Genomic DNA, 72,089 nt, shown 5'->3' on the forward strand with positions numbered 1-72,089 from the left:
GGAGATGTAGACGATCAGCACACTCACATTCCTACAGGTCTCCACTTGGTCTGGAGACATAGTATTAGTCAAGTCCCTTGCCCTCTCCTACTCCCACTACTACTCCTCGCTCCGGAAGCGCTTGCACAACTTCCACTCCTTCTGACTCTGCTACCATCAGTCCTCCTTACTCATTAGAAGAGCTCTCCTATAAAATCATAGCTACTGGAGAGATAATAGAAGATAGAAAGGGCAAAGCAGTGATGGCCACCATGAGGCAGTTGATGAGCCATCACTTTAACAGTGGCATTGCTACCGATTGGCGGTATCAAGATGACCAAAAGAAGCAGGCGGTCATCAATGAATTTAAAAAAAAATACCCTAACTCCCCAAATATTGAGTTTAATAAGGGTTATATGCCAGAGTGCATGGGTTTAGTCTTGAAGCATCATAGATCAACCTTGCATACTTCCATCACAAAGGGGTTGGCTAGCAAACAAAGCTGATTGGAAGTTCTTCAAGAAGTAGAATAGGGACCATCCCAAAATGTTCGAGCGTCAGACGGGGGCTCCAAAGAGACGGTTGGACATTGTAGGTACTTCGGACTTTGGTGCAAGCGGATAGTTAGCATTTGAGGCAACCGTGGTAAGTCTACTTCTTCTCATTTAATGTATGGTTCTATTTGTTTTACTACATATTACATGCACTTTAGCTAACTCTGAATCTCGTAAATTGGATCCACAACAAGCTGCAATGGGTCACCTTCCTACAGATGCAGAAATGCGATGCACGTGATGAGGATCAGGGAGAAGGCATAGCTCACGAGGACCAAGGAATAGGCCAACAAGACGAGGACGAGGACGAGGACGATTCAGGGGAGTAGTAGTAGTAGTAGTAGCAGTTTGCATTTTCTTCGCCACACATGTCATTTTGTATATCCGCTCGTTTGAGCAATTTAGTATCACCCTTTTGAAAGGGTAATTTTGTAAGAAACAATGTTGTATATGTTTGAAATGTATATGCTTTTGTTGCTCGATCATTTCGTTTGAGCGATTTTGTATCACCCTTTTTGCAAGGGAAATTTTGTTATAAAAAACTTTTTTTTGTAATTACAAAAAAAGAAAGGATTAGTGGGGTTAAACAGGGCCATAGCAAGCCCTATTTAGCCCCACTAATCCTTTTTTTTAGTTCTGTTAATCGTCGCTATATAGCGACATTTACCAGTGTCGCTATAGAGTGACGTTTATCATCGTCACTATATAGTGACGCTTTATAGCGACGGTTCTTTTCCGATGCTTTTAGCAACTTTAATAAAGAAGTTTGCACCCGTGAAAAAACAAAATTATGTAAAAAGCATCCGTATTTTCGTCGAAAAAGGGCCTATGCCTTGTAGTGCATGTTCAGTTTGTATACTAATCAATGCAAATGGGTGATGTAGTGGTTTGAAGATTGAGGTAGGTAATGTATCAGTGATAATGGATATGGGATATGCCATTCTCCATAGGAAAGCCAAATTTACATGGAGAATGGCACCAGTGCCATTCTCCACAATCCCTCATGGAGAATGGCATTGGTTCCATTCTCCCCCACTACAAGGACATCTTTTTTGGTCTTATGAAATTCTTTGGTTGTAGTTTGTTCATAATTAATTTCCTGTAATCGTAATGAGAGGGGATGGCTATCAGATGCGGGAACAAGGTCATGACGATGTTGAAAATAACTCATGCTTTAGAAAAGTTTTATCAAATTACCAAATTTTTTAGGGAAATAATTCATGCTTTCATTAAAATTTTGTATAGACTCATTCATGGATTCTAGAGATTGGCACCAGTGTCATTCTTCCCCACTATAAGGTCATCTTTGTTGGTCTTATGAAATTATTTGGTTGTAGTTTGTTCATAATTAATTCTTCGTAATCGTAATGATAGGGGATGGCTATAAGAAGCGGGGACAAGGTCATGATGATGGTAGTGTGTGCAATAGATCCAGATACTATAGTGGTGTGAAGATTCAGGTAGAAAATGTATCAATGATAGTGGAGAAGCCTATCAATAGTGGCATGCTCTTGCCATTTCCCACTATGGATGTAGTGCTTATGGGTCAGGCACTTTGGAGCATTGTCAAGTAGCCTAAGGGCCCTCTAAAACATGTTGGTGATTCTTTAGATGATTCGGTAACTAAAGAAGACACACCAAGTGAGCCTGAGCAACCTCATGCTGAGGCAATGCCAATTTTTTCATTGGAAACTAACATTCCATTCATGAATCTTGGAAAGAGAAAAAGGTTGTCTTGTGGGATGAGAGCAAAACAAAGACCATGGGGGAAGGTGTGATCTTATATGTTTTCCCGGGTGACTCTATAAACTTTGACCTATTGGGTAACGATTGCTAGTTAAGTGATCCATCAAGGAGATTACCTTACTTGAAGGAAGCCCATTGCAACAATATGTCCCCATGGACCACGCTGTTGGCATAGATGAGTTAGTCAATGATCAAATGTTGAAAAGGGACGATGCAACATCAAAGAAAAGAAGGCACACTTTCATTAACAGGGTGCCTAAACAAAGAGAGCCTCCAACACCAATGTACAGAATGTCAATAGATTTCGTGCAGTAGGTTTCTTCCATCGATTGTTGTGGGAGTAGGTGTTGCCAACATGCTGGGCGAGATATCTTAATGACTCTAAGGAAGAACTTTTGTGGCAACTCTTTGGAGTCTCGTACAAACTATATATGATGTGTTGTCAACAGGCTTGGCATCATGACTACACTGGGAGGATATGCTACAACTTCAAGGTAAACGGTTAGGATGTGTCTTGCAAAGCATGGGATGAGATGCATGGAATTCCAAGGACATCATTTTATTGATACAGGGAGAAATTTGAGAGTGATGTGCAATGATATGTGCATGGGAACTCAGGGATTATCAGGAGGAGCAAGGAGCACATGGTTATGGCAAGGTCTCTCATTCAACACTTTGTGGATAATAGCAAAGAGCATATGCCTCACAAGAGTAGAACCATGCAAGATGGTTCTAGAGAGACATAGAAATTTATACTTGAAGTGTATAAGAAGATAGACATCATGCGTGAGGTCAACACTTCACTTAATCAATGTGGTTATCAGAGCCTATCCACATCCACATTTTGCAGGATTTCAAAATGAAATTTCAAAAATGTAGCCCTTGCTAAGACGAGTGAATTCTCTAAATGTAGCTTGTGTAGTCAGATCAAGGCTCAATTGGCAACCACAAAAAATCAAGATGAGCACAATTCGCTAATGGAGAGAAAGTTGCATATGATACAGCAACAAAGTTGTAGGAACTGATACTATGCATGGTGTAGGTACTCTGAGATGAATACAAAAAAGTATGTATGCATAATCCATGATAAGATGGACCACAAAATGATGGCAATTCCAAGACTTCGGGTGAGGTACAAAGTGCATATAGATGCTTACTCGAGAAAGAGTGAGATGTGGGAGAAGGCAATTTGCCATCCCACACCTAGGTCCCTAGGCAAATTACCACGTCTATAACCATCCAATTATGTCGAGAGGGGGCAAGACGATTGGATGGTTGCTCCCTCTCTAGGTCTCATGCACTTCCTAAACATTGGTGGAATAAGAATGAGTGAAATGATTTCTCCATGCAACGCACATTCGGGAAATAAACTTTTCAGATTGGAGAAATGTTTAAATACATGGCAATTGACAAATTTGCACATTATTGATCTATAAGTATGTTCATATAGAGTACGTGAGCGTCACTCTGGAGAAACGAGGATAAAATTCTGCAAAAGCTCGAGAAGATGTTATGCTTGTTATTGCCACATGTACAAAGTGGAGATGTAACACCTACCACGAAGAGCACAGTTTTAGAAACTCTTATGTGTAAACATTTCCTAGGCGACCCTCAAAGACAAATTGGAAAGTGCAAGGGTCCAGGAGTGGGAAGGGTGATTGCCATTTTGGGTGGTCAGATAGCTGCAAGTGCAAACCGGTTGTCCATGAAATAGACGTCGCATCTCACTAGTCTCAACTTGTAATTGAAGAAATAACCATGGGTCTTGAAACCCCAAGCGAGCAATCAGTGATTATGGAAGGTTTTTCATAAAGTGCAACAGCACATAGTAGTAGTGTTAGATCCCTTACACAGTCGGCAAGTTGCTCAAATGTATCTGCGGGAGTTCTCCATTTCCCATCGGTTGATCGATGGGAGGAATGCCATGACATGAGCTCTGCAATGGATTTGCACTTGAACATATGTTGGATGCGAGGGATTATGGGAAAATGTCACAGAACCTTACGAGGCACGTCCAAAGTTTTGAGATCTACTCTATATCTTGCCTCTCCACAAGTAGGACACTCTCTTGCATCCTTATGGAGTCCACGAAACAAAATGCAATCATTGATGCATGCATGGATGTGCTTGTAATCTAATCCTCCAAGAGAGGTCACATGTTGCCTTGCCATATCTCTTGAGGTCAATAATTTATTCTCCCTTGGAAGCATTTTACACAATAGCCTACACGTGAAGACCATAAATGAGGAAAAGCATTCGAGTAATTGACCCACTAGCATAATTCACCATGTTTGCAAAATAGACTTCAAAGCTTGCTTGAGTAATGCATTCAAACTTTAATTGCTCCATCCATAGATGGTTTGCAAGTTCAGTAACTCAAGGGAGGCACGTAGAACAGAGAATGTGCACCCCTCAAACAGTGGAGTCGATGCTGTGATAAAAAGATCGTCTTGCTCCATGCTATCATCCCTCCCTTCGGATTGATGGACATATAAATCCTGCACCATATCACCAAACACCTCCTCCTCCACGGCTTCATGAGGTAATGGCGGAGGGCTACTATCACCATCACTCCATGCATCCGTAACGGTCCCTCCTAAAGATCCCACCTCCTATCGCTGATGCTTCGCCTCCTCATGGCGAGCATAGGGCAACATATGCGAGTGTGGCACTGCATCCTATATCAAATTAAAACGGGATCATAACTCAAACATATGAACACCCATAGGTATCTCAATCAACCTTAACTCTTTAACACTTACCATGTTTACGGTCGCATCCCATTCTCCATACTTTGAGATGTGATTGAGTGTAGTCCTGCGTGCAGATACATGTTTCCTCGACATCGATCATACATACATTTGATTTTTTGCTCCAACCACATTTCATGATGGTGGATACGGAGGGATTCATCCTCACTGGAGCTACTTGTTGAAGATGAACACATACTACAAATAAACAACCCCAAAAAATTACTTTTATATCAAATATTTAATCTTAAAGCTCTGTGGCGTGTCTAATGCCACGTCTAAAACCATGTCTATCTGTTTTGTGGTGCACCTTTGTAGATGTGTCTACAACCGCATCTGCTCTGTGTAATAGACGCGCAATTAAACGTGCATTTATATGTATATATGGATGCGCAATTAGATGCGCTTATAGATGCGGTTTTCAAAACTACTTTTAGCATGCTTGCTTTCTTCACATACTTTTAGTATCGCATGGCTTGCTTTGCTATTAACAAACACAGTTCCAAGCATCCACACTTATCTCTAGGCACCCACACTTATCTACAGGCACCCACATGTATTTGTAGGCTTACACAATCATCTCCAAGCACACAAGAGAAGAGGGTGAACAAGGAAGAGAAGAAAGAGAAGCAAAGGGTGAACAAGGAAGAGAAGAAAGAGAAGCAGCTTTGAAGAAGGACAAGAAGCTTCCATACCTCTATCCAAGGTAAGTCTCTTTACAGTTGATCTTCTTTGAAAGTTTCTCTCTTTGGATTCGTCCTTTATCGTATCCAAGAAATGAATGTTTTTGGTACTAGTGTTATGCTTTTGTGTCGGGCGCATGTCCTTTTTGAGTTTTTAGAATAGTTCATCTATCGGAGCGCGTCTATAGATGCATCCGAGAGTGCATCTAAAAGTGCGTCTAAGAGCATGTCTAAAGACGCATTTACTCTATTTTTTGAAAGAGATAGCTGTGTCTATAGACACACTGTTATACACGAAGATAGACATGCTTTGTTATTTTTCCCTTATCTTCCCATCCCTTTCCTTTCCTTTCTCTTTCCTCTTCCCTTTCCCTTTCCACTTCCACTTCCAAGAAAAGGATTGCATATTGAATGATGGAAATAAGTGATTGCATGAATGAAGAAAGGGATTGCATGAATGATGGAAAGGGATTGCATGGTTGAAGAAGGGGATTGCATGAATGATGGAAAGGGAAAGCATGATTGAAAAAAGGGATTGCACTCTTTATTTTCCTCTCTTTTTCCTTCTCTCTTTTATCCTCTCTTTCCTTCTCTTTTGGTCTCTCTTTTTCTCTCTTATCTCCTCTCTTTTTCTCTCTTTTTTTCTCCTCTTTTTTCCTATATTTGCCTCTCTTTCCTTCTCTCTTTTATCCTCTCTTTCCCTCTCTTTTCATGGTAATTTTTCTCTCTTATCTCCTCTCTTTTTTTCTCCTCTCTTTTCCTCTCCTTTCTCCTCTCTTTTATCCCCTCTTTTTCTCTCTTTTTCTCCTCTCTTTTCCTCTCCTTTCCCCTCTCTTTTATCCCCACTTTTTCTCTCTTTTTCTCCTCTCTTTTCCTCTCCTTTCTCCTCTCTTTTCCTCACTTTTCTACTCTCTTTCCTTCTCTCTTTTTCTCTCTTTTTCTCTTCTTTTTCTCTTCTCAGCTCATCAGTAATCTTCTTTTTTTCTTTTTTCCAGTTCATCATGTGGCCAGGAAGCTCTTCAGGCTCACCTGATCTTCAGGAGACCATCTTTCGGGAGTTATTTAACCTTTTGGGGCACCCTCCCAGTCCTGGGGAGTTATACGGCTACATGACGGGTACTCTAAAAACCCCCCAAGAGGCAGCACTACAGACTCCAAACCACCCCAACCCCACACCAACTGAGATTACCCCAGCGGAGTCAACACAGCCCAATCGGCTACATAGCCGAGCCCCTTCCCCCATGCCATCCTATGCCCCTTCCCCCATGCCATCAAGAGGCCCTTCTACCTCACAGAGCTATGAGCGTACTCCTGTGCAATTGAGACTCGGTTCTCTAGCTATGAGTGGTCCACGTAGTCCCATGCAGTCTCCAGCTATGAGTGGCCAGCATACTAGCTCGACAAGACACAGTAGCAGGCATAGTAGTAGGGAGAGCGGTGGGGGATGCATGGCACAGTGCTTTGGGAGGGGTGGTGGTGGGGACGAGCATGATTCAGGTGATTTAGACATGCCTCCGGGTGATGGTAGATCTACTATGACATCACTCAAACAGGAGGCATCTTGATGGATGCACGAGGGAAGGATATGATGGCCTTCATGCACTCTATAATTGCTACCAATTACAGAGATTGTTTTATCCACTACAAAGACCACCCAAAGAGGTTGGCTGATGAGACACTCGCTACTGTTCACTCAGATAGGAGGCATCTTGATGGATGCACGGGGGAAGGACATCATGGCCTTCATGTGCTCTATAATTGCTAACAATTATAGAGATTGCTTTATCCACTACAAAGACCATCCAAAGAGGTTGGCTGATGAGACACTCGCTACTGTTCGCTCTAGGTATCCTAACCCCCCCAATGTTCAGTTCACATAAAAATGGGCCAAGTCAAAGTTGTTATAATACTTGGCAATAAAAGATCTTCGCTTAAGAGGCACGCACTAGCGGAGCTTGCCAAGCTCGAGGGAGGTCAACCACCAAGGGGCCCGCCCCACACCGCTCACAACCGTGAGTGGAAGAAAGCAATGAAGTCAGCGAGGGAGGAACCCAGTCTGTAGCATGTGGAGGCATGAAGGATCCAAATGGAGCAATATGGAAGCATGCATTTTGGAGCAGGGGGTGTTAAATCATGGGAGGCCCAATTGGTAGGTATCGATCTCAAATTATATTGTTTATGTAGCTTATTAGGAGGTTGTATCTTTGTACTAACCCCTCCGCAAATTGTGTCATCTTGCAGCTTGATATCGTGGGCAGGTACCCTACTCCTATCGAGACAGCCTACCACCGCCTACCATCACTGGTGAATGCATGCCACAACCCATGAAAACCAAGTATTTTCATCTTCCTATTGCCTAGAAGGTACATATAAACTATAATATATCATTTTCAATTTCACATCCATGTGCGAGTAGTTACCAATCGGCATATGCAAATCACCTACTGGCACGTGGTTCACCCACTGGCACATGGTTCAAAGGTATTTTGTATCCATATGCGAGTAGTTACAACTCAGCAAAAGCGGACTCCCCATTGAAACATAGATACTTACAATCAATCTCATATATTTTTTTGACTACTTTTTGTAACCTATAGGCTATATAGCTAGTAGCATATCGAAAATGTGAGATTTCACTAAATTTTAAAAGCTAATGTCTAAGACTTTTTTCCTTTTGTTTTTGTGAAAATAACTTCAAATATATTTAAATGGAAACATTCTTTAAAAAATAATCAACTTAGAGCTATGTATTTATCCATTTTGCATCCTACTGTGGGGTCGATATTAGTTGGCTGAGGCGAGCCCACCACTGACAATGAACACTTTTTCAAAGGATATAAAAACTCACAAATTAGTTTGAAAGATTTCTTTATCCCTTTTTCCTTGTCCCTTTTTTTTTTTTTTGAGACTCCAAGTAGAGCTAGATTCTCAAGAATGTGAATAGTACGAGGTCGGTGCTATATATAAGAAATTGCACTGTGTGGTATGTTCATAAACCACTTGGTATGTACCACAAACCTGCATAGTACATGACTGAGATTGTGCCATGTATACATCCCCCGCACAGTATAGGTGAACACCAGGTAGTACACCAGCATTTGTACCCCACAGTATATGGGTTTACCACACAGTAACTAGCTGCAATCGGTCCTGATTAAAAAATGTGGCAGGGCCAGTTTAAATCGCTCCTGCGGGGGTCAAAAAACGTTTGAAAATGTTTTCATTCGGCAAAGGTTTTGTTTCAATTGGTATGGGAGGTGAGATGATGTTTGCCATTGTGCATTTTTAAGATTTGTGCATTGATTTCTATCTTATTCTTTTATCATAAATTAGTAAAGTAATACTTATTTTTGAATCACATGGAACTATTTAGATTATTCATCAAATTTTCAAACTTGACATAAATTTTATGATTAAAAGAAAATTGAGATGTTTGGAGCATTGCATTTAAAGTTCCCCTTCAATTGTCAAACATACATTTAATCAATGTGTTGATTGCTACCATCCAAATGTAACATTTAACATTGTCTCAAAGAGTATTTTGCTTGGGAAGATTTGCTCCAAGAATGGACATCCTCCCAATGAGATTCTTAGGAAAGGGCCCCTCCCATCACCATTTAAATATAGATATAGGTAGGAAGTGCACTACCTGTGCATTGGCACTCTATGTGGTTATATTTTGTTTGGGAAACTTTGCTCAAAGAATCCTACATCATCTCAATGAGATTCTTAAGAAGGGGCCCATACCCTCGGCTTTTATATATAGGGAGGAAATGCACTACATCTTTATCAACACTCTTTGTGGCTATATTTATGCAATATAAGAGAGAGAGAGAGAGAGAGAGACTTGTGTGTGTGTGTGTGTGTGGGTGCGCACGGGTTCACGCGCACACGTGCATGTGTGTGAGTGTGCATGCATGCACGTATTATTGGCATTGTAGAGTTTAAAAAAATGCTTTGTACTATAATTGCGAATGCTAATATTATGAGAACCTAACTAGCCCTCTTTTCTTATGCATATTCTCAATGTGGGGCAACACTTGGGAATCAAAGATGACCATGATGGATGCAAGATCAAGGTAAAAAATAACAATATCTTACAAGGCATGAGACCATTGCCCCATTCATGTGTTTGCTAGACTTCAGCTCCCAAAAAGTAGCAGTCGTTGGACATCACTAAGTCTATCAATAATATAGGGGAATGAATGTATTACCGTTGACATTTTAAGGAGGATTAGATCTTCATGAACCATGTGTCACATCTCATCTCCATGGTTTTAGTTCTTTCTTAAAAAAGAGAAATAAATTAGTAGAATTTTGATTGTGTTTTAGGTCAATGATTACATGCACCATGATAAAAAGAAAACTTTAAAACATCTAGTTCAATCATAAAATGAATGCTACACTAGGAGATGAAAATCGATGTATCAATGCCACTATTAGTCACAAAATAGAGGTATATGTGCATAACCTACATAGACTCTGCATCAAGATTTGCAATGGAGTGTTTCCCTTTGAATTGTTTGATATGCTATGTGGCAAAATTTGATGATTGAGTGCATGATTGACTATGATGGGCTTGGCAAGGATTGACATTTGGAAAGATCATGAGGTGAGTAAGGAGTCACTACAAGGTCATTCGTGTAAGTGATATGGAAAGAAGATTTAGACCTTTAGTCTTGGAAATTTTCTAGGCACGTGCACTAGTCATATACAAAAGAACGGTTGCAGAGGTGTCAAAAATAATAGATATGAAAAGGAAGGGATAGGGGCCCGAGCTACTCATTGGCATCGGTTTAACTTTGAAGGCTTCATGGAAACTAAAGACAAGAGAGTCTCAAAAGTGTGCACGAACGAATCAATGAAAGTAAGGATAGGAACTAAGAGTGTTCACGTCGATATGAGCAAGTGGTCTCTCGTTTAATTGATTTGAAACATCTCTTCCCTCAAGAGTAAGATGTGCAAAGCTAAGATTTTGAATCAAGACATTCCAATTCCCTTTTGGAAGCAAAATTTTTGAATCAAGACAATGTATTTGGAGAATGGCACTGGTCCCATTCCCTCTTTGCGAACCCAAGGTTTTGAATCGGGTTATTACAATGAATGGTGCCATCCTCCAATCTCCCCATTTTACACTGCCATTGTTCCATTGCAATCATGCCAGAATATGAAACCATAGACTTTGTGTGTGTGTGTGTGCACGCATAAACGTGGTATTCATTTGAAACCATACACTATTTTATTTTCATTTATTCATAAATGTGGTATAGTTGATTAATATTACTTTAGGGAACCTAGCTCTTTGTGTGAGTTTATTCAGGTTAGTTTGGTTATGCTAGGTTGGTTGAGTTACAAATTTTTATGTTAGAGTATGCTTTTCTTGATCAAGATCCAATTAATGTAAATTTTTGAGTTGCAGATTGAATTAGTTGACAAGCATGTGACTTTTCTCCATGTTTTAAAAAAAAATGTCAGCTTTGGAATTATGCTCATCATTAGATCGCAAGCTATGGATTTTTAAAAGGAAGATGAGCATAGGTTAAATAAAAGGTGTGAAGACAATGTAAAAAAGAAAGAAAAGGAGTGTGGACAATGTAAATGCATAGGTTAAAAAAAGAAATGCATAGGAGAAATAGGTTGAATAAACGAAATGCATAGATTAGATATGTTAAATAAAAGATATGCATCGGCTAAGTATGTTAAATAAAATATATGCATAGGCAAGTATGTTAGATAAGAGATATGCATAGGCTAAATACTTGATCGATATTACTTTAGTTGTGTGAGTTTATTCATGTTAGCTTAGTTAGCTTAGTTATTCCTCCTCCCCCTCCTCCTCCCTCCTCTCTCTTCTTTCCCCCATGCTCTTACACCTTCTTCTCCCACTCCTATGCTCCCCCTAGACCCTTAGTTCCTCAACCCTTAACCTCCATGATCTACAAGGGAGACGAGTTCTCCACCATGTACTCTACTCTAAACCTTGGAACCTCTTCTAAACTCTGGAACCTCTCTCTAAACCTTGGAACTCCTTCTAAACCTTGGAACCTCCTTCTAACCCTAAGACCTCTTCTAAACTCTGGAACCTCCTTCTAAACTCTAGAACCTCCTTCTAACCCTTAAACTCCTCCTAAACCCTGCAACCTCCAATGAAGATGAAAGTCTTCATTACCTCAATCATGATGACACACATTCCTTTTACACATGCATGCACTATGTTTGCTTACCACACTTAAGCCTACGTCTCTCAATGGAACACGACTTGAGGTCCTAAGCTACACGTATACTACAAAAGACAACCCCAATATATTTGTAGGTGACAAAAAGCCTTGGAACCCTGCATACTAAGAATACACTACTCTTCCAACGAAAGCCATAGGAAAGAGCCAACAATGTTGGTGGGTAATGAAGTGGTTGCAGTATGTTCACTTTGTATACTAATCAATGCAAATGGGTGATGTATTGGTGTAAATATTGACGTGGGTAATGTATCAGTGATAATGGAGATGGGATATGCCATTCTCCATAGGAAATCCAAATTCACATGGAGAATGGCACCAATGCCATTCTCCACAATCCCTCATGGAGAATGGCACTGGTTCCATTCTCCCCCACTATAAGGACATCTTTGTTGATCTTATGAAATTCTTTGGTTGTAGTTTGTTCATAATTAATTTCCTATAATCGTAATGACAGGGGATGGCTATCAGATGCGGGAACAAGGTTATGATGATGGTAAAAATAACTCATGCTTTAGAAAAGTTTTATCAAATTACCAAATTTTTTAGGGAAATAATTCATGTTTTAATTAAAATTTTGTATAAACTCATTCATGGATCCTAAAGATTGGCACCAGTTCCATTCTTCCCCACTATAAGGACATCTTTGTTGGTCTTATGAAATTATTTGGTTGTAGTTTGTTCATAATTAATTCTTCGTAATCGTAATAATAGGGGATGGCTATAAGAAGCGGGGACAAGGTCATGATGATGGTGGGGAAGTAAGTGGTTGGAATTGGTGTAGTGTGTGCAATAGATCCAGAGGCCTACTATAGTGGTGTGAAGATTGAGGCAGAAAATGTATCAGTGATAGTGGAGAAGCCTATCAATAGTGGCATGCTCTTGCCATTTCCCACTATGGATGCAGTGCTTATGGGTGAGGCACTTTGGAGCATTGTCAAGTGGCCTAAGGGCTCTATGAAACATGTTGGTGATTCTTTAGATGATCCGGTAACTAAAGAAGACACACCAAGTGAGCCTGAGCAACCTCATGCTGAGGCAATGCCAGTTTTTTCATTGGAAACTGAGAATTCCATTCATGAATCTTGGAAAGAGAAAAAGGTTGTCTTGTGGGATGAGAGCAAAACAAAGATCATGGGGGAAGGTGTGATCTTATATGTTTTCCTGGGTGACTCTATAAACTTTGACCTATTGAGTAACGATTGCATTGGTGTGGGTATTGAAAAGAAAGAACAAATTGTAAGAATTGACTTAGGGTCTTCAGCGCAAGATGTTGGCTCTCTCAACCTAGTTAAGTGACCCATCAAGGAGATTACCTTACTTGAAGGAAGCTCATTACAACAATATCTGCCCATGGACCACGCTGTTGGCATAGATGAGTTAGTCAATGATGAAATGTTGAAAAGGGACGATGCAACATCAAAGAAAAGAAGGTACACTTTCATTAATAGGGTGCCTAAACAAAGAGAGCCTCCAACACCAATGTACAAAATGTCAATAGAGTTGGTGCAGTAGGTCCCTTCCATTGATTGTTGTGGGAGTAGGTGTTGCCAACATGCTGGGCACGATATCTTAATGACTCTAAGGAAGAACTTTTGGGGAAGCTCCTTGGAGTCTCATACAAACTATATACGATGTGTTGTCAACAGGCTTGGCATCATGACTACACTAGGAGGATACGCTAAAACTTCAAGGTAAACAGTTAGGATGTGTGTTGCAAAGCATGGTATGAGATGCATGGAATTCCAAGGACATCATTTTATCAACACAGGGAGAAATTTGAGAGTGATGTGCAATGATACGTGCATGGGAATGCAGGGATTGTGAGGAGGAGCAAGGAGCACACAGGTATGGGAAGGTCTCTCATTCAACATTCTGTTGATAATAGTAGAGAGCATATGACTCACAAGAGTAGAACCATGCAAGATGGTTCTAGAGAGACATAGCAAGTGATATTTGAAGTGTATAAGAAGATAGACATCATGCATGAGGTCAACACTTCACTTAATCAACGTGGTTCTCAGAGCCTATCCACGTCCACATTTTGCAGGATTTTGAAATGAAATTTCAAAAATGTAGCCCTTGCTAAGACGAGTGAATTCTCTAAATGTAGCTTGTGTATTTGGATCAAGGCTCAATTGGCAACCACAAAAAATCAACATGAGCACAATAAACTAATGGAGGAGAGAAAGATGCATATGATACAGCAACAAAGTTGCAGGAACTGATACTATGCATGGTATAGGTACTCTGAGATGGATACAAAAAAGTATGTATGCATAATCCATGATAAGATGGACCAAAAAAAGACAGCAATTCCAAGACTTCGGGTGAGGTCCAAAGTGCAGATAGATGCTTACTTGAGACAGAGTGAGATGTGGGAGAAGGAAATTTGTGTTAGATATCAATGCTCCACTCTCCTGTAACTACGCAGGAACCAGCTAACTCTACTTGTAAGCCCCCCATATGAGGAGAAGGCATTTGAGTAGCTTAGTTATCTGGTAGGTCCTGGTCTGGACACCAGATGGGGGCCATGTGTGGCTTGATGGCTAGACAGCTTCAGATAGAGTTGGCACACTACCAACTAGGCTACATGCAAGTGTGGGAAGGCATCCCTTGACTGGCCGCACTGAGGGTAGACAGAGCATTTCTCAGGGCAGCCCACTCTTGGGTTGTGGGGCCCGTTTGGAGCCTCAAATGATCTCGGATGGTTGTGGGCCGAACGGATACCATAGGTTAGTTGCTCTGTTTTGTGCACTGGTTCTATCGTATGGTCGGTGGCCTATTTCGGGACCGACCCCCCATCCACCATTTTGGGCAGCTGGGTCGGCCACCCAATTTAGCCTAACTGACTACAACTGGTGGCTATATAAAAGCAAGCCCGTGAAGCCCATTTTATCACTGGCTCTAGCAACCCTGATTCCTTAGCATCCAGTCTCCCTCTTCTGCTATTTCTGGCATGCCATCGATTTATAGGAGCACATGGTTGGGAGGCAGCGCCATCTATTTTATCAGTTCTAGAGTAATTAAAAGTTTTGATTCTCCATACTATCTTGTTTTCTCTCTTGCGTATGAGATCCTGTTATCTCTTGAGCACAGACATATTATTTTCTTACATGGTATCAGAGCTTGGACTCTAGCAAGAAGATTTGATAGTGTGTTTTTATTTGCGAGCAGATTGTGAGAGATGGCTCAGCCCGCAAGACTGTGAATCCCACCGTTCGACAAAAGAGAAAAGTTCGACGGCTCTAACTATCCTCTCTGGAAGTTCAAGATGAAGACCATCCTAAGCGCATATGAGCTTTGGGACACTACTACTGGGGTGCATGTGAGGCCAGTTCTGAGACCGACGAATCTAGCCAACGCAGGACAATAGATAGTACCAACTACGGATGAGATTCTCGTGTGGACAAGAAGAAATACAGATGCGCTGTGTTCTATTGTCTGCAAGGTTAGTGATTTCGTCATGGCGTTAATTCAACATGTCACCACAGCGGATCAGGCATGGAGGGTCTTGAAAAATCAGTACAAGACCACGAATCAGACATGGATTCAAAATCTGGAGACTCAACTTGCGAATGAAAAATTGTCTGAGTCTGAAGCGGCAGAGAAGTTCATCACCAGGGTGAAGAATCTGCATGATCAGATGACTACGATTGGCATCACTATCACCAGCGAGAATCTAGCACGAAGGTGCATACGGATTCTCCCACCAAAGTACGACAGTCTTATTACAGTGCTAAATACGTAGAACAGAAATCCACCCCTCAACTGTGAGGATTTTAGCACGATGCTTCTAGAGGAGGAGATGCATCAAAAGACAAGGACTGGAGAAGATTCGGCTTTCTGGACCGGATCAAAGAAAGGTAAGGGTAAGGCCTCTGGTAAGCCATCTTCTTCTGATAATAAAAAGAGAAAGAAGAAGCTCAAGTGCTTCTATTGCAACAAGGCAGGGCACAAGCAGAATGAGTGCCGAGAAAAGATTGCAGATGAGAAGAATGCAGTCAAGAAAGAGTCCAGCAATAGCGCGCAAGCAGTACCAATAGAGTTGTTCGTAGTAGTTGAGGAGATTTGCACAGAGGCAATTCATGTACCTACGGATGAACCTTGGATCATTGACAGTGGTGCATCATGCCAATGACCAGTCAGAAGGATTGGTATACCTCTCTATAGCCAGTAGGGAATGACATCATGGTAGCAGTCAACAATGATGCAAAATGTCCAGCAAAAGGAAAAGGTACGATTGCTCTCAAGTTAGATGGAGTTGTAAAACAGTTGTCCAATGTTCTTTATGTGCCAGATATCAAAAGGAACTTTTTGTCCATTTCTGCAATCACGGATCGGGACCTCAAAGTCCAATTCGATAAGAATGGTGCACAAATCCTGGATCTTAAAGGAAAGGTCCTTGGTAAAGGTACACGATGCAACAACATTTACGAACTCTCAGCTTTCAGTGCTCAAGTGGATGTGAAGAACACTAAGCTGTGGCATGAGAGGTTTGGTCATCTAAACCTTAGTTCTTTAAAGGAGATGCATAAAAGTGGAATGATTGCCGACCTACCAGAAATTTCAGATCTACCCGATGTATGTGAAGCTTGCATGATGGGTAAGCAGCACCAGCAGCCTTTCCTAAAGAGTCCAGTAGGGCAAAGGCTCCTCTAGAGCTCATTCACACGAACCTCAGCGGAAAGATGGAGACAGAAGCTTTGGGTGGTTCCTACTACTTCATGATGCTAATTGATGACTACAGTAGAAGGACATGGATATACTTCTTGAAGACGAAAAATGAGGCTTTCAGTAGGTTTAAGGAATCAAGAGGCAGAAACCCCCGCCACATACATCGCAGCAAAATGGAGTAGCAGAACGCAAGATGCGCGTCATCTGTGAAATAGGCCAGAGTATGATGAAAGGGAAAGATTTGCCAAAGAATTTCTGGGCTGAAGCATGTAACACTGCCAGAAGTGTATTTTCTTGGGCTACAGTGAAGAGGCGAAGGGTTACCATCTCTATAACCCTGTTACCAAGAAGGTAATTGTAAGTCGCAATGTGGTCTTCTCAGAACAACCACATCAATTGGAGGAGGATGCTTCCTTCCCAGATAACTAGGACTAGGATATCCATCCAACACTGCCACCAATAGCAGACCTAACTCCCCCAATGGTGCTTGGGAGGATTCAAGACAAAAAAGATGAAGAAGAGCCTGCAGAACCACAATGGCAACGACCATTCCCGAAGTGGGTAAAGCAACATTTGGATGACAAAGAGCCTCCAGCCATTGAGGAGGAACCATCTGGACACTCCTGGTCCAAGAGATTAGAGGAGCAAAGAAGGGCGCAGGAACACTTGGTCAACTATGCTTTGATGACAGAAGTGATCCGTGCTGATGAAACCAAGTGTCTTGAAGAGGCACAGGTGATGATAGGTGGATGGAGGCTATGTAGTCAGAGTATGGCTCCATAATGAAGAACAACACTTGGGACCTTGTGGATCGACCACCAAAACGCAAGGTAATTAGAACCAAGTGGGTGTACAAGACCAAGTATAAGTCCGACGGCATGGATAAGTACAAGGCTCGGCTCATGGCAAAAGTATTTGCACAGGTACATGGTTTTGATTATCAAGATACTTTTACTCCCACAGCTCAACTAACCATAATTCGCAGTGTTTTGGCTTTAGCTGCCCAGGGAAGTTGGCTCGTGTTTCAGATGGATGTGAAATCCACCTTTTTGAATGGAGATCTCAAGGAAGAGGTATACGTGGAACAACCACCAGGTTTTGAGATCCCGGGTTCAGAAGGTAAAGTCTGCAAATTGAAGAAGGCACTTTACGGGTTGAAATAGGCCCCACGATTGTGGTACCAGTGAATTGATGCCTACTATCTACAAAACGGGTTCAGGAGGAGCCATCTGTGGCGGTGTTAATAAACACCATTTGGGGACAACATGTATATTTAACTTGAGGTGTTAATAAACATCAGTTGGTGGTGTTAACAAACACCATGCATAGTGAACCACTAGAAACAAATTATTTGTTGGTGAAGGACAGCTTCTAAAAATTGTCATTAATAATATGTAAATATCCATTGACAAGATAATAACAATTGAGAAACATCACATGAGAACACACATTACAATGGAAGTAGTTTGGGAGATTAAGAGGGAGAAAATCGACATCATTTTCTATGCTCTTATACCAAGCAAGCTCTTCTGTGCTTTGGTACATACACTCTGTGGAATCTTAATCTTATTGGGACTATTTATGGCTTTTGATGTCCATGACTAGACGACCACATCAATACGCTCCCATACTTGTGGATCTAGCCTATTTCTCTGCCCAATACTTGTTCCAGCAATCAACATAGGCATCTGCATCATTGAGCCCCTTTCTCTTAACTGATGGTCCCCAATACTGAATTAATAATTTCCTTAAGTTAGGAGATGAAGCATCCATCTCGGCACTTGATACGGCAACCCCAAGCCATATGGGGTATATAGGGTCTAATGGCCTTACAAGATGAAGTCACCTTGCTTCATATCCACCATTGGTCTAAACTCTTTCCTTGGCTTACCTTTTAGAGGCCGGCAATAGTGACCATTCCATTCCTCATAGCCTTGGAACTCATTAATGCAATCATCTATATCATCTTCTTCATCAAGCGATTGTGTTCTTGGCCAAAACTCTCTATACACTTTTATCTCTAATATATTTTCTTGTTCAAGCTCACTGATCATGGTTTTCCAATAGTCTATCACTGCCTAACTTAATGTAATCCTTTATTCTTGATATTACTTGCAAGTGATTTCTCACAAATTCAGCCATTGGCAGTATATCTGGACAACTTGTTGGTAATAATGGTCGACCCTCACTATCTTTCTTCCATAGGTCAATTCCTCCTTCAATGAGCATCCAATTTTGTGATTTTGGATGCACCTTGTACTGTTGGGGGTGTCACTCATCATATGTAACCCTATCATGTGAGTTCAATAGCAGGATATTTTTTATCTCTAAAATTTACAGAAATAAATATACATAAGGGACTATTTAAAATAGTTTTGGACAAAATTTACATATTTATATAGAAAAGGGGTATATTTTATTAATGAAAAATTTAAAGAAAAGGGACTTTAAAAATAGGCCTTGAACACATGTGATATAGAGGTTTTATACATAATGACCCCCCCGAACTTGTACTACATCATAGGTCGATCACGTTGCATGTAAAATCAAAATTGTAATGGCTTGGCATGACCAAGTAGCATTTCTAGCCCATCACATAGGTAGCCATCCACATATTCCTTGAAGTTAAGAACCCGTGTAAGAAGAAATGGTGCTGGTGAGGATGATGTACATTTTTTGAATGTATCCATCAGATGTGGGAAAGTGAATCACAACAACACAAAGCAACTATAGACACGCAAAATATTGGGTACATCTATAGGCATTGCTTGAATAGAGAAATTACGGGCACATCTAATAGCGCGTCTAACAGCACGTCTATTCATGCGTGTATTGACACGTCTATTAGTGCATCTACACTGACAAAATACGAGCCCATCTAACACTACGTATATCAGTGCATCTATTTGCACGTGTATTAGCACATCTATTAGTGCATCTACACTGCGAATTAGACACATATTTAGATGCAAAACATAGAATATAGAAAGTGAGATTTTGGTGTATATCACTGCTTTCCAAACATTGCCCATGATTACCAAAGCACATAATTTTAACAAAAACATCAATGCTTTTTAGCAAACCCACATATACAAAAATTAAGTGAGGTGAGGAGAATGAGACAATATGTAAAATAGTTTTGCCAATATCAATGATGGACTATAGTTCAATCTCATCCTCAATGAGATCAACCCTTGCCAAATTATCTACTTAAAAACCAAACAAGTGTTTAGATCTACAAATACATTCCATCCACTACTACTTGTGCTACTCATGTGCTCATCGAAATCAGCATCACCAATGGTAGGCTCGTCCTCACGGGTAATGGCCTCACGGGTACTATATGTTCGTAGAAGCATGTCACATTAATGAGGTGCTCTAATTTGAATCTTTAAAAAATTTATTTTTTGTGCAGAATTCGTGATTCTGACACCATAGACACATCCGGAACGGCCCAAAACCCCAAGAACGGCACTGCAAACGCTGGAATCGGACATCCAAAGGCCCGGAAACGGCCAGAAAAGGCCGAAAAGTGAGATTTGCAGAAAAACGCGATTTGGTACCTTTCAAAGATTTGAAAGGTACCAAATCGCGTTTTTCTGCAAATCTCACTTTTGAAAGGTACCAAATCGCATTTTTCTGCAAATCTCACTTTTCGGCCTTTTTTGGCCGTTTTCGGGGCCTCCAGATGTCCGATTCCAGCATTTCCAGTGCCGTTCTTGGGGTTTTGGGCCGTTCCAGATGCGTTTGCGGTGTCAGAATCACCAAATTCTGCACAGAAAAGTGTTCCTCTCATGTGAAAATTTAATGTAAAGATGTGAAAGAATATATTTATTCCTTTTCACAATGACATTTCTCACGCAAGTATCAATATTTTCTTGCTTTTGTAGAGAGAGAAAAGAGAAAATAGTGAATTTCTTACAGGGCCCCAAAATGAGATCCCTTTTTTCCTAATGTTGTGGAGTCAATAGTTACAAAGGCACTTGCACGGTGTTTGATTGTTGCATTAGGGCCTCTTTCCACCACGTCCTTAAACCACTTTACACCCAAAACATAAAGAAGCGTCGAAAGTAAAGATTAATAATATCTTGGATTATACCACAATAATCATCCATGACTCCATTAGCTCCGTCAAAGCTAGCAATGATGCCGCAATCTTGTGTGTTTCTCTTATCATCAATCTGTTGTGTTTGAAAATGCTTGCCCTCACACCATATAGCATTGAACATAGTGCACTACACCAAGACAAAATCAATTAAATAAGCAATCTAAATTATTGAAAGCTCCTAACTTATGCATAACATTCTATATACCGACATTCCTCATGTATCCCCTAGCATACTCCCATTCTTTCATTGTGATATGCATCTCCTCGTCTTTCTCTGCTTTCTCCATTTTGTCAAGTAGCAACATATCTAGGATGATCAGGTGGGAGAAATTGTTGGTGATTCTCACAGATGACCTTATTCAATGTGTCTACCCATGAGGCAACAAGCGAAGGACCGCAAACAGGACATGCATGGTAACCCGATGTAGTGAACCTGAAAAATAGATGCAATTAAGAGTTGAAGGTTGGTCTAGGGTGCCACATCCTTTGCCTACTCATAATTAGAAGTGCAATGCTTACTTGAACACTCGCCATAGCCTAGGAAGTCATGCATCGTCCACATCAATACTGCTTTGTAGTTGAAGTCTCGTGACGAGGGAGGCCTGCTCACATCATGCACCTCAATACCTCTCCAAAGTATCTCTAGCTCATCAATCAAAGGCTCCAAATAAACATCAGGATTTTTGACATTATGTTTCCCTGGAATTAGAACCGATAACATACTATGTCTTTTCTTAATTGCCATAGAGGGTGGAAGATTATAATTCACCAATATCACTGGCCATACACTGTAAGAGGTGCTTTTGAGACCAAATGGGTTCACACCGTCCATACCTAATCCAAGTCTCAAGCTCCTAGGTTGTTCCTTGAAGCTTGGCCATGTGTCTTTAGTATGCTTCCACGCAGGAGTGTCTGTGGGAGTTCTCCACTTGCCATTGGTTGATCGATGGGAGGAATGCCATGACATGAGCTCTGTAATGGGTTTGCACTTGAACATATGTTGGATGCGAGGGATTATGGGAAAATGTCACAGAACCCTAGGAGGCACATCCAAAGTTTTGAGATATGCTCTATTTCTTTCTTGCCTCTCCACATGTAGGACACTCTCTTGCATCCTTATGTAGTCCACGAAACAAAACGCAATCATTGACGCATGCATGGATGTGGTTGTAATATAATCCTCCAAGAGAGGTCACATGCTGCCTTGCCATATCTCTTGAGGTCGGTAATTTATTCTCCGTTGGAAGCATTTTACACAATAGCCTGCACGTGAAGACCATAAATGAGGAAAAGCATTCGAGTAATTGACCCACTAGCATAATTCACCATGTTTGCAAAATAGACTTTAAAGCTTACTTGAGTAATGCATTCAAACTTGCATTGCTCCATCCATAGATGGTTTGCAAGTTTAGTAACTCAAGGGAGGCACGTAGAATAGAGAATGTGCACCCCTGAAATAGTGGAGTCGATGCTGTGGTAAAAAGATCATCCTGCTCCATGCTATCATCTCTCCCTTCGTAATGATGGACATATAAATCCCGCACCATATCATCAAACACCTCCTCCTCCACAGCTTCATGAGGTAATGGTAGAGGGCTATTATCACCATCACTCCATGCATCCGTAACGGTCCCTCCTGAAGATCCCACCTCATATTGCCGATGCTTCGCCTCCTCACAACGAGCATAGGGCAACATATGCGGGTGTGGCACTACATCCTATATCAAATTAAAACGAAATCATAACTCGAACATATGAACAGCCATAGGTATCTCAGTCAACCTTAACTCTTTAACACTTACCATGTTTATGGTCGCATCCCATTCTCCATACTTTGAGATGTGATTGAGTGTAATCCTGCATGCACGATACATGTTTCCTCGACATTGATCACACATACATTCGATTTTTTGCTCCAACCACATTTCGTGATGTTGGATATGGAGGGATTCATCCTCACTAGAGCTACTTGTTGAAGATGAAGACATCCTACAAATAAACAACCCAAAAAATTTGCTCTTGTATCAAATATTTAATATTAAAACTCTGTGGCGCGTCTAATGCCACGTCTAAAACCGTGTCTATCTGTTCTGTGGTGCACATCTATAGGCGCGTCTAAAACCGCATCTGCTCTATGTAATAGATGCGCAATCAAATGTGCATTTAGATGCATATATGGATGCGCAATTAGACGTGCTTATAGATGCGGTTTTCAAAACTGCTTTTAGAGTGCTTGCTTTTCTTCACATATTTTGAGCATCGTGTGGCTTGCTTTGCTATTAACAGACACAGTTCCAAGCATCCACACTTATCTCTAGGCACCCACACTTATCTCCAAGCACCCACACTTATTTCCAGGCTTACACAATCATCTCCAAGCACACAAGAGAAGAGGGTGAACAAGGAAGAGAAGAAAGAGAAGCAAAGGGTGAACAAGGAAGAGAAGAAACAGAAGTAGCTTTGAAGAAGGACAAGAAGCTTCCATACCTCTATCAAAGGTAAGTCTATTTATGGTTGATCTTCTTTGAAAGTTGCTCTCTTTGGATTCGTCCTTTGTCGTATCCAAGAAAGGAATGTTTTTGGTACTAGTGTTGTGCTTTTGTGTTGGGCGCATGTCCTTTTTGAGTTTTTAGAATAGTCCATCTGTCGGAGCGTGTCTATAGATGCATCTGAGAGTGCATCTAAAAGCGCATCTAAGAGCGTGTCTAAAGACGCATCTACTCTATTTTTAGAAATAGATAGCCGCATCTATAGACATGCTGTTATACGCAAAGATAGACACGCTTTGTTATTTTTCCCTAGCCTGGCCTTCCCTTCCCTTCCCTTCTCTTTCCTTTCTCTTTCCTCTTCCCTTTCCCTTTCCACTTCCACTTCCAAGAAAAGGATTGCATATTGAATGATGGAAATAAGTGATTGCATGAATGAAGAAAGGGATTGCATGAATGATGAAAAGGGATTGCATGATTGAAGAAGGGGATTGCATGAATGATAAAAAGGGAAAGCATGATTGAAAAAACGGATTGCACTCTTTATTTTCCTCTCTTTTTCCTTCTCTCTTTTATCCTCTCTTTCCTTCTCTTTTTGTCTCTCTTTTTCTCTTATATCTCCTCTCTTTTTCTCTCTTTTTTTCTCCTCTCTTTTCCTATATTTGCCTCTCTTTCCTTCTCTCTTTTATCCTCTCCTTCCCTCTCTTTTCGTGGTAATTTTTCTCTCTTGTCTCCTCTCTTTTTTTCTCCGCTCTTTTTTTCTCCTCTCTTTTCCTCTCCTTTCTTCTCTCTTTTATCCCCACTTTTTCTCTCTTTTTCTCTCTCTTTTATCCCCACTTTTTCTCTCTTTCTCTCCTCTCTTTTCCTCTCCTTTCTCCTCTCTTTTCCTCTCTTTTGTACTCTCCTTCCTTCCCTCTTTTTCTCTCTTTTTCTCTTCTTTTTCTCTTCTCAGCTCATCAGTAATCTTCTTTTTTTGTTTTTTCCAGTACCTCATGTGGCCAAGAAGCTCTTCATGCTCACCTGATCTTTAGGAGACCATCTTTCGCGAGTTATACAACCTTTTGGGGCACCCTCCCTGTCTTGGGGAGTTATACGGCTACATGACGGGTACTCTAAACACCCCCCAGCAGTCAGCACTATAGACTCCAAGCCACCCCAACCCCACACCAGCTAAGATTACCCTAGCAGAGTCAACATAGCCCAGCCAGTTACACAGCTGAGCCCCTTCCCCCATGTCATCCCATGCCTCTTCCCCCATGCCATCAAAAGGCCCTTCTTCCTTGCAGAGCCATCGGCATACTCCTATGCAATCAAGAATTGGTTCTCCAGCTACGAGTGGCCAGTGTACTAGCTCGACACGACACAGTAGCAGGCATAGTAGTAGGGACAGCGGTGGAGGATGCATGGCATAGTGCTTTGGGAGGGGTGGTGGTGGGGATGAGGATGATTCAAATGATTTAGACGTGCCTTTGGGTGATGGTACGATCTACTATGACATCACTCAGACAGGAGGCATCTTGATGGATGCACGGGGGAAGGACATCATGGCCTTCATGTGCTCTGTAATTGCTAACAATTATAGAGATTACTTTATCCACTACAAAGACCATTCAAAGAGGTTAGCTGATGAGACCCTCGTTACTGTTCACTCTAAGTATCCTAACCCCCCCCCATGTTCAGTTCATAGATAAATGGGCCAAGTCAAAGATTGTTACGATACTTGACAATAAAAGATCTTCGCTTAAGAGGCAGGCACTAGCGGAGCTTGCCAGGCTCGAGGGAGGTCAACCACCAAGGGGCCCACCCCACACCACTCACAAGTGTGAGTGGAAGAAAGCAATGAAGTCAGCAAGGGAGGAATCCAGTCTGCAGCACGTGGAGGCACGAAGGATCCAAATGGAGCAATATGGAAGCATGCATTTTGGAGCAGGGGGTGTTGAATCATGGGAGGCCCAATTTGTAAGTATCGATCTCAAATTAAATTGTTTATGTAGTTTATTAGGAGGTTGTTTCTTTGTACTAACCCCTTCACAAATTGTGTCATCTTGCAGCTTGATATCATGGGCATGTACCCTACTCCTATCGAGACAGCCTACCACTGCCACCCCCCCGAGGTATTTGAAAGTAATTAAATAATGTCAATATTATAAGTAAAGGTTTGATTTCTCATACATTGATATATGTTGTCCCTTGTTTACAGGCCTGTGCACAAGAAGACGAGGAAGAAGACAAGGAAGAAGGAGGTAGAGAAGGGAGCGTAGAAGGGAGCATAGAAGGGAGCGAGGATGTGGAGAACTCAGATTAGTCGTAGAAGTAGTGCTAGCTACTCTTTTTTGTACTTAAAGCCACTGGCTTGGCTTCGTGCCTCTTGTATATACACTCCTCTTATTTTTGGTACTTGAAGCCATAGGACGTGGCTTGGCTTCGTGCTATATGTACATACAAGCACTTTTCGAGCTATGAATTTATATACACTCTTTTTATTTTTTTGGCTTTCAATTTTCTTATGCAACATTCTATCAATTAATGCCTTGTGAACTAAACGTTTTGGAGTTGTAATGTTTTATTTGGAATTGTAATTGTAGCTATAGACGTGCTTGCAAGAGTACTAATTAAAATGTGGTTGGCTATAAGAATTGAATTACACAATGTGGAAATGGGATTCCTGTAACTACATAGCATACACAACATACGCAGCATTCTGTTCAAGCACACAAAATTTAAAAAATATAATGTAGCGCATCTATCAGGCCATCTATAAACGCTTCTATATATGCGTCTGTCTGTTCGAGGCACGTCTACTTGTGCACCTACAAACACGTTTATAAACGCATCTATAAATGCTTCTATAAACACGTTTAACAATGCGCCTATCTATTTTTTAAATTTTCTAGCAGAGCGTCTATTTACGCAATTATATGCACGTCTATAGGCGCATCCGTCTACTATATAGACGTGCCTTTAGATGCGGGTCTCTAGATGCACAAACAGACGTGCAAATAGAAGCGCCCGTAAGTTTTTTTTAGTTGAGTAAATGCATCTGTGTGCGCGTCTGTAGGTGCTTTGTCTTGTTATGAAAGTTTGTCCCACTTGCAAGCTCTCAAAGAACCTGCTGCTGAACATTGCATCAATGTCCTCATGTGTGTGCCCTACCATCAAGAAGCCAATTGAACTGTCTTGAAGATTCCCCTTGCTACAAGAAGAGAAAGGTATGCAAACAAGTATCTATTTTTGTTCTTAGACCCACAATTATCTAGTTGGAGTAGCAAGTTCTCTTGCAACTTTTGGAATGGTGGCTCAACAGCAACACTTCCGTCTGAAGAGGGTGCATTTTCTCTTATATTTGATGGCAACCAATTCATACACGTGTCTACAGCCCTTGCAATGGAAGCTATCATGGCATTCGTGATAGAATTCGGGTCACTCTCCGATATAGTTCCTAGATTTGCATTTGTGGTTGTGACATCTACATTTTCAGACAAGCTAGCTCTATTTATGGAAAGACATGCACTTAAGAACTGTAATGGGAATCAAAAGCATTCCTTGAGCATATAAGAGCATTTAAAAGGCAAGAACTGCTTCTTGGAATCCCATTGGTAGCAAGGTCTCCAAGTTCATGCATATCCATCCTCTCGAGGTTGCGCACACAAATTGAGAGCGATCCAATCGTCAGGTTGGGATCAAATGGACACAAACCATTGAGGGTGAAGAGTCCATAATGATGCTTTGTATGCAAAAATCGGTATTTCATAATGATGCGTCTATTCATGTGTGTATTGACACGTCTATTAGCACATCTACACTGAGAAAATATGAGCCCATCTAACACTGCGTATATCAGTGCATCTATTTGCACATGTATTAGTGCATCTATTAGTGCATCTACACTAAGAATTAGATGCATATTTAGATGCAAAACATAGAATACAGAAAGTGAGATTTTGGTGTATCACTGCTTTCCAAACATTGCCCATGATTACCAAAGGACATAATTTTAACAAAAACATCAATGCTTTTTTGCAAACCCACATATACAAAAATTAAGTGAGGTGAGGAGAATGAGATAATATGTAAAATAGTTTCTCCAATATCAATGATGGGCTACAGTTCAATCTCATCCTCAATGAGATCAACCCTTGCCAAACTATCTACTTCAAAAACCAAACAAGTGTTTAGATCTACAAATACATTCAACCCACTACTACTTGTGCTACCCATGTGCTCATCAAAATCAGCATCACCAATGGTAGGATCGTCCTCATGGGTAATGGCCTCAATATCTGTCTCTCCTATCTCATGATCATCTCCTCTCTCGTATCACGGTCATCATCACCTCCATGGCCATGATCATCCTCCATATGCTCCATATTAGTAAATGTTCTATATGTCACTTTGGAACGTGGCATAATAGGTATAACATCCCACCATCTATTATTATCCACCATTGGTTGATAGACAACCTAATTCAAACACATACAATCATGTTATTTTCCTTGCATTGAAGGTATCAAATATTTAAAAGTGTGTATTTTTATATGTGTGTATAGTACCTGTTCACATTGTTACGGTAGTACTAGTGTGTCCTTCTTACTTTGCCAAAACTCAGTTGTGGAGTCAGTAGTTACAAAGCCACTTGCATGGCATTTGATTTTTGCATTAGGGCCTCTTTCCACCACGTCCTTAAACCACTTTACATCCAAAACATACACATAGAAGCGTCGAAAGTCAAGCTTAATAATATCTTGGATTATACCACAATAATCATCCATGACTCCACTGGCTCCATCAAAGCTAGCAATGATGCCGCAATCTTGTGTGTTTCTCTTATCATCAATCTGTTGTAATCGAAAATGCTTACCGTCACACCATATAGCATTGAACATAGTGCACTACACCAAGACAAAATCAATCAAATAAGCAATCTAAATTATTGAAAGCTCCTAACTTATGCATAACATTCTATATACCGACATTCCTCATGTATCCCCTAGCATACTCCCATTCTTCCATTGTGATATGCATCTCCTCGTCTTTCTCTGCTTTCTCCATTTTGTTAAGTAGCAACATATCTAGGATGATCAGGTGGGAGAAATTGTTGGTGATTCTCATAGATGACCTTATTCAATGTGTCTGCCCATGAGGCAACAAGAGAAGGACCGCAAACAGGACACATTGCGTGGTAACCCGATGTAGTGAACCTGAAAAATAGATGCAATTAAGAGTCAAAGGTGGGTTTAGGGTGCCACATCCTTTGCCTACTCATAATTAGAAGTGCAATGCTTACCTGAACACTCGCCATAGCCTGGGAAGTCATGCATCATCCACATCAATACTGCTTTGTAGTTGAAGTCTTGTGATGAGGGAGGCCTGCTCACATCATGCACCTCGACACCTCTCCAAAGTATCTCTAGCTCGTCAATCAAAGGCTCCAAATAAACATCAGGATTTTTGACTTTATGTTTCCCCGGAATTAGAACCGATAACATAACATGTCCTTTCTTAATCGCCATAGCGGGTGGAAGATTATAATTCACCAATATCACTGGCCATACACTGTAAGAGGTGCTTTTGAGACCAAATGGATTCACACCGTCCATACCTAATCCAAGTCTCAAGCTCCTAGGTTCTTGCTTGAAGCTTGCCATGTGTCTAATATATGCTTCCACGCAGGAGTGTCTGTGGGAGTTCTCCACTTGCCATTGGTTGATCGATGGGAGGAATGCCATGACATGAGCTCTGGTGGATTTGCACTTGAACATATGTTGGATGCAAGGGATTATGGGAAAATGTCACAGAACCTTAGGAGGCACATCCAAAGTTTTGAGATATGCTCTAATTCTTTCTTGCCTCTCCACACGTAGGACACTCTCTTGCATCCTTATATAGTCCACGAAACAAAACGCAATCATTGACGCATGCATGGATGTGCTTGTAATATAATCCTCCAAGAGAGGTCACATGTTGCCTTGCCATATCTCTTGAGGTCGGTAATTTATTCTCCCTTGGAAGCATTTTACACAATAGCCTGCACGTGAAGACCATAAATGAGGAAAAGCATTCAAGTAATTGACCCACTAGCATAATTCACCATGTTTGCAAAATAGACTTCAAACCTTACTTGAGTAATGTATTCAAACTTGCATTGCTCCATCCATAGATGGTTCGCAAGTTTAGTAACTCAAGGGAGGCACGTAGAATAGAGAATGTGCACCCCTCAAACAATGGAGTCAATGCTGTGGTAAAAAGATCATCCTGCTCCATGCTATCATCTCTCCCTTTGGAATGATGGACATATAAATCCTGCACCATATCATCAAACACCTCCTCCTCCACGTCTTCATGAGGTAATGGCGGAGGGCTACTATCACCATCACTCCATGCATCCATCACGGTCCCTCCTGAAGATCCCACCTCATATCACGATGCTTCGCCTCCTCACGATGAGCATAGGGCAACATATGTGGGTGTGGCACTGCATCTTGTATCAAATTAAAACGGGATCATAACTCAAACATATGAACACCCATAGGTATCTCAATCAACCTTAACTCTTTAACACTTACCATGTTTACGGTCGCATCCCATTCTCCATACTTTGAGATGTGATTGAGTGTAATCCTGCATGCACGATACATGTTTCCTCGACATCGATCACACATACATTTGAATTTTTGCTCCAACCAAATTTTGTGATGCTGGATATGGAGGGATTCATCCTCACTGGAGCTACTTGTTGAAGATGAAGACATCCTATAAATAAACAACCCAAAAAATTTGCTCTTGTATCAAATATTTAATCTTAAAACTCTGTGGCGCATCTAATGCCACGTCTAAAACCGTGTCTATTTGTTCTATGGTGCACGTCTATAGGCGCGTCTAAAATTTCATCTGCTCTGTGTAATAGACGCGCAATCAAATGTGCATTTAGACGCATATATGGATGCACAATTAGACGCGCTTATAGATGCGGTTTTCAAAACTACTTTTAGCGTGCTTGCTTTTCTTCACATATTTTTAGCATCGCATGGCTTGCTTTGCTATTAACAGACACAGTTCCAAGCATCCACACTTATCTCTAGGCACCCACACTTATCTCCAAGCACCCACACTTATTTCCAGGCTTACACAATCATCTCTAAGCACACAAGAGAAGAGGGTGAACAAGGAAGAGAAGAAAGAGAAACAAAGGGTGAACAAGGAAGAGAAGAAACAGAAGTAGCTTTGAAGAAGGACAAGAAGCTTCCATACCTCTATCCAAGGTAAGTCTCTTTATGGTTGATCTTCTTTGAAAGTTGCTCTCTTTGGATTCGTCCTTTGTCGTATCCAAGAAAGGAATGTTTTTGGTACTAGTGTTGTGCTTTTGTGTCGGGCGCATGTCCTTTTCGAGTTTTTAGAATAGTCCATCTATCGGAGCGTGCGTCTATAAACGCATCTGAGAGTGCATCTAAAAGCGCATCTAAGGGCGTGTCTAAAGATGCATCTACTCTATTTTTAGAAACAGATAGTTGCATCTATAGACACACTGTTATATGCAAAGATAGACGCGCTTTGTTATTTTTCCCTAGCCTAGCCTTCCCTTCCCTTCCCTTCTCTTTCCTTTCTCTTTCCTCTTCCCTTTCCCTTTCCACTTCCACTTCCAAGAAAAGGATTGCATATTGAATGATGGAAATAAGTGATTGCATGAATGAAGAAAGGGATTGCATGAATGATGGAAAGGGATTGCATGATTGAAGAAGAGGATTGCATGAATGATGGAAAGGGAAAGCATGATTGAAAAAATGGATTGCACTCTTTATTTTCCTCTCTTTTTCCTTCTCTCTTTTATCCTCTCTTTCCTTCTCTTTTTGTCTCTCTTTTTCTCTTATATCTCCTCTCTTTTTCTCTCTTTTTTTCTCCTCTCTTTTCCTATATTTGCCTCTCTTTCCTTCTCTCTTTTATCCTCTCCTTCCCTCTCTTTTCGTGGTAATTTTTTTCTGTTATCTCCTCTCTTTTTTTCTCCTCTCTTTTCCTCTCCTTTCTTCTCTCTTTTATCCCCAAATTTTCTCTCTTTTTCTCCTCTCTTTTCCTCTCCTTTCTCCTCTCTTTTATCCCCACTTTTTCTCTATTTTTCTCCTCTCTTTTCCTCTCCTTTCTCCTCTCTTTTCCTCTCTTTTCTACTCTCTTTCCTTCTCTCTTTTTCTCTCTATTTCTCTTCTTTTTCTCTTCTCAGCTCATCAGTTATCTTCTTGTTTTCTTTTTTCCAGTTCGTCATGTGGCCAGGAAGCTCTTCACGCTCACCTAATCTTCAGGATACCATTTTTCAGGAGTTATACAACCTTTTGGGGCACCCTCCCAGTCCTGGGGAGTTATACAACTACATGACGGGTACTCTAAACACCCCCCAGGAGTCAGCACTACAGATTCCAAACCACCCCAACCCCACACCAGCTAAGATTACCCCAGCAGAGTCAACACAGCCCAGCCAACTACACAGCTAAGCCCCTTCCCCCATGCCATCAAAAGTCCCTTCTTCCTTGCACAGCCGTCGGCATACTCCTATGCAATCAAGACTTGGTTCTCCAGCTACGAGTGGTCCACGTAGTCCCGTGCAGTCTCGAGCTACCAGTGGCCAGCGTACTAGCTCAACACGACACAGTAGCAGGCGTAGTAACAGGGAGAGCGGTGGAGGATGCATGGCACAGTGCTTTGGGAGGGGCAGTGGTGGGCATGAGGATGATTCAAATGATTTAAATGATCTACTATGACATCACTCAGATAGGAGGCATCTTGATGGATGCATGGGGGAAGGACATCATGGCCTTCATGTGCTCTATAATTGCTAACAATTATAGAGATTGCTTTATCCACTACAAAGACCATCCAAAGAGGTTGGCTGATGAGACCCTCGCTACTATTCGCTCTAGGTATCCCAACCCCCCCAATATTCAGTTCATAGATAAATGGGCCAAGTCAAAGATTGTTATGATACTTGAGAATAAAAGATCTTCGCTTAAGAGGCAAGCACTAGCGGAGCTTGCCAGGCTTGAGGGAGGTCAACCACCAAGGGTCCTGCCCCACACCACTCACAAATGTGAGTGGAAGAAAGCAATGAAGTCAACGAGGGAGGAACCCAGTCTGCAGCACGTGGAGACATGAAGGATCCAAATGGAGAAATATGGAAGCATGCATTTTGGAGCAGGGGGTGTTGAATCATGGGAGGCCCAATTTGTAAGTATCGATCTCAAATTAAATTGTTTATGTAGTTTATTAGGAGGTTGTTTCTTTATACTAACCCCTTTGCAAATTGTGTCATCTTGCAGCTTGATATCGTGGGCATGTACCCTACTCCTATCGAGACAGCCTACCACCACCACCCCCCCGAGGTATTTGAAAGTAATTAAATAATGTCAATATTATAAGTAAAGGTTTGATTTCTCATACATTGATATATGTTGTCCCTTGTTTACAGGCCCGTGCACAAGAAGATGAGGAAGAAGACAAGGAAGAAGGAGGCAGAGAAGGGAGCGCAGAAGGGAGCATAGAAGGGAGCGAGGATGTGGAGAACTTAGATTAGTCGTACAAGTAGTGCTAGCTACTTTTTTTTGTACTTAAAGCCACTGGCTTGGCTTCGTGCCTCTTGTATATACACTCCTCTTATTTTTGGTACTTGAAGCCACAAGACGTGGCTTAGCTTTGTGCTATATGTACATACAAGCACTTTTCGAGCTATGAATTTATATACACTCTTTTTATTTTTTTGGCTTTCAATTTTCTTATGCAACATTCTATCAATTAATGCCTTGTGAACTAAACGTTTTGGAGTTGTAATATTTTATTTGGAATTGTAATTGTCGGCTATAGACGTGCTTGCAAGAGTGCTAATTAAAATGTGGTTGGCTGTAAGAATTGAATTACACAATGTGGAAATGGGATTCCTACATAGCATACACAACATACGCAGCATTCTGTTCAAGTACACGAAATTTAAAGAATATTATGTAGCGCATCTATCAAGCCATCTATAAATGCGTCTATATACGCGTCTGTCTGTTCGAGCACATCTATTTGTGCATCTATAAACACGTATAAACGCATCTATGAATGCATCTATAAACATGTTTAACGATGCGCCTGTCTATTTTAATTTAAATTTTCTAGCAGAGTGTCTATTTACGCATCTATATGTGCATCTATAGGCGCATTTCTGCTATATAGACGTGCCTTTAAGCGCCCGTAAGTTTTTTTAGTTGAGTAAACCCGTCTGTGTGTGCGTCTGTAGGTGCTTTGTCTTGTTGTGAAAGTTTGTCCCACTTGCGAGCTCTCAGAGAACCTGCTGAACATTGCATCAATGTCCTCATGTGTGTGCCCTACCATCAAGAAGCCAATTGAACTGTCTTGAAGATTCCCCTTGCTACAAGAAGAGAAAGATATGCAAACAAGTATCTATTTTTGTTCTTAGACCCACAATTATCTAGTTAGAGTAGCAAGTTCTCTTGCAACTTTTGGAATGGTGGCTCAACAGCAACACTTCCCTCTGAAGAGGGTGCATTTTCTCTTATATTTGATGGCAACCAATTCATACATGTGTCTACAGCCCTTGCAATGGAAGCTATCATGGCATTCGTGACAGAATTTGGGTCACTCTCCGATACAGTTCCTAGATTTGCATTTGTGGTCGTGACATCTACATTTTCAGACAAGCTAGCTTTATTTATGAAAAGACATGCACCTTAAGAACTGTAATGGGAGTCAAAAGCATTCCTTGAGCATATAAGAGCATTTAAAAGGCAAGAACGGCTTCTTGGAATCCCATTGGTAGCAAGGTCTCCAAGTTCATGCATATCCATCCTCTCTAGGTTGCGCACACAAATTGAGAGCGATCCAATCGTCAGGTTGGGATCAAATGGACACAAACCATTGAGGGTGAAGTGTCCATAATGATGCTTTGTATGCAAAAATCGGTATTTCACACACACTAGTGCAGTAGAGAGCATTGCTTACATGCATGTGGTGGCTTTCGGGTCTTTCTCTCTCACCTTCTCCTTTTTAATCTTAACCATTTAACAAAATTATTCAAAGGATCTAAATGCATTCGTTCATGCTACAAGAAATCTAAAACATCTAAACTCAAATAAATACGCAAGGAACCAACAATTGATCGATTAAGAACATTCATGGTCTAAATCATTGTCAAATTCCATTAGAATAGTTCCACATAGTAAATGTTCACTCATTTACATCTTCAGCTTGTACATGGTTGGTTCAACTTTTTGCATTGTTTATACCTTGCAAGATGCCAACAACAAATTCGACATTTGGTCCCTCATGGCTCTTTATTAACTTATGTCTCCTTATCCTCATGGCCGATCCTGTAAAGATTTGGTTGTAGAAGTTGCACTTCCACTTTTGACACCCTAACATTGTAACAAAATCCTACAATTCTGCAACACTTTGGCCTCATCCTTGAGTCTCATTTGGCAGTTGACGTTGGCCTACCCTAACTTCTCCGTCCACCATGGTTGCTGTACATGTAAAAGAGAAAAACCATCTGAATTATTAATTTGTTTTCATCAACTTAAGACAATGTCACTAACATGTCATTGCAAACAAATGTACGTTTGCTAGACCTCAAGAGAGAGCAACATCCAATCTTCTTTCCCCCTCCCAACATAAATGGATGGTTATAGATATAGTAATCTGCCTATCGAAATAGGCATGGGATGGCAAGTTGCCTTTTCCAATGTCCCACTCTTTCTCAAGTAATCATCTATCTGCACTATGATCATTCGCATAATCATGCTCTATATATGAATGTCGATATTTCACACATGCTAGTGCAGTAGCTAGCAATACCTACATGTGTACTTATTAAAGCCCTTTGTTTGAATATATGAAGTGAAGGATGCTAACTAGGTTAGATATATCTAATGTAAGTTTAGAAATACATTTTATACCTTTATCAGATCAACTAATTGTCATGAGATAAGATAGTATTTATCTTTGCACATAAATGTAGAGTATACAATGCCACAAATTTCTTCTTACAAGAAAACTAGTATAGTCTATAATGATCTCTAGCATGTAATTTGCGGGTTGATACAAGCTGGCAATTGCGAGCTACACAACTGGCTAGACTTTTAATAGGTTTTTATCGGCTGGTGAATGCAAGCCACAACCCATGAAAGCCAAGTATTTTCATCTTCCTATTGCCTAGAAGGTACATATAAACTATAATATATGATTTTCAATTTCACATCCATGTGCGAGTAGTTACCAATCGGCATATGCAGATCACCCACTGGCACATGGTTCACCCACTGGTACATGGTTCAAAGGTATTTTGTATCCATATGTGAGTAGTTACAACTCGGCAAAGGAGGACTCCCCATTGGAACATAGATACTTACAATCAATCTCATATATTTTTTTGACTACTTTTTGTAACCTATAGGCTATATAGCTAGTAACATATCAAAAATGTGAGATTTCACTAAATTTAAAAGCTAATGTCTAAGAACTTTTTTCCTTTTGTTTTTGTGAAAATAACTTCAAATATATTTAAATGGAAAAATTCTTTAAAAAATAATCAACTTAGAGCTACGTATTTATCCATTTTGCATCCTACTGTGGGATAGATATCAGCTGGCTGAGGCGAGCCCACCACCGACAATGGACACTTTTTCAAAGGATATAAAAACTCACAAATTCGTTTGGAAGCTTTCTTTGTCCCTTTTTTTTTTTTTTTAAGACTCCAAGTAGAGCTAGATTCTCAAGAATGTGAATAGTATGAGGTCAGTGCTATATATAAGAAATTGCACTGTGCGGTATGTTCATAATACCACTCGGTATGTACCACAAACCCGCACGGTACACGATTGAGATTGTGCCATATATACATCCCCCGCACAGTATAGGTGAACACCAGGCGGTACACCAGCCCTTGTACCCCATGGTATATGGGTTTACCATGCAGTAACTGGCTGCAATCGATCCCCCGATTAAAAAATGTGGCAGGGCCGGTTTAAATCGCTCCTGGGGGGGTTAAAAAATGTTTTAAAATGTTTTAATTCGACAAAGTTTTTGTTTCAATTGGTATGGGACGTGAGATGATGTTTGCCATTGTGCATTTTAAAGATTTGTGCATTGATTTCTATCTTATTCTTTTATCATAAAGTAGTAAAGTAATACTTATTTTTGAATCACATGGAACTATTTAGATTATTCATCAAATTTTCAAACTTGACATAAATTTAACGATTAAAAGAAAATTGACATGTTTGGAGCATTGCATTTAAAGTTCCCCTTCAATTGTCAAACATACATTTAAGCAATGTGTTGATTGCTACCATCCAAATGTAACATTCAACATTGTCTCGAAGAGTATTTTGCTTGGGAAGATTTGCTCCAAGAATGGACACCCTCCCAATGAGATTCTTAGGAAAGGGCCCCTCCCATCACCATTTAAATATACATATAGGTAGTAATTGCACTACCTGTGCATTGGCACTCTATGTGGTTATATTTTGTTTGGGAAACTTTGCTCAAAGAATCCTACATCATCTCAATGAGATTCTTAAGAAGGGGCCCATACCCTCCGCTTTTATATATAGGGAGGAAATGCACTACATCTCTATCAACACTCTTTGTGGCTATATTTATGCAATATAAGAGAGAGAGAGAGAGAGACAGAGAGAGATAGAGAGAGAGACAGAAAGAGATAGAGAGAGAGAGAGAGATGTATGTGTGTGTGTGTGTGTGGGTGCACACGCGTTCACGTGCATGCATGCATGTGTGTGAGTGTGCATGCATGCACGTATTATTGGCATTGTAGAGTATAAAAAAATGCTTTGTACTATAATTGGGAATGCTGATGTTATGAGAACCTAACTAGCCCTCTTTTCTTATGCATATTCTCAATGTGAGGCAACCCTTGGGAATCAAAGATGACCATGATGGATGCAAGATCAAGGTAAAAAATAACAATATCTTACAGGGCATGAGAGCATTGCCTCATTCATGTGTTTGCTAGACTTCAGCTCCCAAAAAGTAGCAGTCCTTGGACATCACTAAGTCTATCAGTAATATAGGGGAATGAATGTATTACCCTTGACATTTTAGGGAGGATTAGATCTTCATGAACCATGTGTCGCATCTCATCTCCATGGTTTTAGTTCTTTCTTAAAAAAGAGAAATAAATTAGTAGAACTTCGATTGTGTTTTAGATCAATGATTACATGCACCATGATAAAAAGAAAACTTTAAAACATCTAGTTCAATCATAAAATGAATGCTACACTGGGAGATGCAAATCGATGTATCAATGCCACTATTAGTCACAAAATAGAGGTATATGTGCATAACCTACATAGACTCTGCATCAGGATTTGCAATGGAGTGTTTCCCTTTGAATTGTTTGATATGCTATGTGGCAAAATTTGATGATTGAGTGCATGATTGACTATGATGGGCTTGGCAGGGATTGGCATTTGGAAAGATCATGAGGTGAGTAAGGAGTCACTACAAGGTCATTCATGTAAGTGATATGGAAAGAAGATTTAGACCTTTAGGCTTGGAAATTTTCCAAGGCACGTGCACTAGTCATATACAAAAGAAGGGTTGCAGACGTGTCAAAAATAATAGATATGAAAAGGAAGGGATAGGGGCCCGAGCTACTAGTCATTGGCATAGGTTTAACTTTGAAGGCTTCATGGAAACTAAAGACAAGAGAGTCTCAAAAGTGTGCGCGAACGAATCAATGAAAGTAAGGATAGGAACTAAGAGTGTTCATGTCGATATGAGCAAATGGTAAAAGAATGACGAAGACCAGCAAACTAAGTGTGAGGTGCAGTTTGCTAGTGCTTGGGTGACTTAGCCTCGGGCTTGATCTAGCTCGTGGCCACCTCAAGAGCTACCTTTTGTAAAGGGTTTTCCCCTCGTCTTTTAATAATATTCGGGTGATTATTTTTTTTTTTTAAAGTAAAAGAATGAATGCTCTGTATATAAGGTTTAATTTGTTGTAACTTATTCGAAGTTGCGCGTTGACAAAGCTGAATGAGCTTTTGATGATGCGTATGCGACCTTGTCTTTGAAAACACATTTTTTCAGCTGAATGAGCTTTTGATGATGCGTATGCGACCTTGTCTTTGAAAACACATTTTTTCAGCTGTGTGTCTATCCCTATAAAATACCCACATCCCGGTTTTCTTGTTCAATCCATCTCTCCTTCAATCCCAGTTTTATTCATCAAGCCATATCCCCTTCTACTGAGTCTGCAGATCAGAATTCCCCTATAAAATTCCCACATCCCAGTTTTCTTCATCAATCTATTTCTCCTTCTACTGCAAAATCTCGTCTCCCCGCAACCTGCGCCGTCAAGTTTTCTTTCATCAATATATCCATCTCTCCTATCATCCTTTTGCAGTCTGCAAGCCAACATTGATTCCTCCCAGAAATCAACATTCATCTTCGCAGGAAACTGCAGTTCTTGATCCATCAATCCATCTCTCCTTCGATCGTACTGTAGCCTGCAAATCAACTCTCCTCGCAAAAAGCTCTCCACAGGTTTTGGAAACTGCAGTTTACGAAGCCTCCTCACGCATCATCCAGCTTTGAACCCTGCAGTGTTCCCAGCTCCAATTATCGTTTGACACTGTTGGGAAGCCTTATCGATCCATCGTTGGTCCAGTTCGGCAGTTGTTGCCTCGAGTTGAGCTTTCGTAATTCGTTGAGCAGTTCTGCGTTCTGAGATTTGATCTCCTACCAATATGGGCGCTAGCAACCACCTCGTCGCCCTCCTCAATTTCCTCTCTATGCTTCTTTCTATCCCCATCCTCGGCGCCGGTATCTGGCTCGCCACTAAACACAGCACCGAATGCCTGCGCTTCCTTCAGTGGCCCCTCATCGTCCTCGGCCTCTTCGTTTTGTTGGTCTCCCTCGCTGGTCTTATTGGCGCCTGCCGCCGGGTCACCTTCTTGCTCTGGCTGTATCTCGCAGTCATGCTTGTTATCATCATCGTCCTATTCGCCGTCACTATTTTGGCTCTTGTTGTCACTAGCAGTGGGTCGGGGGTGAGAGTCGATGGACGGAATTACGAAGAATACCACTTAGATAAGTACTCTAAGTGGCTACAAGACGAGGTCAGCAAGGCTGGAAACTGGAACAAGATTAAGGCGTGCATCCAAGATGCCAAGGTGTGCAAAAAGTTGAACTACACCGGCTCCGACAGCTTTTACAAGGCGAATCTGTCGCCCCTGCAGGTAATTGATGCTTTAATTCTGCTCACATATCTCTTGTTGTTTTGAAATAAGAACGAAAATAGCTCAAGAAATTTGTGTTTTTGCAGTCCGGATGCTGTAAACCACCCACAGCTTGCAATTTCACATACCAAAATGCTACCGACTGGATGCCTCCGACACCTTCAGCCCAAAACGCATACAGCAATCAGACAGATTGCAAGGCTTGGAGTAACGACCAGTCGCAGCTCTGCTACGACTGCGATTCATGCCGGGCAGGAGTGATTGAGAATATCAGACACGATTGGCGCAAGGTAGCTATATTGAACACGATCGTGCTCATCTTCCTGATTGTGGTATACTCTTTGGGTTGCTGCGCCTTCAACAGGTCCAGAAGACAAGGGTTCTATATAACGAAAAACAATCGGGTTATAATTGGAAGGGTTACTAACCTGTAATAGCTCGCTACTTTCAAGTTCTCCGACAGATCAACGGTCATAATCTCCATGTCGTCGTGTGATTCGGGTGCAGAAGACGAACTTCAAACATTTCCATTCGTTCAATCAAGTTTGAATATTTCTTCCTTGAATTCAAAACAATTTTGGAGCACTAAGATCTGCAAGATTTTAGATCAAACTTGGAGGTCTCTCGTTTAATTGATTTTAAACATCTCTTCCCTCAAGAGCAAGATGTGCAAAGCCAAGATTTTGAATCGACACATTCCAATTCCCTTTCGGAAGCAAAATTTTTGAATCAAGACAATGTATTTGGAGAATGGCACGGGTGCCATTCCCTCTTTGCGAAGTCAAGTTTTTGAATCGGGACATTGCAATGAATGGTGCCATCCTCCAATCTCCCCGTTTTACACTGCCATTCTTCCATTGCAATCATGCCAGAATTTGAAACCATAGACTTTGTGTGTGTGTGTGCGTGCATAAACATGGTATTCATTTGAAACCATACACTATTTTATTTTCATTTATTCATAAATGTGGTATAGTTGATCGATATTACTTTAGGAACCTAGCTCTTTGTGTGAGTTTATTCAGGTTAGTTTGGTTATGCTAGGTTGGTTGAGTTACAACTTTTTATGTTAGAGTATGCTTTTCTTGATCAAGGTCCAAGCAATGTCAATTTTTGAGTTGCAGATTGAATTAGTTGACAAGCATGTGATTTTTCTCCACGTTAAAAAAAAAAAGTCAGCTTTGGAATTATGCTCATCATTAGATCGCAAGCTATTGATCGATATTACTTTAGTTGTGTGAGTTTATTCATGTTAGCTTAGTTATACTGAGTTACATATTTTTATGTTAGTGTATGCTTACCTTGATCAAGGTCCAATTAGTTGACGAGCAGTTGATTTTTCTCCACATTAAAAAAAAAGGTTATCATGCTCATCAGCGCTTTACATCGCAAGCATAGGCTACTCAAAAGGAGTGCATAGGTGGAAGAAAAGGAGTGGCATCGATTAAATAGGTGATTAAATAGGTGGAAGAAAAGGAGCAGCTTAGATTAAATAGGTGGAAGAAAAGGAGCGGCTTAAATTAAATAGGTGGAAGAACAGGAGCAGATAAAGGGAAGAAAAGGAGCGGCATAGATTAAATAGGATACATAAAAGAAATGCATAGGTGGAATAGGTTAGATAGGTTAAACCTAGGTTGATAGGTTAGATAGGTCAGGTTAAATTTTTTTATAAAAGAATTGCAAAAGGTTAAAATAATGAAATGCAGAGGTAAAAAACTAAAGAACCCTATTACCCTACCTTCTTCTTCTTCAAGCTTTGCCCTATTGTCGTAGTTGTCGCAATCAGGTGTGCGCCATGTCCTCACCTCAATCTACTCGCCTCAGTCTCCATGCCCTGTTCTCACCTCAAGGCTCAATCTGCTCACATGCCCGTCTTTGTGCCCTCAAACTATGTGCCCTCAATCACGCATGTAGCATGTAGCATGCCTTGGCCCCTCAATATGCTACTCATAGTTGCAGACTCATATCTCGCTCAGCGACTCATCAATTCTACATGAGTCTGTTGGTTTCCGTGTCCTTCAGTGGAGTCTCTGGAGCTTCGACAGCTGTGTTCATGCCACTCTGAAGTTTGTGGCACTGCAATTGACTGTGTCATGCGGCGGACTGTCCATCGAAACATTAGTGTCTCGTACTTCAAGTAGCTCCCTTGAGTCCCTTCCTCAAGTTCTAGGGTGTCTAGATCCCATAGATTGCACCTTGCATATATCTCTTGAGCTCCGTTAGTGGCATTGATGAAGGGTCAAATGAAGGCTTGACTTAAGGCTCCATTCGAATTTTATGGCTCAATTGAAGGCTCCATTCATCGATCTCTATGCAGCATGAAGGCAATAGGCTCAACTAAAGCGTTGAAGCTTGGGAAGAGTGCTCTACAAGAACCCTACACGTTGCAAAAGCTTAGGCACATATGAATCTCTCTCTCTCTCTCTCTCTCTCTCTCTCTCTCTCTCTCTCTCTTTCTCTCTCTTTCTCACCCTTTAAAATTTAAAAAAATTACAAACCATACCCATGTGTGGAAAGGAGATGACTTGGAAGAAGCTTGAATTTCGATTTTCATGATTCAATGGAAAATTTATTGATTGAAATTCAAAATTTAAATGGAGAATGGCATTAATGCCATTCTCCAAGACCTCATAAGAAGTCCTTGAGAGTGGCATTATTGCCAATCTCCCTTGAGATAAATAAAATTTGGAAATTGGAAATTTCTAGTTATAAAGTGAAAGACTTGGAACAATAACCAAGATTTATGTGTAAGATTTGGTACCAATACCATTCTAAAATTAAAAAATATCTAAAGATTGGCAAAAATGTGAATGCTTTTAGTAAGAGATTTATGTCAATCAAATGTACATTGACACCAGTGCCATGGTACACTAAAAGGGTAAATTCAATGTTGAATGTATATGGTAGATTAGGGAAAATTCATCTCAACATTATTACTGCACATAGGAGACTTGCAAAAAATGCCACCAGTGCAGAATGGAAGTAGTGCCAATCTTATGCTGGAACCTGGAAAATAGCACTTTGAACCCTAAACTTACATGTAGATTGGTACCTATGCCATTCTCCTAGTGCCAATATAATCACTGGGATGCCACTACCCTATTGTCATTTGATCACTGCACATTGGTGGACTTGCAAGAAATGTGAAATTTAAATTTGAAATTCCATTCTCTCATCGACATCTGATTGTTATATAAGGCAGAATATAGCCAAAAATGTGAAATTCAGCATTTAAATGCTACTCCCACTGCTATAGTGGCACAAAATGTATAGGGTAGATTATGGCAAGATACTCATCTTTGAGATGCCAGTCTCCACATATAGAGTAGATTCATCTTTGAAACGTATAGGGTAGATTAGGGAAATTCAACTTTCCTCCTATGTAGTGATCATAGTCTCTCTTGTGAAGTGACATATGGCTTTTTGTCAATCTCCATGTGACTTTATGGAGAATGTCACTAGTGGAGAAAGGCAATGGTGCCAATCTCATACTAGGACCTAAAAAATGGCACTAAGAATCCTAAACTCACATGTGCATTGACACTTGTGCCATTATCCTAGTGCCAATAATATCAGTGGAATGCCAATGTACATGTGAGTTTGTGCAGATTGCCACTTGTGGAGAATGGCAATGATGCAAATCTCATGCACGGACCTAGAAAATGGGACTAAGATCCCTTAACTCACATGTACATGGGAACCTAGTGCCATTCTCCAATCATCACTAGAATACCCCTCCTAGAATATTAGGGTAAACATTTTTACCAGTGGAGAATGCCATTGGTGCCGATCTCTTATTAAGCCATAGAAAATGGCACTGAGAACCATAAACTCACATGTGCATTCTTATATGACATTCCAGGAGTGGAGAATGGTAGTGGTGCCATTCTCTAAAACACCATTCTTCTAATCCCATCTGATCACTGTATAGGGTAGATTATGGGAAGAAATTCAACTTTGAGTATGCCATTCTCCAACCTTGTGTCAACCTCCATGTGAGTTTATGGAGATTGTGGCCTTGGATTTCTTGTTAGACTCCCTTATGTAGCATCATACTGATCATATGGCACAATTGCTGATCTACATGTGAGCTTGAGGTCAAGATTGCCACCAGCAAGGAATGGTAGTGGTGCCACTACTACACACGGATCCTATTGCAACGCTTAAGCATGGATGTTTAGCATTTGTGGGGTGCTAATCGTCGGTATTGGAAGCATGCTTCGTTAAGGGTCACTATATAGGAACTTTAGGCAAACATCACTATATAGCAACCCTTATCAAATTGGTAATGGTCCTTATATAGCGACATTAAGACAGTTTCCTATAATGACATTTTACAGAGAGTTTCTTTTCCCATACCGACCTTAAAAGATAGTTTTTCCCAATGACAAATTTTTTTTCATTTTCATACATGTTTGATCCTTTGAGAGAATAAAAGTAGAAGAGCATGTACATCAAGCCTTTGAACCTCATATATTCATGTCCAAGTTTGAGATGAAAAAAATTAGTGAAGAGCATTTACATCAACGACTTCATCCTAAGCCAAGTCTAACACGCCAAACAAGTCTATCTCTAACTCTATATCGAGTTGATCTCCTATATCTTCATCGTACTCTAGCATCGTACGTTCACCTAAGAGTACTTGATTATCTTCTTCAATAAGTGTGGTGATTCTTGATGATTGTCATGTTCTTCCTCAATATCGTGATCTCCATCTTCCTCTCGTATGATGTCATTATGTGCATCTTCCTCTTGGCTCATATTATGATCTTCATCTTCTTCGCTAGATCCATCTGGATCAATTTGGTAGTGGCATCTCCATATCCACATTTCTATCTTTAAAAATTTGCTTACTTCGTTGTGCAACTTGGATCATGTACCACCATCTTGGATCAGAATGATCCGGATGAAAAACCACCTATATTGAAGATGGGTGCCAAATGCCATCAATTATATATATGAAATTATGCTTAAGTACATGTATCAATGGATCTTTAAAAATGAAAGCTTTGATTAATTAAATCATTAGTATGCACCTGCTCATAGTGCTCGGGAAGAACAAAAGTATCACTTTCATCGGTCCAAAGTTTCGTGGAGTCTATTGCAAAGAAACTGCTACTATCTTTTCTCATTGTTGCATGGGGACCGTTGAAAATAGTTCTAAACCATTTTACATCAAGAATGAAAATACTAAATCGTCTAAAATCAATTTCATAGATTTCACGTATGGTTCTACAATAATCCAACTATGAGGGAAGAAGATTGGTATCTGAAGCACTTGCTCAACTATCTTGTGTGAAGTTGGCCATGACTCCACGATCATACATGGCTCTCTTTGAATCAATGCATTCCACATGAAAATGTCGTCCATATGACCATAATGCACTATACTTTTTGTACTGTAAAAGAGCATCATGAAAACAATGAAGATGCATCTATTTTATAGCGTATATTGTCACAAATAATTACTTAAGAGGTAAGAAACTTACATGCATCATACATCCAGATGATAATTGTCACTCGCGCTTGTTTATATTGTCTCTCCATCGTGTTTGGCTTTACGTAGAGCCAATTGTAGCCAATCAAGTGACATGTGTGTGGGGAGAAGGGTGAGATCCCATGGATATGGTTGTGATCGCCTGTACATTACTCTGAATCTCGTCCTTGCATTTATTCTTTCTGCTTTGGCCGCTTCATATCTCTCAATCCACTTCTGCATCTCCTTGCTATTGAGGATACAAAACTTATTGAATTTCTCCATTTTCTCTTCGCTCATCTTTCATTCAATCCCTTTTCCTTGGGGAACCTTGCCAACGATCCAATCATCATCCTTGTTATGCCAAGCTTGCGGCATATTGGGATTCGTGGATGCAAGAAACTCCGTGATATATACTCTCGGGGGGGTCACTCATCATATGTAACCCTATCACGTAAGTTCAATAGAAAGATATTTTTTATTCCTAAAATTTACAGAAATAAATATACACAAGGGACTACTTAAAATAGTTTTGGAAAAAATTTACAGATTTGTATAGAAAAGGGGTACATTTTATTAATGAAAAAATTTACAGATAAGGGATTTTAAATATAGGCCTTGAACGCACGTGATATAGAGGGTTTATATATAGTGACCCCCCCGAGTATATACTAATGATTCTTGCACAAGCCATCCCTTTGCCATGCTTGCTTCTGGTCTTGCTCTTTGTCTTATAAATCCCTTCAAAGTTTTCATAAACCGCTCGAGAAAAAACATCCACCGACTATGAACGCTACCTGCAATGGCCACCTCATCAACTATGTGCACAAGTAAGTGCACTTGAGTTGTCATAATGCATGAGGGAAAGTGCTTCTCAAGCAAGCATACAGCTTCGATGGATTCCACCCTATCCTTCTTGATGCTGAATATGGAGATCTCTTTTTGAGATATCCACCTATTTCACTTGCCCATGTAAGATATATTCATAATCAATCTACAGATTATTCAACTTAAATTGAAGAAAATGCAATCAATGTGATTTGATAGTAAGCATACCTCACAATACCACTGATCTTGAATATAGCATTTCTAACATCTTCTTGTAAGCACCCTTTTATTGTAATTGGGAGGATGAACTATCAAAGCAACAAAGAAGTCATGTGAACAATATAACATAATCATAATTAGACTAATGCATCACGATTATCGGATCACTAATCCTACAGCTTAGAATACTTGTAAGACCTTGTGCCAATCATGGGACTTGAGCCCACTAAGCTTATTGTACTTTGAAAATGCTCCTTTCAAGCAATGCATGTACCCTGTGGGTGTTTGAAAAGAGGCAATGTCCTCCTTGACTATTGCCTTCTCTCTCGTAGAGAGGATCCATGTTGCCTTTGGGAGGATAACTTTTCCTGAAGCACGCACTTGGGGCCACAAGAGAGACATCTTATTCATAGCACGCAAAGTCTTCTTGCACTCCTCTTGAGTCTTTGCAACCAACCAAGTATGCCCAAATAGTAGCCCCCACATTCTTGAAGATATGCATGGGATCCAAGAGATGATTGATTTATAATTGACCCCAATAAGGAAGCTCATGAAAGATCAATAGCCTCTTCATACCACGAGGAGGTTGCACTCCATTCGCTGTCCAGGCCTGAATCTAGTCACTGGCCTTCAAATATGGTGGTGGTGGATCAAGCTAACCTCCACGCACGAGATGGTCCAATAGCCATCATAAACATTTTTCCTCATATGTTTGGAGTATCATGCAAGCAATTTCAAACCCGGTCCAAGACAAGCATGGTATCCACTTGTAGCAAGTCTTGCACACATGCATGAATGTGTTAGTATAAGACATGCATGCGAAAGAGAGTCATAAAAGTATAATCCTATATTATACATGTAAAGACACAACCACGTACCTACACACTCTCCATATCTTGGGTAGTCATGCATGGTCCACATCAAGATACCCCTTACCAAAATATCATTGGTATGTCTAGGAGCTCTGGAAATATCAAAGACCCGCACTCCTCTCTATAAGATCTATAACTCCTCTATCAAAGTTGCCATTATAGCATCATGTGGGGTTTCGGGTTTAAGCCCCTAGTGTCTCTATATAGCAACGCTGGTCAGTTGCTATATAGCGACAGAATAGGGCAAAGCATTGCTATATAGCGATGGTTTAGGGCACTTATTGTTAAAAGAGAGAAAAGAAGCTCATGGGTGGCTATTTTTTGAATCTTAATAGATTTCCTTGCAGCTCATGTTGTGATTTTGGAAGTGCACATATGGAAGGGATGAGTGGAAGCTTGTTAGATGATGCGCTAATGCCAGAGAGCACATAGTGGCTTACGGAGTGGTTGTATTGTCATTGCACTCATTGCAAGCAAAAAGTATGACATCAACATCGTATTACCATGTGCCACTTGCAGATGTATGGGGAGGAACCCGAACCCATACCCACCGTTGGTGTTGCATGTGGTGATGGATCATCGATAAGTCAATGCTATTTGAGTAGATGGTTAATATTGGATACCATTATGACATGAAACCTTGAGACAAGATCTTATATTTACACAAAATCTTGAAACGGGATGAGGAGGGTAGCGACGGTGCACATATACCTTCGCACTTTGAGCAAGACTATAGTCTCCCAGATGATGATGAGGGTATGATAGACATGATGGATTCTATTTTTAGGGGCACTACATCACATGTGCATGTGATGTCAGAGTCTACCTCATGCTTGCACTACTTGTGCCAGGGAAGTACAAGGCCAAAAATATGGACAACCTTATATTCCATGACCTTGCTTTCCTCCTCTCTATTCTCCACTCCTTACCCCTACCTAGCCCCGTTCCTAACACTTGTGCTCCATCTCGACCCTTCTCCCTCTCTGCTTGTGTGAAAAGAAGTTTTTCAAAAAGATGAGTCTCTTTAAGCAATGTAGGTTGATTTTTTGTGAGATTTGGTTTTGTGAGTGTTGAAGCATGTTTCTCCTTGTATTGCTAAGGCTATGTGCTAGCTTTCATGCTTGATTTTTAGAGGTTAGAGGTTTGGTGAAAGAAAGAAGACTCGCCTCTTCTCTTTTTGGTATCTCTCTTCCTCCTCTTTCTCCTTGTTCGTAGGCTTATGCTTTCTCCTTGTTTGTAGGCTTATGCTTGTCTCCTCAATCCAATCCCTTTCAGAAGTTGCTTCTCTAAACTCCTCCTTCCTCTAACTAGTTATTTAAAAAATGGTATGTTTCCTCTCTTTTGTAGGGCCAATCCACAAACACCGAGCGGGACTATTCCAGGTAAGAAAGTGCTTCCTCTTTTTTCCTTTTGTTATTTTTGTTATTTGCATTGGCCTGCAACCATCGCCTTAAGCGCTAGCTGCAATGATGGGCATAGGAACCCTCTCTTTCCCTTTCTTCCCTTACTCCCTCTTCTTTCGCTCTTTTCCCCTCTTTCTTCTCTTCTTTTTCCCTCTTCTTTTTCCCCTCTTTCAATCTCTTTTCCCCTCTTCTTTTTTCCCCTCTTTCAATCTCTTTTTTCCTCCTTTCCTTCTCTGCTTTTTCCCCTCTTTCAATCTCTTTTCCCCTCTTCCTTCTCTTATGTTTATGCTCTCTTCCCCTCTTCTTTTTCCCCTCTTTCAATCTCTTTTCCCCTCTTCCTTCTCTTCTCTTTCCCCTCTTTCAATCTCTTTTCCCCTCTTCCTTCTCTTATGTTTATGCTCTTTTCCCCTCTTTTAATCTCTTTTCCTCTTTTTCTCTCTCTTTCCCGCCATCTTTCCCCTCTTTCAATCTCTTTTCATAAGCATATGTATTTGCCTATGCTTTATGCTTTTGCATGAGCATATGCTCATATGCTCATGCATAACATTAGGAAAAAAGGGAGCTCATTTTCACTATTTTCTCTTTTCTCTCTCTACAAAAGCAAGAAAATATGGATACTTGCATGAGAAATGTCAGTGTGAAAAGGAATAAATATATTCTTTCACATGCTTTACATTCAATGTTCATATAAGAGCAACACTTCTCTGTGCAGAATTTGGTGATTCTGACACCGCAGATGCATTTGGAACGGCCCAAAACCCCTAGAACGGCACTGGAAACACTGGAATCGGACATCTGGAGGCCCAGAAACGGCCAAAAAAGGGAGCTTTCGGCCTTTTTTGGCCGTTTCCGGGCCTCCGGATGTCCGATTCCAGCGTTTCCAGTGCCGTTCTTGGGGTTTTGGGCCATTCTGGACACATCTACAGTGTCAAAATCACCAAATTCTGCACAAAAAATAAATTTTTTAAAGATTCAAATTAGATCACCTCATTAATGTGACATGCTTCTACGAACATATAGTACTATTTCTTTTTCTTATTTTCATCTTATTTTGTTGAATTTTCAATGTTACATTGGCCCACTCTTGATTGGTTGAGAGCCTATTTTCTCTCTCTTCTTAAAGGCCCCAAAATGAGCTCCCTTTTTTCCTAATGAGCACAACCTTATGCTTTCTCTCTTTTTCTTTTATGCTCATATGCTCATGCATAAGCATAAGCATATGCTTTCTGTCCTTTTCTCTTATGCGACAAGTTTGTGGCATAGATGACCAATGAGGAGGCATCGAGATTCTTCTCTATGCTATCTTAGAGGACCTCACCAATTCCCTCTCCTACACCGACGGTTGGACCTACTGCCTAGCCATCCCCTCTAGCCCCTTTGACTGAGGGGTCATCACCTCAGCGTGCCCATCGTAAGGGAAGGAAGAGTAGGAGGGGTCACTTATGTTGTGTTGACTCGGGAGATGTATAGGAGTCAGCACAGTCACATCCCTACAGGTCTCCACATGGTCCCAAGTCCCAGTACCAGTTAGGTCCCTTGGCCTCTCCTACTCCCATTGCTACTCCTTGCTCTGGAAGTGCTCGCACAAACACTACTCGCTCTGACTCTACCACTACCATGAGTCCTCCTTACCTAGTCGAGGACCTATCCTATCAAATCATGGCTACTAGAGAGATAATAGAAGATAAAAAGGATGCAACAGTGATGGCCACCATGAGGTGGTTGATGAGCCACCACTTCAAGATGGCATAGCTATTGACTAGTGGTATCAAGATGACCAAAAGAAGCAGGCACTTGGGGCCACAAACAAGACATCCTATTCATAGCACGCAAGTCTTCTCGCACTCCTCTTGAGTCTTTGGAACCAACCAAGTGTGCCCAAATAGTAGCCCCCACATTCTTGAAGATATGCATGGGATTCAAGAGATGATTGATTTGTAACTGACCCCAATAAGGAAGCTCGTGAAAGATCGATAGCCTCTTCATAGTAGGAGGAGGTTCCTCTCCATTCCCCTCCAAGCTTGAATCCAGTCACTTGCCTTCAAATATGATGGTGGTGGCTCAGGGGGGTCACTATGTATAAACCCTCAATATCACCAGCATTCACGGCCTATTTGGAAAATCCCTTATCTGTAATTTTTCCATTAATAAAATGTACCCTTTTTCTATATAAATCTATAAAATTTTTCCAAAATCATTTTAAAAACTCCCTTATGTAAATTAATTTCTGTAAAATTTAGATATTAAAAATATCCTTCTGTTGAACTCACGTGACAGGGTTACATATGATGACTGACCCCCCCGAGGGTGGTGGATCAGGCTGACCTCCACGTGCGAGATGGTTGAGCAGAAGGTATCGAGCATGACCTTCATAAACATTTTTCCTCATATGTTTGGAGTAGCGTGCAAGCGAATAAACCCGGTCCACAAACAGGACAAGCATGGTACCCACCTGTAACAAGTCATCCACGCGTGCATGAATGTATTAGTATAAGACATGCATGCGAAAGAGAGTCATAAAAGCATAATCCCTTATTATACATGTAAACCACGTACCTGCACACTCTCCATATCCTGGGTAGTCATGCATGGTCCACATCAAGATACCCCTCACTAAAATAGCCTTGGTATGTCTAGGAGCTTTGGAAATATCAAAGACCTGCACTCCTCTCCATAATATCTGTAACTCCTCTGTCAAAGGTGCCATGTACATGTCCATATTTTTTGCCTTGTACTTTCCTGGCACAAGTAGTGCAAGCATGAGGTGTCCCTTTTTTATTGTTAGCCATGGTGGGATATTGTAATTCACCACGACCATGGGCCATGTCGACCAAGATGTCGAGCGTAACCCGAAAGGATTCATGCCATCCATGGCGAGCCCAAGATGTAAGTTGCGTGGCTCCCTCGCAAAGTCCGGCCACTGATTATCTATGTGCTTCCAAGCTACACAATCTGCACGAATCCTCAATGTGTCATCAATGGACCGATGAGATGCATGCCATGTCATCAACTCCACTATGGATTTACATCGGAAGATGTGTTGTATTCTTGCAAGGATGGGAAAGTATCTCAAGACCTTTAGTGGTATCCGCTCACACTACAAGTCATCTCTATATCATTGTTCCCCACACTTTGGACAACTAGCCAAATCTCCATGCTCACGACGAAAGAGAATACAATCATTACAGCAAGCATAGATGGTATCATAATCTATACCCACCGTTGTTAGCATCTTTTTCGCTTCATCTCTTGATGCGGGCATGGTATTTGGTGCATAAGCATAATCATGAGCATAAGAGAAGAAGACATATGCTCATGCTTATGCTTATGCATGGGCATAAGAGAAGTAGACATATGCTCATGCATAAGCCTGAGCATATGTCTCTTTTTCCCTCTTCTTCCCTCTTTTTTCCCTCTTTCTCCTTTCCTTTTTCTTCTCTCTTCTCCTCTTTTCTCCTCTCTTTTCCCTCTTTCATGCTCATGTTCTTATGCTCATGCATAAGCATAAGCATGAGCATAAGATAAGAAGACATATGCTCATGCTTATGCTTAAGCATGAGCATAAGAGAAGTAGACATATGCTCCTCTTTTCCCTCCTCTTCTTCTCTTTTCCCTCCTCTTCTCCTCTTCTTTCTCTTTTCTTCTTCCTCTTCTTTCTCTTCTTCCTCTTCTCTCCCTCTTCTTCCTCTTCTTTCCCTCTCTCCTTTCCCTCTTCTTCCTCTTCTTGTCCACTTTCTCTTTTTCCTCTTCTTCCTCTTCTTTCCCTCTTTCCTTTCCCTCTTCTTCCTCTTCTCCTCCACTTTCTCTTTTCCCTCTTCTCTTCCTCTTCTTCCTCTTCCTCTTCCTCTTCTGCCTCTCCCTCTTCTTCCTCTTCCTCTTTCTCTTCCCCTTCTTCCTCTTCTCTCCCTCTTTGCCTATGCCTATGCCTATGCCTATGCTTATGTTTGTTTTTTGTTTTTTGTTTTCGTGTTTGTGTCTATGTTAGACATGGGATCACGTTGCACATCCGACGAGTAGAGACAACCTTGCAGGAGGAGAGCTCACGATCTATATGCTCCAGAGGACTTTGATTCCTCTCAGGCGACTACCCTGAGGACTATGACTCCTCTCGAACCTAGCACTGTGACTGACTCCTCTCGGACATAGCACTGCGACTACCCCTTGGGGAACTCCTTTGCTAGCCGTGCATGGCTTTGTCGGGAGTCCCGACGAGTTTGTAGCACAGATGAGTGATGAGGAGGCAGCGAGATAATTGTCTCTGCTATCTCAGAGGACCTTAGCAATTCCCTCCCCTGCACCGACGGCTGGACGTACTGCCCAACTGTCCCCTCGTGCCCCTTTGACCGAGGGGTTATCACCTATGCATGCCTCTTTTAAGGGAAGGAAGAGTAGGAAGTGAAGCTTATGTTGTGCTGACTCGGGAGATGTAGACGAGTCAGCACACTCACATTCCTATAGGTCTCCACTTGGTCCGGAGACACAGTATCAGTCAGGTCCCTTGCCCTCTCCTACTCCCACTACTACTCCTCGCTTTGGAAGCACTCACACAGCTTCCACTCCATCTGACTCTGCTACCATCAGTCCTCCTTACTCATTAGAAGATCTCTCCTATAAAATCATAGCTACTGGAGAGATAATAGAAGATAGAAAGGGCAAAGCAGTGATGGCCACCATGAGGTAGTTGATGAGCCATCACTTTAAGAGCGGCATTGCTACTGATTGGTGGTATCAAGATGACCAAAAGAAGCAGGCCGTCATCAATGAATTAAAACAAAAATACCCTAACTCGAAAAATCTTGAGTTTAATGAGGATTATATGCCAGAGCGCATGGGTTTGGTCTTGAAGCATCATAGATCAACCTTGCGTACTTCCATCACAAAGGGGTTGGCTAGCAGACAAAGCTGATTGGAAGTTCTTCAAGAAGCAGAATAGGGACCATCCCAAAATGTTCGAGGGTCCGAGGGGGGCTGCGAAGAGATGGTTGGACATCGTAGGTACTTCGCACTTTGGTGCAAGCGGATGGTTGGCGTTCGAGGCAACCGTGGTAAGTCTACTTCTTCTCATTTAATGTATTGTTCTATTTGTTTTACTACAGATTACATGCATTTTAGCTAACTCTAACTCTTGTAAATTGGATCCACAACAAGCTGCGATGGGTCGCCTTCCTACAGATGTAGAAACACGATGCGCATTTCACATAGGAACAAAGCCGTGGTTTATTGAGCAAGAGGCAATGGGAGCGACGATCGATTGGGCTGAGGTGGCTGCTCACATAGTATAAGTCTACTCCTACTTGTAATCTCACTTTTTAAATTGTTTTATTCTTTAAGTTCCAATCTAATTTTTGATTTATATGGTTACTCTTAGGGTCAAAGCTCAAGCGTCCCATCACTAGAGGCGAGCGATCACCAAGGCCAAGGATCAGATACACGTGACAAGGATAAGGGAGAAGGCATAGCTCACGAGGACCAAGGAATAGGCCAACAAGACGAGGACGAGGACGAGGATGATTCAGGGGAGTAGTAGTAGTAGTAGTAGTTTGCATTTTCTTCGCCACGTATGTCATTTTGTATATCCGCTTATTTGAGCAATTTTGTATGACCCTTTTGAAAGGGTCATTTTGTAAGAAATAATGTTGTATATGTTCGACATGTATATGCTTTTGTTGCTCGATCATTTCATTTGAGCGATTTTGTATCACCCTTTTCGCAAGGAAAATTTTGTTATAAAAAACTTTTTTTTGTAATTACAAAAAAAAAAAGGATTAGTGGGGCTAAACAAGGCCATAGCAAGCCCTATTCATCCCCACTAATCCATTTTTTTAGTTCTGTTAATCGTCGCTATATAGCGACATTTACCAGTGTTGCTATAGAGTGATGTTTATCATCATCACTATATAGCGATGCTTTATAGCGATGGTTCTTTTCCGATGCTTTTAGCAACTTTAATAAAGATGTTTGCACCCGTGAAAAAAAAAATTTATGTAAAAAGCATCGGTATTTTTGTCGAAAAAGGGCCTATGCCTTGTAGTGCATGTTTAGTTGGTATACTAATCAATGCAAATGGGTGATGTAGTGGTTTGAAGATTGAGGTAGGTAATGTATCAGTGATAATGGAGATGGGATATGCCATTCTCCATAGGAAAGGCGAACTCACATGGAGAATGGCACCAGTGCCATTCTCCATAATCCCTCATGGAGGATGGCATTGGTTCCATTCTCCCCCACTACAAGGACATGTTTGTTGGTCTTATGAAATTCTTTGGTTGTAGTTTGTTCATAATTAATTTCCTATAATCGTAATGAGAGGGGGGGATGGCTATCAGATGCGGGAACAAGGTCATGATGATGGTGAAAATAACTCATGATTTAGAAAAGTTTTATCAAATTACCAAATTTTTTAGGGAAATAATTCATGCTTTCATTAAAATTTTGTATAGTTTCATTCATGGATTCTAGAGATTGGCACCAGTGTCATTCTTCCCCACTATAAGGTCATCTTTGTTGGTCTTATGAAATTATTTGGTTGTAGTTTGTTCATAATTAATTCTTCGTAATCGTAATGATAGGGGATGGCTATAAGAAGCGGGGACAAGGTCATGATGATGGTAGTGTGTGCAATAGATCCAGAGGCCTACTATAGTGGTGTGAAGATTCAGGTAGAAAATGTATCAATGATAGTGGAGAAGCCTATCAATAGTGGCATGCTCTTGCCATTTCCCACTATGGATGCAGTGCTTATGGGTCAGGCACTTTGGAGCATTGTCAAGTGGCCTAAGGGCCCTCTGAAACATATTGGTGATTCTTTAGATGATCCGGTAGCTAAAGAAGACACACCAAGTGAGCCTGAGCAACCTCATGTTGAGGCAATGCCAATTTTTTCATTGGAAACTGACAATTCCATCCATGAATCTTGGAAAGAGAAAAAGGTTGTCTTGTGGGATGAGAGCAAAACAAAGACCATGGGGGAAGGTGTGATCTTATATGTTTTCCCGGGTGACTCTATAAACTTTGACCTATTGGGTAACAATTGCTAGTTAAGTGACCCATCAAGGAGATTACCTTACTTGAAGGAAACCCATTGCAACAATATGTGCCCATGGACCACGTTGTTGGCATAGATGAGTTAGTCAATGATCAAATGTTAAAAAGGGACAATGCAACATCAAAGAAAAGAAGGTATACTTTCATTAACAGGGTGCCTAAACAAAGAGAGCCTCCAACACCAATGTACAGAATGTCAATAGATTTCATGTAGTAGGTTTCTTCCATCGATTGTTGTGGGAGTAGGTGTTGCCAACATGCAGGGCGAGATATCTTAATGACTCTAAGGAAGAAATTTTGGGGCAGCTCTTTGGAGTCTCGTACAAACTATATACGATGTGTTGTCAACAGGCTTGGCATCATGACTACACTGGGGGGATATGCTACAACTTCAAGGTGAACGGTTAGGATGTGTGTTGCAAAGCATGGTATGAGATGCATGGAATTCCAGGGACATCATTTTATGGATACAGGGAGAAATTTGAGAGTGGTGTGCAATGATATGTGCATGGGAATTCAGGGATTATCAGGAGGAGCAAGGAGCACACGGGTATGGCAAGGTCTCTAATTCAACACTTTGTGGATAATAGCAGAGAGCATATGCCTCACAAGAGTAGAACCATGCAAGATGGTTCTAGAGAGACACAGCAAGTGATACTTGAAGTGTATAAGAAGATAGACATCATGCGTGAGGTCAGCACTTCACTTAATCAACGTGGTTATCAGAGCCTATCCACATCCACATTTTGCATGATTTCAAAATGAAATTTCAAAAATGTAGCCCTTGCTAAGACGAGTGAATTCTCTAAATGTAGCTTGTGTAGTCAGATCAAGGCTCAATTGGCAACCACAAAAAATCAAGATGAGCACAATTCGCTAATGGAGAGAAAGATGCATATGATACAGCAACAAAGTTGTAGGAACTGATACTATGCATGGTGTAGGTACTCTGAGATGGATACAAAAAAGTATGTACGCATAATCCATGATAAGATGGACCACAACATGATGGCAATTCCAAGACTTCGGGTGAGGTACAAAGTGCATATAGATGCTTACTTGAGAAAGAGTGAGACGTGGGAGAAGGCAATTCGTCATCCCACACCTAGGTCCCTAGGCAGATTACCACGTCTATAACCATCCAATTATGTCGAGAGGGGGCAAGACGATTGGATGGTTGCTCCCTCTCTAGGTCTCATGCACTTCCTGAACATTGGTGGAATAAGAATGAGTGAAATGATTTTTCCATGCAATGCACATTCAGGAAATAAACTTGTTCAGATTGGAGAAATGTTTAAATACATGGCAATTGACAAATTTGCACATTATTGATCTATAAGTATGTTCATACAGAGTACGTGAGCATCACTCTTGAGAAAGGAGGCCAAAACTCTGCAAAAGCTCGAGAAGATGTTATGCTCGTAACTGCCACAAAGTGGAGATGTAACATCTGCCACGAAGAGCATAGTTTTAGGAGCTCTTATGTGCAAACATTTCCTAGGCGACCCTCAAAGACAAATTGGAAAGTGCAAGGGTCCAAGAGTGGGAAGGGTGATTTCCATTTTGGGTGATCAGATAGCTGCAAGTGCAGAATAGTTGTCCATGAACTAGTTGCATGTCACCAGTCTCAACTTGTAATTGAAGAAATAACCATGGGTCTTGAAACCCCAAGCGAGCAATAAGTGACTATGGAAGGTTTTTCATAAAGTGCAACTGCACATAGTAGTAGTGTTAGATCCCTTACACAGTCGACAAGTTGCTCAAATGTGTTTGCGGGAGTTCTCCACTTGCCATCACTTGATCGATGGGAGGAATGCCATGACATGAGCTCAGCAATGGATTTGCACTTGAACATATGTTGGATGTGAGGGATTATAAGAAAATGTCACAGAACCTTACGAGGCACGTCCAAATTTTTGAGATCTACTCTATATCTTGCCTCTCCACAAGTAGTACACTCTCTTGCATCCTTATGGAGTCCATGAAACAAAATGCAATGGTTGACGCATGCATGGATGTGCTTGTAATCTAATCCTCCAAGAGGGGTCACATGTTACCTTGCCATATCTCTTGAGGTCGGTAATTTATTCTCCCTTGGAAGCATTTTACACAATAGCCTCCTGCACGTGAAGACCATAAATGAGGAAAAGCATTCGAGTAATTGACCCACTAGCATAATTCACCATGTTTGCATAATAGACTTCAAAGCTTACTTGAGTAATGCATTCAAACCTTCATTGCTCCATCCATAGATGGTTTGCAAGTTCAGTAACTCAAGGAAGGCACGTAGAACAGAGAATGTGCACCCCTCAAACAGTGGAGTCGATGCTGCAATAAAAAGATCGTCCTGCTCCATGCTATCATCCCTCCCTTCGGATTGATGGACATATAAATCCTGCACCATATCACCAAACACCTCCTCCTCCACGACTTCATGAGGTAATGGCAGAGGGCTACTATCACCATCACTCCATGCATCCGTAACGGTCCCTCCTGAAGATCCCACCTCATATCGCTGATGCTTCGCCTCCTCATGGCGAGCATAGGGCAACATATGTGAGTGTGGCACTGCATCCTGTATCAAATTAAAACGGGATCATAACTCAAACATATGAACACCCATAGGTATCTCAATCAACCTTAACTCTTTAACACTTACCATGTTTACGGTTGCATCCCATTCTCGATACTTTGAGATGTGATTGAGTGTAGTCCTGCATGCACGATACATGTTTCCTCGACATCGATCACACATACATTTGATTTTTTGCTCCAACCACATTTCATGATGGTGGATACGGAGGGATTCATCCTCACTCGAGCTACTTGTTGAAGATGGATACATACTACAAATAAACAACCCCAAAAAATTGCTCTTATATCAAATATTTAATCTTAAAGCTCTGTGGCGCGTCTAATGCCACATCTAAAACCACGTCTATCGGTTCTGTAGTGCGCGTCTGTAGGTGTGTCTAAAACTGCATCTGCTCTATGTAATAGACGCGCAATTAAACGTGCATTTATATGCATATATGGATGCGCAATTAGATGCGCTTATAGATGCGGTTTTCAAAACTACTTTTAGCATGCTTGCTTTTCTTCACATACTTTTAGCATTGCATGGCTTGCTTTGCTATTAACAGACATAGTTCCAAGCATCCACACTTATCTCCAGGCACCCACACTTATCTACAGGCACCCACATGTATTTGCAGGCTTACACAATCGTCTCCAAGCACACAAGAGAAGAGGGTGAACAAGGAAGAAAAGAAAGAGAAGCAGAGGGTGAACAAGGAAGAGAAGAAAGAGAAGCAGCTTTGAAGAAGGACAAGAAGCTTCCATACCTCTATCCAAGGTAAGTCTCTTTATAGTTGATCTTCTTTGAAAGTTTCTCTCTTTGGATTCGTCCTTTATCGTATCCAAGAAACGAATGTTTTTGGTACTAGCGTTATGCTTTTGTGTCGGGCGCATTTCCTTTTTGAGTTTTTAGAATAGTCCATCTATCGGAGCGCATCTATAGATGCATCTGAGAGCGCATCTAAAAGCGCGTTTAAGAGCATGTCTAAAGATGCATTTACTCTATTTTTAGAAATAGATAGCCGCGTCTATAGACATGCTGTTATACACAAAGATAGACGTGCTTTGTTATTTTTCCCTTGTCTTCCCTTCCCTTTCCTTAACTTTCTCTTTCCTCTTCCCTTTCCCTTTCCACTTCCACTTCCAAGAAAAGGATTACATATTGAATGATGGAAATAAGTGATTGCATGAATGAAGAAAGGGATTGCATGAATGATGGAAAGGGATTGCATGGTTGAAGAAGGGGATTGCATGAATGATGGAAAGGGAAAGCATGATTGAAAAAAGGGATTGCACTCTTTATTTTCCTCTCTTTTTGCTTCTCTCTTTTATCCTCTCTTTCCTTCTCTTTTCGTCTCTCTTTTTCTCTCTTATCTCCTCTCTTTTTCTCTCTTTTTTTCTCCTCTTTTTTCCTATATTTGCCTCTCTTTCCTTCTCTCTTTTATCCTCTCTTTCCCTCTCTTTTCATGGTAATTTTTCTCTCTTATCTCCTCTCTTTTTTTCTCCTCTCTTTCCCTCTCCTTTCTCCTCTCTTTTATCCCCAATTTTTCTCTCTATTTCTCCTCTCTTTTCCTCTCCTTTCTCCTCTCTTTTATCCCCACTTTTTCTCTCTTTTTCTCCTCTCTTTTCCTCTCCTTTCTCCTCTCTTTTCTACTCTCTTTCCTTCTCTCTTTTTCTCTCTTTTTCTCTTCTTTTTCTCTTCTCAGCTCATCAGTAATCTTCTTTTTTTCTTTTTTCCAGTTCATCATGTGGCCAGGAAGCTCTTCAAGCTCACCTGATCTTTAGGAGACCATCTTTAAGGAGTTATATAACCTTTTGGGGCAGCCTCCCAGTCCTAGGGAGTTATATGGCTACATGACGGGTACTCTAAACACCCCCCAAGAGTCGGCACTACAGACTCCAAACCACCCCAACCCCACACCAACTGAGATTACCCCAGCGGAGTCAACACAGCCCAACCGGCTACACAGCCGAGCCCCTTCCCCCATGCCGTCCTATGCCCCTTCCCCAATGGCGTCAAGAGGCCCTTCTACCTCACAGAGCTATGAGCCCTTAATCTCCATGATCTACAAGGGAGACGAGTTCTCCACCATGTACTCTACTCTAAACCTTGGAGCCTCTTCTAAACTCTGGAACCTCTCTCTAAACCTCTCCATAGGAAAGCTAAATTCACATGGAGAATGGCACCAGTGCCATTCTCCACAATCCCTCATGGAGAATGGCACTGGTTCCATTCCCCCCCACTATAAGGACATCTTTGTTGATCTTATGAAATTCTTTGGTTGTAGTTTGTTCATAATTAATTTCCTGTAACTGTAATGATAGGGGATGGCTATCAGATGCGAGAACAAGGTTATGATGATGGTGAAAATAACTCATGCTTTAGAAAAGTTTTATCAAATTACCAAATTTTTTAGGGAAATAATTCATGTTTTCATTAAAATTTTGTATAAACTCATTCATGGATCCTAGAGATTGGCACTAGTGCCATTCTTCCCCACTATAAGGACATCTTTGTTGGTCTTATGAAATTTTTTGGTTGTAGTTTGTTCATAATTAATTCTTCGTAATCGTAATGACAGGGGATGGCTATAAGAATCGGGGACAAGGTCATGATGATGGTGGGGAATTAAGTGGTTGGAATTGGTGTAGTGTGTGCAATAGATCTAGAGGCCTACTATAGTGGTGTGAAGATTGAGGCAGAAAATGTATCAGTGATAGTGGAGAAGCCTATCAATAGTGGCATGCTCTTGCCATTTTCCACTATGGATGCAGTGCTTATGGGTGAGGCACTTTGGAGCATTGTCAAGTGGCCTAAGGGCTCTATGAAACATGTTGGTGATTCTTTAGATGATCCCGTAACTAAAGAAGACCCACCAAGTGAGTCTGAGCAACCTCATGATGAGGCAATGCCAGTTTTTTCATTGGAAACTAAGAATTCCATTCATGAATCTTGGAAAGAGAAAAAGGTTGTCTTGTGGGATGAGAGCAAAACAAAGATCGTGGGGGAAGGTGTGATCTTATATGTTTTCCCGGGTGACTCTATAAACTTTGACCTATTGGGTAATTGGTGTGGGTATTGAAAAGAACACTTATTTCATTAATTTTGGACTTGTCAATGTACAAATTCATTTTTACATATACTTTTGGACTAGTTTTCAGATAAAATTTAAGAAAAACCCAATCTTCAAAGCACATATAAAATCATAAAAACAAGCATTTTTTTATATATTCTTTAAGGACATGAAACTAAAATTATAAAATTTAACGCAGCTTAGATAAGTTACATGAAAAAATAAGATTCGGTTCTTGTAAACTCTCTTAATATTTAATGGTGTTAATAAACACCTTCAAAAGTTAAGCCTGAGATTTTCAAGACTATAGCCATTCAATTTGATGAGTTTTCTATTTTCAAGTCCTTAGCCTAAATTCAACCCATTTAAGAGCTGAGCTCATCTCTTCCTCATCGATGTAGTTAAAATTATAGAAGAGAAGTAAGGATTGATGAATTTTCTCCTGCATAACACTTTGTTTATTCCGAATGGCTTGCGCTTCCTCGGGGGAAAATCTTCCGTAACGAGCCACACACGAAGATATATCACTTTGAAAGTCTATCAACTCTCTCCTATATGACTGCAATTTATCTATTTCAGTAGTAGCCATACTTATTTTTCTTTCCTCTTCCTTCTCTAAGCCCTTCTGACAAGCAAAGTCATCCTTCTCGTACTGGGTTAATGGAGCTGGATTTTGCTTTCTCTCCTCTCTCTTTCCTTGGTTCTTGGCAATCCATTCTTTGAGGCTGCTAATGGCTTGCTCGACAGAATCGATTACCGTAAAAAGATCCATAATGGCTGCAAGATGAAAGGAGTATGCTTGAGAAGAGGAGGTAAGGCTGCGGGCAAGACGGAAGGAGCAAGCTTGAGGAGAGGAGTAAGGTAAGAAGAGTAAAGTGGAAGAAGTGTGGAGAGGAGTAAGGTAAGAAGAGTAAAGTGGAAGAAGTTTTTGTTGCGGGTGAGATATAGAAGACGAACGAGGTGAGGAAGGTAACGAGAGTGAGGAAAGATATAGAAGACGAACGAGGTGAGGAAGGTAACAAGAGTGAGGAAGGTAACTAGAGGAGGTAAGGCAAGATGAAAGGAGTATGCTTGAGAAGAGGAGGCAAGGCTGTGGGCAAGATGGAAGGAGCAAGCTTGAGGAGAGGAAGGAGCAAGCTTGAGGAGAGGAGTAAGGTAAGAAGAGCAAAGTGGAAGAAGTGTCTGTTGCGGGTGAGATATAGAAGATGAACGACTACTAGGGAATTTATAGAACTACAGATGCAAGACCGTAATGCGAGATGACTAGATGCAAGACCGTAATGCGAGACATTATAAAATAAAATGATGGGATGCCAGACCGTAATGGGAGACATTTGAGACATGTAAGATAGTGATAGTACATTGAAATCTATAAAATAAAATGATGGAACACAAGAATGATATAATTAATAGAATCTCATCATGAGATATTCTTTTAATATAATATAAGTTAGTAATTATTAGAATCTCATCATGAGATATTCTTTTAATATAATATAAGTTAGACTTGCTGTACATAATAAATGATAGATTTTGAGTACATTGAAATCTATAAAATAAAGTGATGGAAGATAAGAATGATATAATTATTAGATTCTCATCATAAGATATTTATTGTACATAATAAATTAGACTTTCAAAAAAGTAAAACCTAATGTATTGTAATGAATAAATATCATAAAATATCCTAATGTATTGCAACATTTAACATAAGTTTTAAAAACACTATCATTAATCAATACAAACAAGATAAAAATCTTCAAGGACTCATGTTTCTTTCTACATGTTTTACAACTGAATAGAGTCTGATGAGTCCTCTTGAGGCTGTGATTCTCTAAGAGTACATTGAGTCTCTACTTGTGTGGATGGTGTACATTAAGATTCTACTTCTAGTGCAATCGGGATAGACTTAATCTCTTCCTCCTTTACAAGATGTGATGTTGTAGATGCACATTGAGTCTCCACTTCTTGTGTAGGAAGAATGCATTGAGTCTCTAATTCAAGTGTAGACTGTAATGCTTTACTTGAGGCTGTGATACAGAAGGAGACTGAATTGTCTCTTCTTTTTCTTTGGCTCCCTCAGGTTCTTCATTGAGTCCATCATGTTGTTTCCCAATGATAGCAGTTAGATAGTGAACAGTCTTAGCCACAAAATCTTGTAGCTCGAGCTTGGTATATGCTCCCCCCCCATTCCCACTCCCACTCCCATTCTCCCACCCTTATCCTCCCACCTCACCCCTCCCTCCCATCCTCCCACTCCCTCTCCCACTCCCACTCCCACTCCCCTTTTCCCACCCCCCCACCTCCCCCATTCCCACTCCCACTCCCATTTTCCCACCCCCCCCACCTCCCCCATTCCCACTCCCTCCCCCATCCTCCCACCCCACCCCTCCCACTTCCACCCCCACCTCCCCCATTCCCACTGCCATCCTCCCACCTCACCCCTCCCACTTCCACCCCCACCTCCCCCATTCCCACTCCCATCCTGCCACTCCCACTCCCCACCCCTCCCACTCCCACTCCCATCCTCCCACCCTCACCCCACCCCCACCCCCACCTCCCCCATTCCCACTCCCACTCCCATTCTCCCACCCCCACCCCCACCTCCCCCATTCCCACTCTCTCTCCCACTCCCACTCCCATTCTCCCACCCCCACCCCCACCCCCACCTCCCCCATTCCCACTCCCTCTCCCACTCCCACTCCCATCCTCCCACCCCCACCCCCACCGCCCCCATTCCCACTCCCTCTCCCACTCTCCCTTTCTCCCACTACCACCCTCCCAACTATCAATTCTACTATTACTTATGAATTCTAATTAAAACTATTACTTAAATAAATGATATTACTTGAAAACACTCATAGGATTTAAGGTTTAGGATTTCGTGGTTTGGGTTTAGGATTTGGGGTTTGGTGAGTTAGGGTTTAGGGTTTAGGGTTTAGGGTTCAAGGTTTGAGGGTTAGGGTTTGGGGGTTAGGGTTTAGAGTTTGGTGGTTTAGGGTTTAGGGTTTGGGGGTTAGGGTTTAGGATTTAGGGTTTAGGGTTTAGGGTTTAGGGTTTAGGGTTTGGGAGTTAGGGTTTAGGGTTTAAGGTTTAGGGTTTGGGAGTTAGGGTTTAGGGTTTAGGGTTTAGGGTTTGGGGGTTAGGGTTTAGGGTTTGGGAGTTAGAGTTTAAGGATTAGGGTTTGGGGTTTGGGGTTTAGGGTTTAGGGTTTAGGGTTTAGGGTTTAGGAGTTAGGGTTTAGGGTTTAAGGTTTGGGAGTTAGGGTTTAGGGTTTGGGGGTTAGGGTTTAGAGTTTAGGGTTTGGGGGTTAGGGTTAAGGGTTTAGGGTTAAGGGTTTAGGAGCAAGGGTGTAGAGTTTAGGGTTTGGGGGATAGGGTTAAGGGTTTAGGGTTTAGGGTTTAGGAGTTAGGGTTTAGGGTTTAGGGTTTAGGGTTTGGGAGTTAGGGTTTAGGGTTTGGGGGTTAGGGTTTAGGGTTTAGGGTTTAGGGTTTGGGGGTTAGGGTTAAGGGTTTAGGGTTTAGGGTTTAGGGTTTGGGAGTTAGGGTTTAGGAGTTAGGGTTTAGGGTGAATTAGGGTTTAGGGTTTGGGGTTTAGGGCTTAGGGTTTGGGGTTTAGGGTTTGGGTGTTAGGGTTTGGGGTTTGGGGGTTAGGGTTTAGGGTTTAGGGTTTGGGGGTTAGGGTTTAGGGTTAGGGTTTAGGGTTTGGGAGTTAGGGTTTAGGGTTTAGGGTTTAGGGTTGTTATTGGTTAGGGTTGAGGGTTGAGGGTTGTTTTGGTTTACGGTTTAGGGTTTAGGGTTTAGGGTTGTTATTGGTTTACGGTTGTTATTGGTTAGTGTCTAATTAAATTTTCAAACAAGTTCTGGATTTTTAAATCATTAATAAAGTAGATTATTGAGAAGAGACTAATGTTCTTTATAATGGTTGTTACAGCTTGTTTGCAAAGGAAACTCACAAAGGAGATGGCTACAAAATTTATTCCAGGGATGGAGGTGATTTTATGTTGCAAAAGAGAAGTAGTTGCATTTGCTACAATCCATGAAAGTGATCCAAATTCTATTTGTCACTTTAGAAGACTTGGCAAAGATAAGGTGGCGGTTATCGTATCAAGGATTCTTAGTGCACATGTTGAGCTAAAGCATAAGTGTGGGGATATGGAAATCCTTGGAGATGTTATGCCCTATAATACTTCCAACAAAGCATTTATTGCATGGGACAGAGATGAGACTTATCCAACACATGTCATCAGGAATACAAAGTGCATATCTTTGGATTTTAGAGTGGGAGATATTTTACAAATGTTATCATTTACAAATAAGTATGTAGCAGAAGGTCAAGTCTTGGGATTTGAACAAGTTGAACACTGGACATTTGCGCAGATGAGAATTCAAAAAGTTACTGATGATGGTATGGATGATAACTCAATGTCATTGGATGGTCCCTACTATGAGGTAGGTAAGGATTTGAGATGGAGCATGCAATTTTTAAAGATTGGAAAGACTCGGCATGTGGTTTTTAATGATAAACATAATGTATACTACAACATCAAAGAATTGAAAGAATATGCCAATGTACCAAGCTCTATTCTTTCAGAGATGGATGATTCCAATGCACTCAACTATAGCACTGACGTCTTATCAGAAGTCGATGAGTTCATTGGTGCCGAGAAAGAAAAATATTTCACAAGTGATGCCTTATCCGAGGTGGATGAGTTCATGCACATTGAGAACTTGGGCAAAGATGTCAAAAGTGTTATATCTTCAAGCATGGATGGCTTCATGGATACTGATAAAGTTCTTGGAGTCAAAGCAGGTAACTATGGAATTATGGAAATCATGGACGATAGTATAATGAGTGATGTTCTCTCTGGAGTAGAGGAGTTTCAAGACTATGGAGTTATGAAATCCATAGAAAGTGCATCAATGAGCGATGTTCTGTCAGGAATAGATGAGTTTGAAGATCATTCTGGACACTCTATCACCACTGACTATGGAGTTATGAAATCCATAGAAAGTGCATCAATGAGTGATGTTCTCTCAGGAATAGATGAGTTTGAAGATCATTCGGGACACTCTAATGCCATTGTGACAAGTGGTTCTACGATTGTATCAAAAGTAGGGATGAGATCAACAAAGGACTATTTGGTGTTTGACTTTGATTGTGAACTTGTAAATGTTACAAATGGTTTAACAAATGTATCAAAAGCAAGGATGACATCAACAAAGGAATATTCAGTATTTGACAGTCAGAGTGATAAGATCAAGGATGCAACATCTCATGAAAACAACGTGACAAATAAATCTTACAAGGAGAACTACACAAATCCAAATAAGAATGTACAGAAGGACCCAGAACGGACATACAGATGCATGAAAAGACAACGATTGCAGGCAGATCCAGAAAAGCAACCAAAGAGAATAAGAGTAATGAATGAAGATGTTATGCTAAAAGCAATGCGATCTACATGCTGTAAGCATACATGTATGCGATCCATTAACTTACATGACATCAAGGGTTGTAGAGAACATGTCTGGCAAAGGAAAGGAAGCAGAAGAAATGAATACCTACTCACGAGATTGTCTTGCTTTCTTGTAAATGATAAGAGAAGGCGAAGTTCAGGACATCAAATAAGGCCTCTTATAAATGGAAAAAGTATATGCAATAATGCATATCGCATTATTATAGGATTATCACATGGCACATATTGGAATTTGGCTAATAAAGCAAAGTATGGAGTTAAATTTAACATTCATGGAAACATAGGAAGGCCCAAAACAAGAGCCTCAATGGTTGCGGCAACAGCAATTTTGAAAGATTACATTTATGAAAATGCTTTACCGCAACCCCACCTATCAGAAATGCATCTTCCGATAGATTTGACCAAAAAAGAAGTATTTAACTCTATATTTAACTCTATTGGAGAAACACAGAGGCAAAGAGGGCATGCACCGGCATCTTTTCATACTTTGTATACTCTTTGGAAAAAAAGCTTTGGACATGTTAAAATCCCAAAGAGGCAAAAAATGTCAAAGTGCAATGACTGTGATGATCTAAAGCGAGCACTTGAGAGTGCAACATCTCCAGAACAAAAAGAAGCTTACAAAAGAAAGAGAGAATTTCATCATGGACTTGTTTGACATTCTAGAATAAAATATGCATTTTGGAAGGAGCAAGCTATTTCTCACCCAAATGAGCACATGTGCATTATTGTAGATGGTATGGATCCAAATACAACAACATTACCTCGATTCGTTAACACTCCACCTAAGCTACAAGGCAAATACTTTTTAAAGACACATCTATGTGGAGTGTTAGTGCACGGATTTAAGTTTTTTGCAGACATATGGATTGATTCCTTGCATCTACACGATAGCAATCAAGTTGTAACATCCGTTATGAAGGCAATTCACAATGTACATGCAGAAAAAGGTCGCCTACCAGCAACTTTGAGAATACAAGTAGACAATTGCAGACGAGAGAATAAGAATGTACTCTTCTTTGCATTCTGCTCAATGCTAATCGCTCATAGAATCTTCAATGAGATTGAAGTTGGGTTTTTGTTGGTTGGGCACACACATGAGGATATCGATCAGGTATTTAGCACAGTTTCAAGAGAACTAAAACACAAGGACATGGAGACAATGGATGACTTGATAAGAAAATGTGGGAGGCAAGTTGGTGGCCGTAAGGAAGGAACAATATGCTCAATGGTTGAGAGGATGTATGATTGGAAGAGCTTTATTCTACCTTTCATACAAAAAGGTGGTGATGCCCTGATTGGTCATAGTGCTCCACACTATTTTCGATTTTTCTTAAAGGATGAAAAACCAGTGATGCAATGGCAACACTATTCTCTTGATACAAAATGGGAACCTAAAGAACCTTACTCTCTCTTAACTTCAATCCCGAGCAAAGAAATGCATCCAACATGGACTCTTATAAAAGAATTCAGCGAGAAATCCAAAGGTGAAATAGAAGGCTTAAAAGCTTTTATTGCATACAAAGAGGAAATGCTCCGGAGATTTCCTGATTGGAAGCCCTCTTGGAAGGAACACACTACTGTTGTAATTAGCAAGACCTACCAATTGATAAAGGACCTTGCAAAAATGTGAGAAGATGACCATCATGTGGTCTCTTTGAAAATGTGTTTGAATCGTTGCTCCCACGTCCATATTGTGGACCCAAGAAGAGAGAGTTTATGCCACAAATAGACATAGATGTCCATTGTTTTGTTGCAGTTCGACCATCGGATGATGAACATGAGAACGTGAAGTTTTGGGTTGCGAAAGTAGTTGACGTGAGCATGGATGACCGCGGGAGAGCTACAACATTTACAGCGGTATGGTATGAGCCAAGGGGCAGGAAGGAGAACCAAGATAACAGTACATTGTATAGTAGTTGTTTGAAAAAGGAATGGGTCCCAAACCATGAAGCAATTTCAAGACTTTCCACAGAGACAGTCATAGTATCCTGGAAATCAAGGTCAAAGAAAACAAAGAAGCACATGGGGTATGATGTAGAAGACAAAATAAAATTACTGCAACCAATTATTACGCACATTACAGAGTTCACAAAGATGCTCGCCCGGGAGGAAGTAGAAGGAGATAGCGCAAATGAAGAATGCCCATGATAACACCATTCAAATATCGAGAAAGAGTGAAGGTGGTGGTGGTTGTCAGATGAGAGTGAATGAAGATGGCACCCAAGCGACAAGTGATGACAGAAAGGACATTCTGAACAAGCAAATGTTTGGATCGCTCATTTCTGTGATCATGATAGAAAAGGACATTCAAACAAGCAAATGTTTGGATCGCCCATTTGTACTAAACTCATTGTAAAGGAAAAATTAAATTATTGAAAAGGCCACAGGAGATCCTTTGTACAAAGACTCATCCAGAGCAATATTTGTTGTAAAACTTATGACATGATAATGTAAAATTGCAAGCATAGCTATTGCTATTTTTTGGAGTAGAAAAGAGGCTTCCATCATGTCTCATGTGTATATAAACCTTTTAATTTCTTGAATATTCAAGAGTGCTATAGTTTTCTGCATTGAAAGTAAAAAGAGTCTTACAGGTCTCTTATGTATACATTTTTAAAATGTTGTGAATCCTCAATAGCATGGTTTTTCATGGATTTAAACTAATAACTCGGATTTTTTATTTTAAGAATATGATTCTTATAAACAAGAAATACAAATTTAGGATTTAATAGTAGTTTTTGCATTATTTGTACAACATTGTAGAGAGATATTTTGAAATGTCTTATGTGAAAATGATAGTGCCAGAAAGTAAACTTTTGATTCTCGAATGACAGTTTCATAAAGTAAACTTTTCAGTTGGGAAGGATTTTAAGGAATAGTCCAAAAGTAGACATATGAGTCCAAAATTAATGAAATAAGTGTTAAAGAAAGAACAAATTACAGGATTTGACTTAGGGTCTTCAGTGCAAGATGTTGGCTCTCTCAACCTAGTTAAGTGACCCATCAAGGAGATTACCTTACTTGAAGGAAGCTCATTGCAACAATATGTGCCCATGGACCACACTGTTGGCATAGATGAGTTAGTCAATGATCAAATGTTGAAAAGGGACGATGCAACATCAAAGAAAAGAAGGTACACTTTCATTAATAGGGTGCCTAAACAAATAGAGCCTCCAACACCAATGTACAAAATGTCAATAGATTTGGTGCAGTAGGTCTCTTCCATTGATTGTTGTGGGAGTAGGTGTTGCCAACATGCTGGGCACGATATCTTAATAACTCTAAGGAAGAACTTTTGGGGCAGCTCCTTGGAGTCTCGTACAAACTATATACGATGTGTTGTCAGCAGGCTTAGCATGATGACCACACTGGGAGGATACGCTAAAACTTCAAGGTAAACGGTTAGGATGTGTGTTGCAAAGCATGGTATGAGATGCATGGAATTCCAAGGACATCATTTTATCAACACAGGGAGAAATTTGAGAGTGATGTGCAATGATATGTGCATGGGAATGCAGGGATTGTGAGGAGGAGCAAGGAGCACACAGGTATGGGAAGGTCTCTCATTCAACACTCTATTGATAATAGCAGAGAGCATATGCCTCACAAGAGTAGAACCATGCAAGATGGTTCATTAGGAAAAAAGGGAGCTCATTTTGGGGCCTTTTACGGTTTGGAAAAATAAGCTCTCAACCAATCAATAGAAGGCCAACGTAACGTTGAAAATTCACGAAAATAAGAGAAAATAGAAAAAAGAAACAATACTTTATGTAAGTACAAGCGTGCTACATTAATGAGGAGATTGGTTTTTTATTCTTAGAAGATCTTTGGACAAGAAGATAGAATCTAAACTGACATTTTATCTGACAAGATCCTTCCCGCTTCCACCTTCCTTTGAATTTTCAAATGTTGTGCCGCCTTTCGTGCGAAAGGTCTACCATTCTACACCATTGCCTCATTGTGCAACAGCCTTCCTTTTCCAAAACTGCTCCCTTGATCCTGTTTGGCGTAGAGTAAGATGTTTCTCGTCAACTGTCTGTTTGCCCACTTTCTCTTTCTTGAAACTTCAAATTGTTATCTTAGTTACATTACTTTGCTATTGTTACAGATTCAGAAAATCTCCATGGTGAACCAAAACCACGGCCGTTCTTGTGGAAGATGCTCTGTGGATGATAATGCTACGAAGGCAGAATTATACCAAACATCCTTACCCCGTCGACCTGCTTCTTCTATTTCGTCGGTAGAGAATTCAAGTACAGTCAAAACAGAAGGAACTTGGGAAAGGTTTAGTGTTTCGAAAGGAGCATGGGTGCTCATGCAACCTAGCAAAAGAAAAAGACCCCAGACAAAAAACATTTTCTTGGCATCGTGGAAGGGAAGAGTACGAGATTTTAAAATCACCAAAGGGAAGATATCCGTGAAAGAAGTTTTGATTCAGCACGTGTACATGCATAAAGAACTTGTCTTGCGAGACTATCCAAAAAATCTTCCGCAACACAGGCCTAATTGTATATTTTTCTATTGTGGTTTTTTCCTTCATGAGGTGTATGGATTTTTAAGATGAAGCTTTCTCTCTTAACTTATTGACATTCTTGTGTTGTTTTATTTCAGATTTATATCCTTCATCGTATGAGACATGGCAAAACATCGATTGTATTCTGGGATTTATAGATGTTTTGCATGGATCGATAGGAGAACAATAATACCAAGGTCGATGTGCAACAGAGCTAGCTCAATCGGGTATATTTTTTACTGATCATTTTTATTAGTTGCTAGACAAAGCTAACACACATGGTGTATTAATAAAACAAGACCTTCCGGCGTGGAATTCGGTGGATTGGCCTCACCCACATTCTAGTGTTACAGAGGCATATAGGGCGAAGCTTTTTACAGAAGTACAAAAAGCTCTGAGGCCCAATATTGCCACTAGGATAGTAAAAATTTCTTTGTGCATGCCTCTCACAGTTTTTGTAGACTTGTTTAATACTTTTCCAGTAAAGGTTTCAAAAACAATGTTCACAGTTAGAGCAACAAATTCGGCATGCATGCCACAATTTTTGGATAAAGGTTGGGATAAGAAGACATGTAGTTCAGTGTTTTGTGAGGTGGTCCAACCTTCTATGCAACTGAAGTACATGGTTGCATCACAAAATTTTATTTTCTCTTTTTATTACAAGCGCAGTCGAATGCTAGGCACAAAGCTTGTCCCAATGGACCAAGATGAAGAGTCGTTTGGTGCACAAAATAAACTTATTGATATTGATGTTGTTGAGAATGGTGATGTGGTAGCCAATATCTCGTTAAGAGAATGTTGCTCCCTAGCTCAATTGCGCAGTGACATTCTATTTGAGACTGAAGGTTCTATCTCAAACGACTTTTTATTTATCTACAAGAACAGAAAGGTACACCATCTGATTTATCCTAGTCTCTATAAGCATTGCTATTAGTTTAATTTACCACTCTAATTCATATTGCTTTTTTGCAGTTACTCAGAAGAAGAGAGAGCTCAATTAAATGCAAAGACATAGAAAATTTTAAAATTGAGATCACACAGACTCCATAAAGACAGGTTTTGTATTCAATCAAGTAAGATTTTGTACAGAATTGTTTAGCTGAATCTGTAGAACATATTTCTAACATCCATTTTCTATTTATGTACA

General features: G+C 40.7%; 2 protein-coding genes across 2 annotated transcripts; one reads left to right on the forward strand and one right to left on the reverse strand.

Annotated features, from left to right (window-relative positions):
• The first annotated feature begins 38,426 nt into the window (after positions 1-38,426).
• Positions 38,427-39,911, forward strand: LOC147884095 (tetraspanin-8-like). The gene is made up of 2 exons (XM_087399066.1): positions 38,427-39,454; positions 39,541-39,911. The coding sequence occupies exons 1-2, from the start codon at positions 38,963-38,965 to the stop codon at positions 39,886-39,888; spliced, it is 840 nt and encodes a 279-aa protein (XP_087255192.1). The 5' UTR covers positions 38,427-38,962; the 3' UTR covers positions 39,889-39,911.
• A 1,515-nt stretch (positions 39,912-41,426) lies between these two features.
• On the reverse strand, positions 41,427-51,514 carry LOC147884096 (uncharacterized). The gene is given in 2 exon segments (XM_087398143.1): positions 41,427-41,557; positions 50,809-51,514. Coding segments are annotated over 2 exon segments (837 nt in total).
• Between the last annotated feature and the right edge of the window lie 20,575 nt (positions 51,515-72,089).

Source organism: Dipteris shenzhenensis, chromosome 27 (assembly GCF_047967505.1).
Source record: "Dipteris shenzhenensis isolate YYH24624 ecotype China chromosome 27, Dip_SZ_1.0, whole genome shotgun sequence".
Lineage (NCBI taxonomy): Eukaryota > Viridiplantae > Streptophyta > Polypodiopsida > Gleicheniales > Dipteridaceae > Dipteris > Dipteris shenzhenensis.

Excerpts from the sequence above, each read along its gene's own strand:
- LOC147884095 (XM_087399066.1), top strand. The coding sequence starts at position 38,963 with ATGGGCGCTAGCAACCACCTCGTCGCCCTCCTCAATTTCCTCTCTATG. Across the intron at positions 39,455-39,540 it reads CGAATCTGTCGCCCCTGCAG|TCCGGATGCTGTAAACCACC; the intron begins GTAATTGATGCT and ends GTGTTTTTGCAG.